The sequence below is a fragment of the Arachis hypogaea genome, chromosome 11 (assembly GCF_003086295.3).
Source record: "Arachis hypogaea cultivar Tifrunner chromosome 11, arahy.Tifrunner.gnm2.J5K5, whole genome shotgun sequence".
NCBI classification, from domain to species: Eukaryota; Viridiplantae; Streptophyta; class Magnoliopsida; order Fabales; family Fabaceae; genus Arachis; species Arachis hypogaea.
This window is the reverse complement of record NC_092046.1, coordinates 116128239-116200327: the sequence shown is the minus strand read 5'-3', so window position 1 is coordinate 116200327 and position 72089 is coordinate 116128239. Positions and strand designations below refer to the sequence as shown.

General features: G+C 35.1%; 2 protein-coding genes, 1 long non-coding RNA gene and 1 other non-coding gene across 8 annotated transcripts; 2 read left to right on the top strand and 2 right to left on the bottom strand.

The window, feature by feature from the left end:
* The first annotated feature begins 21522 nt into the window (after window positions 1-21522).
* LOC112722411 (casein kinase II subunit alpha) lies at window positions 21523-27258 on the top strand. 5 transcript variants are annotated; one of them, XM_025773421.3, is made up of 10 exons: window positions 21523-21989; window positions 22093-22209; window positions 22463-22592; window positions 22885-23079; window positions 24948-25112; window positions 25554-25621; window positions 25724-25780; window positions 26246-26359; window positions 26470-26732; window positions 27045-27258. In XM_025773421.3, the coding sequence occupies exons 2-8, from the start codon at window positions 22103-22105 to the stop codon at window positions 26247-26249; spliced, it is 726 nt and encodes a 241-aa protein (XP_025629206.1). In that variant the 5' UTR covers window positions 21523-21989; window positions 22093-22102; the 3' UTR covers window positions 26250-26359; window positions 26470-26732; window positions 27045-27258. The 5 variants fall into 5 exon arrangements, with proteins under 5 accessions (XP_025629206.1, XP_025629208.1, XP_029146073.1 ...); XM_025773423.3 differs by having other exon boundaries at window positions 25710-25780; XM_029290240.2 differs by having other exon boundaries at window positions 25493-25621.
* A 2885-nt stretch (window positions 27259-30143) lies between these two features.
* On the bottom strand, window positions 30144-32614 carry LOC140176381 (uncharacterized). Its single transcript, XR_011867668.1, has 2 exons — window positions 32079-32614; window positions 30144-31151 (listed from the first exon to the last, which is right to left on the bottom strand). It is a non-coding gene; the product is annotated as an uncharacterized lncRNA (long non-coding RNA).
* Window positions 32615-34713: 2099 nt separating this feature from the next.
* On the bottom strand, window positions 34714-38128 carry LOC112722410 (TORTIFOLIA1-like protein 3). Its single transcript, XM_025773420.3, has 5 exons — window positions 36969-38128; window positions 36763-36871; window positions 35946-36475; window positions 35329-35728; window positions 34714-35196 (listed from the first exon to the last, which is right to left on the bottom strand). Exons 1-4 carry the CDS (start codon window positions 37752-37754, stop codon window positions 35336-35338), a joined length of 1818 nt encoding a protein of 605 aa, XP_025629205.1. The 5' UTR covers window positions 37755-38128; the 3' UTR covers window positions 34714-35196; window positions 35329-35335.
* Window positions 38129-49735: 11607 nt separating this feature from the next.
* LOC112725767 (small nucleolar RNA snoR138) lies at window positions 49736-49883 on the top strand. The gene has a single exon (XR_003164852.1). It is a non-coding gene; the product is annotated as a small nucleolar RNA snoR138 (small nucleolar RNA).
* Window positions 49884-72089: the final 22206 nt, after the last annotated feature.

Sequence of the window (72089 nt, the reverse complement as noted above, 5' to 3'; positions counted from 1 at the left end):
GCATAATTGACCTTAATCCATAAGTCCTAACCAACTTACCAAACTAGTTGATAAAAGGCTAGCGTCAATGGAAACAAGAGTCAACTAACTACCCAAGAATTACCACTAAATGTCGGACATTAAGACTCTAGTATCCTAGGAACTCAAACCATAAGCCAAGGTGGGAAAATCTACTCAAAATCTAGAGTTGGCATTTTCACAAACACCTTGTGTGCATAAAACCAAAACATGAAAAATGCAAGGAAAAATAGAAAGCTATAACCAACTATGCACCAAATCAACAATAAACATCCAAACAAACATAAAGAAAGCATAAAACATTAAATTCATCAATCAAAACATCAAGAAACTCAAAATTGCAATTATAAACAAAGTAACTTGAACCAAAGGAAATAAAAATAAAGACAATGTAATTAAAGAGGGATTAAAGAGTACTTACAATTAAAGATGATCAAAATCCAAAATTAAGCTTGCTATAAAATTCTACATAAAAATTGCATAAACCCTAAGAGAGAGCAATGCTACACTACTCCTACTCCTACTCCTAATGCATTTTCTACCTAATCTAACCTAATGAAAGCCTCTCCTTTCATATGTGTTGAATTCCCCTTATATAGCACTCTAAAATCAGCATCCAAGCCTTTCAAAATGGGCCAAAAGCCCTCAGAAAACGCACAGCACACGTTTCATTAATGAAATCACGTGCAGGGACCTGTGCGGACGCACAGATGTGAGCGTCCGCACACTGGGCTGAATGTTGATCTGTGCGTCCGCACAAGTGCTTGTGCGCACGCACACTTGCCTGTGTGTGCTTTTTCTTGTTTTCTTCATGTTTTCTCCCTTGTACATGTTTCCTTCCACTTTTGGCTATCCATTCTTGCCTCCAAGGCCTGAAATCACTCAACAAACATGTCATGGCATCAAGTAGAATAAAAGTGGAATTAAATTGCTCATTTCAAGCACGAAATTGCATATTTCTCATTTAGGGTCAAATCGGGGACAAAACACAAAAGTATGCTATTTTGGTGCTTAAGTGTAAGTTCATGTGCTAGAATCCATCCAAATTGAGTCAAAATATATCGGAAAATATGGGCTCATCAGAGACTGGCTTTATTGTTTCCGAACGAACAAAAGTAACCTGATTTGTCCAAATGAGAAACAGAAACCAAATTCTGTCTAAATGACGGTACATAAAATGTCTCTAGTAAATCCAAGTAAAATCCACTCGTGGAACATAATCTAAAGGTTCCTATAGCTTTGACTGCAACTATATTGCTGTTTGCCACATAGATTTATCTTTCAGCATCATTTGGCGGTCGGCTTCACAAGCAACCCTACATAGTAACACTTACATGAGTAGTAGCAACATAATCTACCCACCAAGTATCAACAGGTGCATAATTTAAACTAGCCTCAGAACAAACAAAAATAAGAATTATATATTTTTTTTACACGCCACGTGACATATTTGGTACAATCCTTCTTCATGTGTCCCACCTTCTTACAGAAGAAACAAGTTGAAACTTGATCTTGTTTCTTAACCTTTTTCTGCTGAGAAGGCACATCCACAGTAGTATCACGCTTTCTTTTATACTGAGAAAATGAAGCCATGTGAGCACTTTCAGTCTTATCTTGCTATAGCCTCTCTTCTTCTTGCACACAGTGAGATATAAGCTCATTTAAGGACCAAATGTCCTTCAGAGTATTATAACTCACTTTGAATTGCCCAAAGTATGCAGGAAGGGAGATAAAAAAGAAATGCATGAGTAAATCTTCAGACAACTCTAACTTTAGTACTTTCAATTTTGAAGCAAGATGAGACATTTTCATAATATACTCCCTTATGTTTCCTTTACCTTTATACCTCATGGAGACAAGTTTGCTCAAAAGGCTACTTGCCTCTGTCTTTTCATTCTTAGTAAAGAATTTTTTAACATCTTTTAAGAATTGTTTAGCATCTTTATCCTCAGTAATTGAGCCCTGAAACGCCTCAAGAATTGAGCTCTTTATGATCATAATGCCCATTCGGTTGGATCTCTCCCACTTCTCTATTTTAACCTCATTGAGATTTTCCGGAGTGGAAGTGGGTTTCTTCTCTCGAAGAGCTATATCCAGATCTATACAACCTAGGACAATCTCTACGGCATCCTTCCAAACCTTAAAGTTTGAACCATTCAGCAAAGGAATACTGCTAATTTGTGCAGAAACATTGCTAGCTGAAGCCATAGTTTCTAGATTAAAACAAAAAACATGCAGTAAATATTAGTTAATTAATGAGAAAATTTCATACTGAGATATCTAGAACAACATTAATTTTCAATCTTTGGATAGAAATATTAACTGTAAGTGATACTCTCATTGCAGTAATCAAATATTGTCAAAATTCCTATCACACATTAAGCCTTTCTTTGGACCGACTGAATGCGCACATGGAAACTTAAACTTCGCAACCTATTTATTACCTCATATATTTTCTATCAATTGGCCAAACAATAACCTTCCTTTGGGCCGATTATTGACCGCATAATTAATAGAAAATAAATGAAATGTGCAATATTTATTATTTGGCCAAGGTTTAATTACTCTGTTAGTCCCTATAGTTTCACCAAATTTTTAATTAGGTCCTTATACTTTTTTTTCTTTCAATTGGGTCCTTATACTACTTTTAATTTTGTAATCACGTCCTTTTCATGTTAAAAATGATAAAATTAACATAATATTTTTACCAAAATACATGCGATCAAAGATTTAATTAAGTTTTTAATTATAAATACCTTCAATTTGCGAAGAAATATTCAGTTAACTCTAATAATTTTTATACTAGAAAGGACTTAATTACAAAATTAAAGCAGTGTAAGGACCCAATTGAAAGAAAAAAAAGTATAGGGACCAAATTAAAAATTTGGTGAAACTACAGGGACCAACAGAGTAATTAAACCTTTGGCCAAACAACAAACTTCTTTTGGGCTGATTATTGTTCACATAAATAATAAGCATTACTTTATTCTTAATTAGTTACCCAAACATGTTTTCACCATCAATATGTATATGTAATTCGGCCAAATATAGACCTTCCTTTAGGTTGACCAATATTCTCATGAATTACATCTCACCATATTTCTAATGTTTTAAATAAATCAATTTTCACAAAAGGGGCTACTTTGGCAGCATAATGTTCAATCAATTTATTCCAAAACAAAATCTTTATAAAATAAGTGGGTATAATAATTCAAATTGTTACTAGTTTCCTTATGTAACAATAAAAAAATACTTAAATCCCAAAAGGAATTAAATTTTAATGGTATCTTTTCAGACCTTAAAGAAAAACATGATTATAACTCATGTGCCAAAATTCTTGATCCGTTAAGATTAAAATCAATCATTATATAAAAAAAAGTTGGACACAGCAACATATATATTTCAGAACAAAGTGCCAAGTCCATATACAGTCACAACGAACATAAATATTATGAATATCATATCATATAAAAAAAAGTAACCATAACACGCTTGTTATAAACGCACAATAATATATATAAATGTTCATACATGACGATACACGTATGTATATAAAGAATTGCAATCCAGGGCTTTGGCATAAAAAAAATTAATTCTTGTTCTCGTACATCAATACCAATTATATATGATGTGCACATACACATATATGTCAATCCAAAAGAATAATAAAAAACTGATATTTTTTATGACTAAATTATGGATGCTACTGATACCACTTGTTAGAATAAATAATTTTATTAAACCGGATCATCCATATTGAATCACCAAAAATATATCATAATACGAAAGCGTACCTTTACTCATGAAAGTCAGAAATTGATGGAAGGATTTGGATCTTGTGGTTTTTTCGATCTTCCTCAACCAAAGCCTTCTGTATTTCTAGGCGGTTGAATTGCAACTTCTTTGGTGGGAAAAGTGTTGCTGAGGCGGCTTTTTTTATGTTGGGGACCGAAATCTTGAAGGCACTATTTATATTTGAGCATGGCACCCATTAAACCCTAAATCCCAAATAAAAATAGTATCTAAAGTCCAAAAGATAATATATCTAAAATTCAAAAGATAATTATCTAAAAAACAAAAGATAATATCTGGTTTTATTCTCATTTAATTCCAAATCAAAAGTAATTATGACTTATTCAATTTAGAATTTATAATAATAAAAGAGATCATCATTATATAAGTCGTTTAATTTGAAATAGCATAATTTGTGATTATAATTAATATATGTATTGCTCATAAACAAATAAAGAAATTAAAATAATTTCCTAACACTTTAATCCATGTATATCCTTCCTTTTTTTTTAAATCCAAGCTTCTCTATAGCATGGTCAGTTGATTTGCACTATAATTATTACCCCTGAGTCCCTATTAATTATGTTGTGCCATTCTTTTACTAACTATAAGAGAAAAGTAACATTCCCACCACAACAACTTCCACATGTGAACTGTACACAACCACTCACATGCATTGTAATGTTCCACAGTATTACTCCTTAGGTAGGGTTAATGACAAGTTTATTTGAATCAATTAGATCGCATCAGAAGCAATAACATGGAACATGCATGCATTTTGCTTACAAACCCTGTTGTATATCGTTTGCCTATCCGTCAGAGCAAAAAGTTTTGTAATGTTGTATAATTGATTTTATTTAGATGAAATTCCAATGTCCAGTAGCACTTGTACCACAAACTTAAAACTAGGAGTTAGGTTTGTCCAAGAGCCCAAAGAAAGTAACCATGGGTTAGCTAAATCTGGGACCTGCATATATTAATACATGTAACACCAATGCCACGTGCCAGAAATGTTCGGGAAAACCATTAACTTTTGATAATTTTAAACAATTGGTACACAATCCTGCAATCTAATCGATGCAATCAAATAAGGCTTCACGTTGACATGACAGTGTTTTTAATGTCAGTTTAGAACCTCTAGTTACATGTCTAACCCTTTTCCTAAGCTTAACCACTCCATCTAGAGAAGAATGAATTAAAAAATTGATTTATTAACTTGTTAATGTTGCATAGGATCTTTTTGGACATGAAAATAAAAATAATTTGTTGAAAATAAGTGTCTAATTTGTTAAAATAGTTAGCCAAATTTGCTAGCTCGGCCAAAATGTTCAAAAATGTTTATATATGCTATTTTATAATTTATATAAATTGTCACAGGACATAAAATGTTATTATCATAATGAATCCCGCTAGGGAGCTATTGGAATAAGTATACAATGTGTACAATGGACTGATTCTTTGGCTCAATTTGAATAAAAAATATAAATTACCCACATTCGCCCTAGTCCAAAAGTGATGTTCATTTTTGAGATAACCACCACTACATAATCAGGAATCCTAATTTTCCTTCAATCACCCTTTCTTCCGTTACCGTGATGTTTGAAACCAAACCCTTCACATACAATGTTGAACATCCTACCGTCTCCCCCAATGGAACTCTGATCAGTGCTGAGCATCCTTCATAGCAAGCTTCCGTCGCGTGTCTCCCGCCCACCAGACCCCACCGGCTCGCCCTTGGTCACAGGTGTACAGGACGCCGGCGGTTCAACCGAAGCTGCCCCGTGCCGAAACAACTGGGGTTACCCACCGTCGGTGCCATACCGGAGTACTGTGGCTCAGCCTTCCTCAATGCCATTCCAAACGACCGACTCTCAGCCATTGGCGGCACGACCAGACCCGCCGATCCACCTTCCATTGCACTCCTATTTCGGCGCATGCAGTACCCAGTGAGGGATGCCCAAAAGTTTTCCGTCGAAGGAGGTTAGTGAAAAGTATTTCATTTTTTTTGTGTGATTATAATTGTTTCTTGTTGTTTTTGGAATAACATGCATTGACCTTTGCGTTGATGTTTGGTTTTACATAGTGAACAAATAAATTGTTGCAAATTCGAATCGTCGGAACGTGCATAACAAGCTGTAGGTAGAGAGGTTTGATATTGAAATAATCTTAGCACGGGAAGGTTTGCAAAAGTTTCGTTCCACTAGCATAGAATATTTCGCTCGCTTTGTGGTCCTTTGCATGTTATGTCACCTAGATTAGTTGAGAGTTGTTGTCCTATAGTTGAAAGTGTTTGGATGGTTATTATAGCATGCTTACGGATGGTTATTTTGGCATGTGTTTGGATGCTTTTCAATTTTTACTGTTTGTTGCCTTGTTAAGGGCTTCATCACCCGTGTTTATAGTCTTCGTTCCTTTAGACTTATTTAATACTTCTTGAGACTAGATATTCATCCTTGATTAATTTTTTCCTGATTCCTATTGCTGCCGCATCTAGTGTTGGATACTATTTATATCGCTTGGTTGTTGAATTTCTGAAAGTGAAAAAAATCACCTTGCTGCATGATTATTGTGCCGGAACTTGTAGTTTAAAATTGTAATGTGAATTGTTGGCTTTGATGTTACTTGGCAGGTTATTTACCATAACGTAACATCCTTCCACACATAACTTTACGCTTAAGCCGTAAAACAGAGGTGATGTGGTATTACGATCTCTAAAATAAAAAATGTACATATAATAGCAGAAAGAATATAATAAACTAGGAGCCTTGAAGAACAGAAGAAATAAAAATCGCGAAATAAAAATGCAACATTAGAAAACGAGTTAACTTGCATACTAAGAAAACTATAGCTATCAGTTATAAGATAACAAAAGTAAGAATAGAGGACCAAAGATACAAAATAACAAGCTCCTAAGTCAGCCCGCGAAGTCAAGGCTGGACAGTTTTTTTTCACTCTGGAGGCTGTGATTTGTTTAAAAAAAATGTTGTTTTAATCTTTTTACTGATTTAATCATTTTTTCCTGGTTTTTTTTATTAAATAATATTTTAAAAAATATTTTAGCATGCTACTTGGCTGTGATTTGTGTTAATCATTTCACTGTTTTGTAGCATTGTTTTCTTTTTCTTTAAACAACCAAGCTCTCTATGTTACTCCTCTTTAAGAAACAGTTTAGTATTGTAAAGGTGTATTTTTTACTCAAGTCAATCTAAGATTTCAATCAGTCAATCAATTAAAAATTGGATTGCTATTGTCTTTTGTGAAACTCCAACATTCTCAGATTGCTATAATATTAGTTGTATGGTTGTTTATATATCAAGGTGGCTCCTTTGTTAATTTTATCTAATGGATTGCATGATTATTGTGCCAGAACTTGTTTAAAATTGTGATGTGAATTGTTGGCTTTGGTGTTACTTGGCAGGTTATTTTAGAATGTGATTATTTTTCACTCTGGGGGCTGTGATTTGTTTAAATAAATGTTGTTTTAATCTTTTTACTGATTTAATCATTTTTTTCGGTTTTTTTATTAATTAATATTTTAAAAAAATATTTTAGCATGCTACTTGGTTGTGATTTGTTTTAATCATTTCAATATTTTGAACCTTTGTTTCTTTTTTTTTTTTTTGTAAACAACCAAGCTCTCTATGTTACTCCTCTTTAAGAAACAGTTTACTAATGTAAAGGTGTATTTTTTACTCAAGTCAAGCTAAGATCTTAGTCAGTCAGTCAATTAAAAATTGGATTGCTATTGTCTTTTGTGAAACTCCAGCATTCTCATGTTGCTATAATATTAGATGTGTGGTTGTTTATCTATCAAGGTGGCTCCTTTGTAGATTTTATCTAATGGATTTATGGCTAGATTTTTTCAATGCAAGTCCTTACTCAATAATCTTCTTAGGAAGCTTGATTTTTATATAAAAAATTACTAATCTTGCAGAAATAGTACCGACCCTGCATCGCAGCTGACCCGTCCTGCTTCACCGAACTTCAGAAGCGCACGCCATCCTGCATTAGCCGGCATCGTGGGTTCCAACTCTTGCGTGACCGATCACTCCCACCATTATTTACAGTATACGGTAAGTGGCTTCATTATTTTTTTCTCGATTCCTATTGCTGCCGTATATAGTGATGAATACTGTTTATATCGCTTGTTTGTTGAATTTCTGAGAGTGAAAACCTCACCTTACTGCATGATTATTGTGCCAGAACTTGTTGATTAAAATTGTAATGTGAATTGTTGGCTTTGATGTTACTTGGCGGGTTGTTTAGCATGTTACGTGACAGTTTTTTTTCACTTTGGGGGCTGTGATTTGATTTAAAAAATATTGTTTCAATCATTTTACTTATTTATTCATTTTTTAATCGTTTTTTTTTAAAACAAATTTAAAAAATAATTTTGCATGTTACTTGGCTATGATTTGTTTTAATCATTTAACTTTTTGTAGCGTTGTTTTTTTTTTTTAGCAACTAAGCTTTCTATGTTACTCCTCTTTAAGAAATGGTTTAGTACTATAAAGGTGTATTGTTTACTCAAGTCAAGCTAAGATCTCAGTCAGTCAAGCAGTTAAAAATTGGGTTGCTATTGTCTTTTGTGAAAGTCCAGCATTCTCAGGTTGCTATAATATTAGATGTATGGTTGTTTATCTATCAAGGTGGCTCCTTTGTAGATTTTATCTAATGGATTTACGGCTAGATTCCTTCAATGCAAGTCCTTACTCAATAATCTTGCTACAAAGCTTGATTTTTATATAAAAAATTTCTAATATTTCAGAAATAGTACCGACCCCGCATTGCAGCCAACCCGTCCTGCATCACCCAACGTCAGAAGCGCACACCATCCTGCGTTAGCCGTCGTCATGGGTCCCAACTCTTGCGTGATCGATCACACCCACCACTATTCACAGTATACAGTAAGTGGCTTCATTATTTTTTTCCTGCTTCCTATTGTTGCCGTATCTAGTGCTGGATACTGTTTATGTAGCTTGGTTGTTGAATTTCTGAAAGTGAAAACCTTACCCTGCTGCATGATTATTGTGCCGGAACTTCTTGTTTAAAATTGTGATGTGAATTGTTGGCTTTGATGTTATTTTTCCTCGGGAAGATATGCAATTGCTTTGTTTAAAATAGGTCAATTTTTTATGTTGCCGATATCTGTTTGAAATAAGTAGATGGTAAATGGTGCATGCTATTGGATGGTTGGCTTCGATCGACGATCACTTGTTAGCGTAACTGTTCTTTTCCCTTGGGGTTTTCTTTTTTTTTATTAATTTGACGAATCACCATCCACATAAATACAAAAGTGAACATGTAATGTCGTAAGGAAACAAACATCTAAGTTAATTGTGTGAAAAATACATTTTAATTTCTTTATAAAATGAGTATCTACATACCAAAAGGGCATGTTTGAAGAGAATTTGATACTTCTAACTTAAACATAATAACTTTGTTGTGATTCCCTTTGAGGGGGCCCGCCAGATAACTTTATTCCCATAATGCTGTGTGTGTGGAGTATCATGTTACATGATCGGTTCGGATTCTAATTCTATTGATTTATAATGTGTGGTAATTGGTGAGACTAATGATTTATTGATTCCTTACAGGCACGGACTTGTTTTGAATTTGATTTGTTGAGAACCATTCTAATAGGGAAAAAGGTAATCCGTGTAACGTCATTCAACAGTCTTCATTTTGATGGCTTAAAACTTGTTTTATTTATGTAAATAGAAATTAGCAGAGACGCGCTATTCTCCATCCTATATCAACGGAATGGTCACCCACCTGGAAAGCATTAATGCTGTGGAAAAGCTATCAGAGATTGACGCGATTGGGTTCGGTTTTATGAAGAGGATTCCAAAATGGGCAGTGAAGCAAAGTATAATGAAACAACTAGCAAGGCATACGATGTGGAGACAAATACACTCATAGTGGACATTAGAAACATCCACGTCAATTTTGAGTTGATAGGGAAGGCGTTAGGGATACGCGACGGGGGTAAGATAGCGATGTTCCCTTCATAGTATTATCATAGATAGCCTGGTTTGATTCCGTTCCCGTTGCGTAATAATTGTTGTAAACACTTTACTGAGTCTGAAATTGTAGGTGATGCCATACCCAAACTTAAAAAGAAGAATCCTGCCTATCTCACCATAAAAGCACAGTTTCAGAAAAAGACAACCACCCAGTTGTGTGACTTTGTGTATGCCTGTCCCATGGATACCGAAGCGCAACGGGCATATTTCAGAAGGCATTTCATCCTGGTGGTCTTGAAGATGTTCTTATGCCCAACGAGTCAACAAAACATTTCTCCATGCACATACCTTCTGTTCTTGATGTCACCGACCCCAGCAGATTTAATTAGGCTCATAAGACATTCAAGTGGTTGGGGCTAGCAATTGAAAAATTCAAATCTAAGAACCATGAAACTTGTGGTGGCTGCATGTTCACCCTTATGGTATCTTGTAATGTTTGGTTGCTTATTTTACCTAATTGGTTTTAGATGGCACAACATAACCTTTTTACATTGCCTTCCAGCTGTTATACTTTTAGCGATTGCAGCATGGTCTACTCAATCGCTGTCGAGAATAAGAACCATGGGTAACTGCATGGACTGCTGCAGAACTTAAAAAGAAAGCCGCTAATGTGATGGCTGAGGTACTATGCCGGATAATTTATTCGTTGCTATATGCTAACCCAATTTACCGATGAGAAATTTTTTCAAAAATGATTAATGCACTAACGTGGGATTTAAAATTATTGCTTTCTAAATACCATTGACGTGTCTCTAACAGGGTTGCATCGGAGATAGGGAAAAAGGGAGCAAGGAATCAGCATTCAGTAAATAAAGCCGATGGAGGGAACGCAAGACTAGAGAGGCGCACAGGGTAACGTCTTTCTTGGAATTTAAGTTAATTATAGCATTGAAGTTATAGGGGGTTATTGACATAGTGATGTAATTGTTCATCTTCAAACCTATCTTGCATATAATTTTATTTGAATATCATCATGTTGTCGCTATTCTCTGTGTGGAATTTCTAACTAGCTCGTTTACAAACCAGGATCCCAAAACAGGCACGCGAAAAAAGCTACCGATCATCAGAGGCCAATCTTGCAAAGACAGCACAGGAGCTCATGAAGCCCCAGGTTACAACGAGAGACCTGTTGTACCTTCAGACTCCGACGAAGACGATGATGTGCCCATTGCTCAAAGAAGGCGCCGACTGTTCCAAGATGACTTGAACCCGAATGGTGAGCATGTAAATGAGAAGGACAGTGCATTAGCTCCACTGCAGAAGGATCCAATTACACCCTCTTTAGCACTTGTGGAAGTTAATGATTACGATTTTGACAGGCAAGTTCTAGAAATAACCATTTGTTTAGGATGCCATTTTTTCATATCTCATTTGTATTGTAATTTAAATCCGCCTACAACTAGAGTTATCTTACTATAGATTTCGTAAGACTTTAGACCACAGATAAATTTTTCTCATTGTTTAAGTGTTTTTTGCTACTGCAATTTTGTTAGAACAGATAGGATAAATTTCTATGTAGAAGAACACGTTTGGTTCTCTTACTAATCTCATTATATTTCAACATATTAACTAAGCGCGTAAAACCTATTAGTTAAAACTAAACATTTGGGTAACAATCGAAATAAACATCCAGTTTAAAATAGTTGTAACAGATCACACAAAATGCACAATGATTATTTTAGTTAAACATCTATTGTCTATCTCAATTTTGCATGTCTTAATTGTACAGTGATTTCAATCCAATTACAACTCGTGTTATGTAACTATAGTTGCATTCGATGCAGAGACTTTGACTTGAACTTCGTGCAGTGTCCAGAAGTTGAGAAAATATTGGTAAAGTTTGAACAGGGTGGGAACACAAGCCCAATTAACATGGAATCCCTTCAGAAGGTCGTGGCTAACAAGTCACGCTATCACACCCCGAGTCCTGGAAGGCTAAGCTTTTCCCTTGGCTTGACACAGCTAGAGAAGTCACCAGCCACACCCCCTTTCATAACGGTACATCCGAGGCTTAAGAGTGTCAAGTTAGGTGAGGAGAAGGAGGAAATGGTCCGGCATTGGATTCTAAACTCTCGCCTCGACAAAGAGGTGCCATTAGCAACCTATGAAGGTAGGCCGTATCTTCAACTATCAAGGTTGGATCTGTGGACTCTGAAAGCACGTGGTTGGGTCAATAGCAACGTAAGTTATTGAAACCCATGCTGTAGTTACAATTAATTTGTTCTTCGTACTCTGGATGTCATGCCTATTTATTATTCTATGCAGATTATTCAATGAATGTGCAACACATTTAACGATGCTCCGGCCGAGCGATTCAAACGTGACTTCTATTGCGTGTCTCCAAGAGTATTGGTATGAAGATTATAGTTTTTCTGAAATCTCATGATAGCTATAGCATCACTGGATACTGCTTTGACAACAGGAAACGGTGATACGATAGCAGAACTTGGATGCATTCCTTAACAGGCCAGTTCCGGTGTATGATAGATTCGGTCCAAATTTCAGAGAGGACAACAAATTCTTTGACAAAGTGGAGGCATCCAAAAGAAAATGAGTTAGACACATTCTATTTTATGTAGTGCATGGTCAGCCTTATTTAGATAAGGACTAATTTGTCCGGGTTACTTATTCTACCTAAACTGTTGGTTGTGGTGAAAAATTTTAGTCGTTGCCTCATTTGTTTTTTGCATGCACTTATTTAATTGTACTTCTCATATGTGAAAGTGAATGTGTTAGGTTAATTAACCATGAATGGTAAATATTGAAACAATTTGTGAAGTTTATGATATGTTTGTCGTGCATCTTACTCCATGCGGTTAATAGTTAAACGTGTTGTGATTTGTGATTTCTTTTTGCAATGGTTTATTCCAATGTGTTGAGAAGGACACTGGTGGCTGTATGCTTTTGATGTGGCAGGAAAAAGGGGTGTTGGTAATTGATAGTCTGAAATATGAGGAACCCACTGATGAAAGGAGGAAACTAGATGCATATGCGGTAAGCTAAGACACCACATGTGCGTTGTTTATGTATGCATCGATAAATAACATTAACAACTGACGAAATATAGTTGAGTATTTTACAGGGACGACTGATTGAAGATATGGCCAAAATGGCTATCCCAACTTACGGACATACTACGAATGGCCCAAGTATTGCATATGCCTCAGTCCCCATGCAACCAAACGGGTAAGTATAAGTAATCGACACACTTAACAAATTTATGGTTTAGCAATTGCTGTAACATTGATATCATACTGACTGGACTATACTTAATTATGTAGTTGGGATTGTGGCATCTTTCTCATTAAATTTATGGAGTTATGGACTAAAAATTGTAGACTACATGAATGGCACGATGTAAGTTACTCAGTCGCTCAGTTTTAGATTTGTAATTTTCGGTTCATGTTTGTTACACAATTCGATCATCACACTCATCATGAAAATACCACACAGGATATGCTTCTTGCTTTGAGAGTTCATCTCATGCTGGATATTGTCATGGGAGCACACAACAAATCAATCGAACAGGTGCGAACTTTGTTGGAACAAAATGAAAAACGTGCGTGCCATAACCCTACAAGAAACAAGAAAAAGGAGGTTAAATCACCATTCACGATATCAAATACGAGGACATTGATGAAACGGGTCGGAGAACAACCTGTGAGAAAGAACCAGAAACAGAGAAAGCAATAATTGTACTTAGTCTTAAGACCACAGAAACCTTTCTTAACTTATGTGTTTATGGGTTTAGGTGTATATGTTTTTTCACTATTGGAGTCTTGGTAGAAGATATAGGATGAACATGTTTAGTTCTCTAACTACTCTGATTCTATTTTAAGAAAATAGCTAAGCACATAAAATCTATTGGTTAACAATAACCATTCAGTTAACAATAGGATTAAACATCCGGTTTCCTATTGAATCGAACATCCAGAGTAAAATTCTTGTATAACATCACACACAATAAGCCAAGACAATTTTATGTAACCATCTACGTATAAGAAGAAGTAACCATCCGCTATCACACAAGTTCGAACATTCAAGGTAAAAATACTACTAATATATCAACCACAATACACCCAAACTATCCAGAATAACCATCTGAGATACCAGGGATAATAAACATCTGATATCCTACTGAATCGAGCATCCAATTTAAAATACTCGAAACTGATCACCCATATACACGTTTACTATTCTAAAATAAGTATATATGAACAGCTTTAAATAAACATCCGATGCTCTATTGAATCGAACATCCATGTTAACATACTAGTAAGATGTCATACACAATACAGCATGTTAAAATGGTTCATTCGCAGCAAATTAGAATTGTTCATTGAAATAAATCAGGTATAGATTCATGCAACAACTGCATACAACCCTGTAAACTATATCTTTATAACATAATCTCACCCACTTCATCTACCCCCCGTAATACATGAATGCCAATCGAAATCATATGTACATCGAGATGAAAAATAAACGCAAGCACACCCATGTCTAACATATTCTAACTTTTGTCGAAGGAGGTTAGCAAAGACATGAAGCTTCCAACTTGTTCAGGTGCATTTCGGCCAACAAGATCACCAAAGTTTGTATCTGGATATGCATTTGAACGAACCACCTGCTAAACGACACAAAAAATGACAACAATCAACTTATAGCATAGTCCTATATCGAATAACTAGTTGAAGTCAGATTGACACAAACATGTACCGGGGAAGCATTCTTGTTTTTCCTCCGACCAGATTTCTTGAAGGACTTTTTCAGGGCAGCTCCAAGCCTTTTACTCTTTGACCGGCCCTTTGTAGTGACCAACGATGAGCCTTGTATGTCGACAACACCGACAACATTTGAATTTTGTGAGCCAATGCTGGTGTGGGTCTCCGCCACGCCCTCGAACCTCTTCTTGGCACGGTGCTCAGTCAACTTGGCCCTTGTTTCTTCTAGAGCAGCATGCAACAATGCTGTTTCGTCGTCGTCATTGACGAACTCTTGAGCAATGTTGTAGAAGTGTGCACATAATCCCCTGAATGCATTATGACTCACATCCGACCGACTGATGTCGTGACTGCTCTTGATATAAGTATGCTTGCGCTTTATTTTCTTGCTCCATCGAGGGAGAACATAGCAGGTAGGTACTTTATACACTTTATACGAATGAAAAACTGCAAGACAGTAACAGCACAACACACCTGAACTCTCAAAAAGATTGCACTCACAACGAACCTCCTGTGTGGAACGATCAAAGTGGATATCGTACGGAACACAGAACATAGTATCAAAGGATTAATTTTTCCTCCTCCACCTTCATGCATACCACTGGCCCATCTTCAGTAACTACAGATACTCTGCAATCAGCCTTTTTCACAAACTAAATTTGAACATCCCTAAACATGCTAGTAGTGTACTTCTACTGAAATTGTCTCTCCATAGGCGAGCTCGTTGCATAAGGGATAACCCCCCTCGAGTCTACTGCATCATCCTCCAATTTCCTCTACTCCTTGACTCCAAACACATTATCGTATTCGTGAACAAATTGGACCAAGCTAGTCCTGCTGTGTAAGAATCCACCATAGAATACGTGCATGCTCTTACTCCTTTGCGTACTCCTCATGGCAACCCAAAATTCACCCTTGAAGAATATAGGAACTCACATGTGTCGATCGTCATAAAGATCTACAGAAAAAACACAGTTCTTACATAAGAAACCTTTTACTGAACTTATTATTACACAACAGATAAAGCCAGCTACCGAATAATTATTCATTATAAAGCGTAACGTAAGTGTACAATAACGAACCCGACAGCCATGTGTTGTCATGTAGATTGTAGTCCTCTATAAATTCAGACCATTTTCCCTCGAATGACTCCACCGTCCGAGAGTTGAACACAATGTCCCTGAGGTCGGCATACAACTCTCCGTACCGGCGATAACCTCCAAGCTTATGCAGTAACTTCTTCATGATGTTCTAGATGCACCAACAGTGACGTGTATTGGGTAACGCCTTTCTAATCGCACCGAACATGGATCTGCATTGATCGGTGATGATGCTCTGTAGAGCAGCTCCCATGCACGTCACCCATTGGCTGAAAACCCACTCATAACTTGGAATTTCCTCGTTTCCCAACAACGCACAACCAAGGAGGGTCAACTTACCATGGTGGTTGACACCAACGGACGACACGAACGGTAATTCATGCCTACACACATAAACAACCACATTTAAGAATTTCCAGTCACGACTGCACGAAAAAAAATACCAAAAAAACCAACAACACCACCTGGTACCTGTTTGTACTGTAAGTGCTATCAAATGACACGACGTCTTCGTAGTATTCATAGGAAGCCCTGCACCTTGCATCCACCCAAACTGCACTCCTAAATCTACACTCGTCCTCCAATTTCACAGCATAGAAGAAGTTCGGAGTGATGTCCTTCATTCTCATGAAATAGTTCATCATCTCCCTAACATCCGCATTCACATTGCTGGTTCGGAGTCTTGCTGTAATATAGTTTCTTAAATCCTTTTCTGAGAATCCCAGATTTGACGGGCCCCCAGCCTCATTTACCAAAGCTAGGAATGTCTTGTTTGGTCGAATCCCAGCCTCATCATTATTCTCAATCACGCACTTCGCATGCATGATCAGCTGCCTATACTCATGGTAGTGCACTGTCTTTTTCACCCAACATGAGTGCGAGTGCCTCAACTCAACCTTGAAGAAAAGCTAGGGGTGGCAAAGCGGGCCGGTCCGCCCCAACTCGACCCGTTTTGCCACCCCTAAGAAAAGCCACTCTTGCTTCTCCTTATCAAATTTCACATATATTCTTGCCTTGCACCCAGCGGCTGAAATCGGATTCTTCCGCGTTGGTGCTTTGACACGAGACCCGCGGATGCGGTCCCGATTACAGTGGATAGCCTGGTTAACGGGTTCCTTTGTGCTCTTGTCAAATGTTGTCATCTTGATCTTAGTTGCAAATCCAACTTTCTTTGCGTAGATAACATAGAAATCATGAGCTAGTTGCAACTGCGCAAACCGCATTCCAACTCTTGGCATTTCATCTTTCTCAAGGCAACCATGATCCCATAACTACGTATCAGAAAAAAACAATGCCATTAATGATGAAATCAAACATGCGGATCCTGACTGCACAAATTTAAACTAGAGTCCAAACCTCGTCACTTCCTACCTCAGTAATATCCGACAATTGCGTGTCCTGCACTTCCAAAATAAACACAAAAATCTAAAAAAAAAAGATAAATTTTTATTCAATATCATGTATATGAAACCTCACTAACCAGCACAAAAAATACGACAAAAAAGTATAAGTCAAGTCATTCATCTTGCCAATTTTAGCTTTAAAATAAAGGCATTGAAATGACAATCATGGTAATTGAATCAATTATTTCATTTTACCTATTATATAATTATTGTAACTACTACATACTCTTTTTCACGTTGACACTGAACGTCATATAGCTGAACATGCATTAGGTACAACTACCATACACATAGTTCTGTCCTCGGTTTCAAAGCCAATGGTGCCTATTCTTACTTTTAAGAGTTGCTTTCTTTATTCATACATTGAGCATCATGCATAACTATATACATATATTCTAATCCTAATATGCAGGAAGCAAATTAGGTAAAGCATCAATTGATAACTCTTGCATTTTTTCTTTTCATTTTCAAAATATATCCTTCCTAAATATAATACCATTGGCTACAACTCAAATTCAAGATACCTCACTTCTAAGGTTCTAGGGGACCTATGGGCATCCTGCACAGCAACATGGGTGATTACATATTTCAGAAGCACGGTCTCCAACTATAGCGAACTAACATTGTATACATGCAATTGAATTTTGGTTATGAGGGAGTATATTCAAATTCATATATTCATAGAAAATAGTCCAACTCAGAAGTATTTTCATCCAGAGACACATCAATATGCCATGGTTATTATAGTTAATCAAATTCCCCATACATATAAGAATACCATGAATATAAAACCATCACAAGTTTGGTTGAATCATGAATGTTTGTGATGCATTTGATTACGTATTAAAAATATAAAATTAAACACGCCACTTGCATTGAGTCTAAACTTCCAATTCAACTAAAAATGACCATCCATTGAAAAGTGTTTCGTACATAAAGTTGCTCACCTTAGTCGATTGCTCAACCTCGACGACGAGAGGGTCATCTACGTTTTCATTTGGATTTGATGAAATCTCATTACTGCCGGAAGATGGAACAGAAACCACCGGTTCAGCCACATTGCACTTCATTAATGAACTCCGGGGTGACGGGGGTGGAAGAGCAAGCACACTTGAGACCCCTTTTAATTGCGACGTCGACATCGAGAAGAAGAAACACACGGCTACGCGCTGTCCTCGCTGGATGTCTGGGTTGTTGCGGTGCCACGCATATCGAACAAACAACGGGTAGGTGGTGCTAGACGAGGGCCTGTGCGGACGATGACGCCGGTGGGAGGAGAGTCCGACGACGGTCGGTGACGGATAGAAAAGTAGTTTCCGATGAGAAACGGAGATGATATCGTATTGAGCAACTGACGTCTTTGTTGTGATCCTATAACTGCTCCTAATCCTATTTTCTTTCAAAATTCAAATTAGAATAATTTCAAAATTAATTCATTACCCATAATTTAATTTTAATTTGAAATTAACCTCCAATGTATGCATTGTACGGCACATGTATTGACTCCCTATACTTCCTCTATCACAATTTATCATGAAATACTATACTTCCTTTTAAACACATAAATCATGATAAAGTAGTGTGATTTAAAAAAAGACATACAAAGTATGATTCTGTACCATTATTTACTTATAAATCCAACATTATTCTTTAACACACGAACAACAAAAAGGGCAATGGGTTAACGAAAGTGTAGATAAACTCGATAGTCTAGTATAATTTACATACAAAAATGAAAACACTGAATAACCTAACACAATCTATATGGAAATAATAAACACCCACATTGACACTAAAAAAAATTAGATCGGATAAATTGATTTTCAGTAAATTCTTATTCTCTACATATATTCCAAAAGAGTGATGCTAAGTAGCTAAAGATTCATTACAATATAAAAATATCATAAAAATTCTCATTCTCTTTATAAGCAAGTGATATACACCTTCTTATCACTTACTCTCCTTATCACTTACCATTTTTCTGCGTGCTTGGAGACATTAATGTTCTTTGCAAAATCAATTTCAGTTTCTTCCAAATTAAATCTCTAAAATTCCTCAATCACATTATTATCCATTAAAATATAATTTTTCTGCAGAAATTATGGAGCTTAAATTTAAAAATTTTAACAACTTCTACTGTACAACTCATATTTTACATATAAATTATTAGAAAATAAAAAATAAAAATATAAACAAAAATTAAAAATAAATTTTTAAAAATAATTATTAACTCATCATATTAAAATCAATAAATAAGCATACATATGAATATTAAATAAAAAATATTAAAATAATTAAAATTATAACCTATTAGTGCACATATGAGATAATTTGAAAAATACAATAAGACGCATAGTTTAAAATTTAGTAATATTAATTATAAAAATTTATTAATTATAGACATCATATGTATGAAATTATGAATATTATGAGTACAAAATTATGGATGTTATTAATATGAAATTATCGATGTTATGCATATGAATTTATAGATGTTATGAGTAAATTTATCGATTGAATAAATTAATTTAAGAATTTGACATTTTTTTAAATTCAATTATGAAAAAATTTAAAAACATCTGTGTTAATTTGATAGTTATGTATGCAATAACTAAAAAATAATATGTGTATGGATGTAATATCTAATAAACATGAATTTAATTTTTAGATGTTAGTTGTATGTAATTATGGATGTTATGTATATGAACTTATGAATGCTATGTGTATGAACTTAGTTAATACAGTATAATTATAGATGCACATAAAAAAATAAATCAGTTTATTGCCATATCTCATCAAAGCTAGTGTGGTTTTTCATATTCTCGAAAATTGATTGACGGACAATAATCTCATCGGGTGAGTTTGTCTATTGTTCAAATTATTCTTCAACTCCTTCTTGTAAATTTCTTTGGCCTATTCTAATTGTGCTTGTAATTGAAATAGAGTTGTGATTTTTAGCTAGAGGAAATAAACAAACTTCATGATCCAGATTAACAATGAAAAATCTATTAAACCAAGCTTTCACATTTGTTAATGATTGCAATAATAATAAATGAATTAAAAGAAATAAAAATCAATTACAATTAAAATTATTTAATGAATATTATTACCGTTTTTAATTGTTATTAGTCATTATTGTATTCTTAAATCTAAGATTTGAACCTCTCTCCAAAGATGTCATTCTTTCGGGGTCTATTTATTAAGCATGGGAGAGAGAATCATATGACATTATAACATTCAAATTATAAAAAGAAATATTAAATAGTAGTTATAAGAATGTCTAATAGTTAGGGATATGATATTATAATTAATATCATTAATAAGTGGAATTGATAAGAATATGATAAGTAGATTGATAAGAGCATAGTTATCAGAACCGGACCGGATCGGTCGGTTCGACCAGAAAACCAGTGAACTGGTGGTCTGGCCGGTTTGGTTTGAAGATTGGACCGCATCAGCTTTCGAACCGGTCAACGGGGGTCAAACCCGTTGAAAACCGGCCGGTTCGCGTCTCAAATTACACTAAACCTGTCGCGGGTCTATGGTGCACCTGCGGGTCGAACCCGTGATCGCGTGAATGTGCAGCTTCTCCTTGCCACTGTGCCAAGCTTATTCTTCAATAATACTATGACAAACAATATATATAACAAAAGGTGAATGATTTTTTATTTTTCTTATTCTTTTAAACATGGATTCACATGAATACCAAACAAATTGTCACATGGTATATAAATATATTGATATATTGATATTGATTGTGTTATCTTTTTTTTTGTTCATTTAAATTGACAAAATATTTTATACTAGTGATTAATTTATTATTTTTTTATAGTATAAATTATATCTAAGAATTAATATTTAATTGTTATTAATACACAACTGGTAAATATGTACTTTATTTTTTTTTTCAAGCGCTAATTAATCTGAAGTTGAAAATTTTAAGGTCCTAATTGTCACTTTATTCAATTTTTTACTATTTTATATTTTTTATTTGCGTACGACCGGTTCTATCGGTTCAACCAGTGACCCACCGGTTGAACCAATGACCCAGTGACCCAGTAACTTGACCGGTTCGATCACCGGTTCGGTTCTGACAACTATGGATAAGAGAGTAAAATAAAAAATTAAAATATTATTAAGTTATATAAATGAAGTAAATTATGAAAAATTTTGGCTAATTATGGCTAAAAATTGTTTGTTATCAAATTTTTTCCATTCCAAAATTACTTTTACTACCCAAATTGGTCTATATGTTGCTCACAATTAAATTTTTAATATGCTTGGAAAAATAAATCCTTAATTAATTTTATTATAACACAATAAAGTCTCCAACAAAGACACTACTCTAAGACACGTTTGATTCCTTTTAATTAAATAAACGATGGACGGACCAATCTGTATGCACTACAAAAAAAGAGACATAAAATGGCATAAATATTACGGCGGTTTTGTAAAACTGCCCTAATACCCGGGTATTATGACGTTTTTCATTGTTGCCATAATTGAATTGTATTTGGTGGCGGTTTCTGTTGATTTTGGCGGTTTTAAAACGCCATTATCACTTCTATATAAAATAGCCTAACCCTAATCCAATTCTCATTTTTCGTTGAAACGCAAAGTTTGAATCGCTGCCAGAGGGATCTTCTCTGTGACGACCTTCTCTTACCGATCTCCTCCGGCGACGACCATCTCTTACCGATCTCTTCCGGCGACGATCTCCTCCAACGACGACCTCATTTGGCGACTTTTTCCTCAGCGGTGATCTTCTCTGGTGACCTCTCCTCTAACGACAACCTCCTCCTGCGACGGTCTCCTCCAGCGGCATCTCTTACTGCAATGATCTCCTCCGGTGGCATTCTCCTACGCCGTCAATCTCATCCATCGAGCTAATGTGCTATGAGAGATTCTCCTCCCACAAGCTCGCGAGTTTGGTTCTTCTCCCTCTTTTCCTCTGTTCTCTTGAAAATATTTTACTCTAATTCTTTCGATTTCTTGAATTATTGATCCAAAATTTCAAAATACATGATAGATTTTGCGAAATGGCAACTACAACTACTGAGCTAGGGTTTCTGAGGAAGGGATCGTTGAAACAATTCATAATGATGATGATGATGAAGCGCCCGATGCTGCGGAGAATGGAGTTGCGGTAATTTTGTTGTTTTATTGGATTATTTGTGCCTGAAACTTAATGCTTTTAGTTAACAGTTTGTTTTAGTTCCTTGAGTTGATTCTTTCATGCTTTATCAGTTCTGAATTTGTTCCACTATGTGCTTATAGTCTCACCGTCCAGTGGGGATAACAATAATCATATTTATTATTATTAATACTTTTATTTCATTTCCTATTTCCTATTTTGTTTATTTAATATCTGTTTAAAAAACTGTGTTCATGAGTTGCAGGGAGCAAGATGACTACGAGGTTGTGAGGAAGGTGGGAAGAGGGAAATATATTGAGGTCTTTGAGGGCGTTCACTCCACCGATAATGAAAAATGCATCATCAAGATCCTCAAACTCGTCAAGAAGAAAAAGGTGAATCCAATTCCAATCCCTACACCTATTGCAGTTTGTATTAACTAATATGACTGCTATTTTTAATTTAAAGCAACACTGCTGTTTTCAGTTTCAGTATACTTTTTCACTTCATTCCATCCTCATATGGCAATGAATGCTGTGCCGGGGCTTCAATGGCCAACTTTGGTCCAGTAGTTCATTTAGTTTGTTATTAAATTTCTAATTTCAAACCTGTAAGATTTTACCCTTTCCAATATTCTGGTTGTATATATAAGTTTGTACATCTTATAAGTTGTTATTCTGGTTGCAGTTAAAGAGGGAGATCAAAATATTGCATAATCTTTGTGGAGGTCCCAATGTTATAAAGCTGCTTGACATTGTTAGGGACCAGCAATCAAAGACCCCAAGCCTTATATTTGAATATGTCAATAACACTGATTTTAAAGTGCTCTACCCCACCCTGTCAGATTATGATATTCGATATTATATCTATGAACTTCTAAAGGTAAGTTTTATACTCTATTGGTTGTCTAAGATCAGCTGTTATATCTTATTTTTGCAGTCATTATTTGTTTGACATATTTCTAGACATTATCTATGCCAATGCTTCGTGGAAAATTCAGTTATTATTTTTGTATTTTTCTTTATGGTGAAATATTAGAAAGTGGTTGAGTAATTGCTGCATAGCTCTTTGACAGCTTCTTCTACATTAATCCTCTAATAGATGCAATTAAAGAATGAATTGGTTGAGGTTTGAAATAGGTTGTAGAGTGGCTTGTAAGGAAGTTGATTTTGATTTTTGAAAATCACTTCAATTGCTTATAAATAATGCATAGCAGGAAAATAGACTTTTTCACTAAATGCACTTGTAATATCAATATCTACTAAGTTGATATTTAGTCTTTGAAGATAATACAATCAAGGCAAGGAGATATTGGGAACTACTACGGTGTTCAGCTTCTTGATGCTTCAGTGACAAAATACCAAGATTATGGTCACTAACAACTTACTCACCCTCTTGTGTATGTGCACAAAGACTAGTGCTTTTCTTTTTTCCTTTTTGCCACTGAAAACTCAGTTTCCTGTCTACCACCTTGTGTTTATTTGAATATGATTTTGTAAATTTTTGTTAAATATTTAACTTATTACTTACTCTTGAAATATTTAAAAAAAATTGTTAGCATTTTGCTAATAAGTGTTGTAAAGAATTGAAGACATTTAAAAAAAAAGAAATGTTTTTAAAAGTTTTCATTTATGTAGTCAAAAGTTCAAAAGTCTTTGCTTTTTACTTTTTTCAATAAAAGTATTTGTTTTCTATTTATATATATTATCGTTTCTATTGAGGTTTTTGATAAAATATTTCACATACTTTATAAATAGAAGAAAATGTACTTTCCCTAGTAAATTTCTAACATTCTATTACTTGTCAACTCTTTGTAGCTTTTATTTCATAAGTTCATTCATGTTTATGCTTTGCACTTTGTGACATAAGAAAAAGGATACAAGCAAAAGTGGTCTCTTTTTTTTGTAATTTATTAATTTATATTTGGTCTTGAGGAAAAGCAATGAGAGTTATATCCATATCCAAATCTAATTCCAAGTCCACGTACTCATAAGTAATGCATAGCCTTTATTATAATAATGGTGTTATATGCTTTGGTATTTGGATATAACTTCTGGGAAAATTGGAGATAAATTTAATTTGGCAGTTGATGATCTTTGAAATTCAGGATATACATTGGAGAGACACGTGGAGTGGAGGGATTGGGTGAGAGGTTAGAGGTGAGGGAATTATCCTTCATATACAGCTGGCTCTCCCTCTCTGATTTTGTTTGTTTGTTATATGTGATGTGTGCTGCTCTGCTCTCCATACTCATGCATGCTCGTTTCTGCTTCTTTTCTTTGATATATGCATGCTCGTTTCAGCTTAACTGTGTCAGCAAGTTTAGCCATTGACTTCATGTGGTAGCTGTCTTGAAGGTTACTTTTCTTTGTCTTATGCTTTGTTTGTTTAGAATTGGTCATTTTTTGTCTTATTAATTCCGATTGACGCAACAAATTTAAATTGCAACTTTAGGAAGATTTCAAACTTCTGCACAACCAATAATGTATCACGTATACAATTTTGTTAATAAATTAGTATTTGGATCATTTTTGTTAATAAATTTTTCAACCATCAAAATGGTTATATTATCCATTTTAAATTATACGATGAGACAATTTAGTTTTCCAAACAAGTAACAGCCAAGCTAAACCATTGCTTGTGTTATACAATGCTTCATTTTGCAGGTAACTAATTCGGCTATCTATATCATGTTAAAAAATCATAAGGCTAATGTCCAAGACTCTTCTAATCTACAAAATTGTTAATAGGAAAGGGTCAAAGTTCCCTTCAAATCTGAAGGGAAGGGAAACTTCAGAACAGTGAGCTTCAAGTTCAAAGCAGTTGCACCAAGAACAAGACTCACATTCTACAGCTCCTTTTACCATACCAGAATTGATGATTATGGATCTCTCTGTGGCCCTGTTCTTGACCAGGTTATAGTGTTCTCTGTCGCATAAGTTATTAAACCATTAATGTAGTACTTAGTAACTATGATTTTTGCAAGTTACTTGAGCCTGTCTTCTATATAATTGCACGAGACCACCTTATATTAAAACTTCATCTTGCTTTTGTATACTAATTCCCTATATTTTGTTCATGTATGCATTAAATAACCTTATACTTTCTAAACTTATAGCTAATTAGTTAGCAACATCATGATAGTGGAAGCAACATGTTCACTTGAGTGTGTAATTCAAAATATTAAGCAAATTAACATCCTGAACAGAAAGGACTTGAAGAATTCTAAAAAGAACAATACTAAGATTGGTAGTTACCCCTCATATACGCTGCCAATGTCTGATTAAAATTGCAGAGTTAGCTTTTTAAGAAGCAATGAACATTGAATCATGACGGTGTATCACGGTGTAGCGCAGGGAGGCAGTCTGAGATCAAATGGCTCTCCTTTTCGTCACACTCGTATCGTACCTTTGTCGATATTAAGGTAAGCAGTTTTGAGGTCTGGTCGTGTTAAGGCTAGTCAGCAAAGTACATGGCTCGATTTTGTTGTCACTAAATTGCATTGAAAACAGATTTTGGTTTGCAGGACAAGTGGAGGAATTTCCTCAAGGCTAGCTTTGCTCAGGCACCTGCAGATGAAGGGGTAAGAGTCATGATTTTGCAAAATTAATCTTGCTTATTAGTGAGTTTATATAAACATGATTTGTGGTTAAAAACTATTTGGAAATTAGTTCCTACAAACATTCCAGGAACTGTTTCAACATGCATGCATGTGACTTAAGTTGCTTAATATTTTACTACCTGTCCAAAATTAGTTAGGCATTTAAGCATAGAAATTAAGGAAATTGGAAACATCTTGATTTTTTAATAAACTAGATTGATTTTACAAAACTACCCTCAACTCTCCTTATCCTATACTTATTGCCACTCTCCTCTTTCCTCTCCTCTTTAATAGGATGATTACAGTTGGAAAAATTCGACCTAATTCTTCTGCTTACTGAATTCCTGAGTTGTTGTTCTCTGCAGAAATCCAACCTATTATAACTCTTGAATTAGGAATTTGGGTTCCAACTTTATTTTCCTTGTTAAATTTGTTTTCTTGACATAGATGAACGTGCGGAAGCATGGTATAGCGCCAATCCTAGAACCGATTTTTCTACGAGTACGAGAGATTAAAAAGGGGGCTGCTTCCGTGGAAGGAGTAGAAGCAAAATTCTAGCAGGTTTGTATTGAAAAATCTATCTTGTTATAAATCTTTTCTTTAGAACTCATTGTTCTGAGAATTTTTTGGGAATTTGCATGCTGCAGTTATAATATTTTTAACACATGCAGGTACCTGAAACACTGCCTGAAGAGGTACTTGGGAAGATGGGAGCACCTCCAAAGAGTGATGTGCCGATTATTACACCCAATGAGCTACCTGAGGTTGCTGGTTTATTGCTTGGATTTCCAACGAGATTTGGACTCATGGCTGCTCAGTTTAAGGCATTCTTGGTTGCAACTGGAGGCCTATGGTGTACACAGGCACTAGCAAGAAAGCCTGCTGGAATTTTTTACAGCACCGGTTCTCAAGGAGGCGGACAGGAAACCACCTCGTGAGTTTTCGAATCTGTCCAATTTTGCTTCCCTTACTTGCCATTTTCTCCCATGAGTGTCTTTTAATGCTGGTTATAGACATTTGTGAACTACATTGCCTTATTTGAGAAAGCTAAGAGAAGGATAGGTACACACAAATAAGATGGAGCCAAAGAGGTTAAAAAGATAGCTACTCCTAATTAATAATGAGTTCTTATCAAATAGCATATTTCTTGTGAGACTGCTGGTTTAGTTTTCTCTTTTCAAAATGCTAGTAGTTTGCTATTTATTTGAGCAACTATTTATTTCTAACGTTTAATTTTCTTTTGCAGATAATATTTATTCACACGGACATGAACAATGAAAATGTTGGAAGGGTCTGTTGCAAACTTTTTGAGCATCTCTAAGAAAACTCCCAATGTAATAGAACTAATAATATTTCTTAGTTTGATATTTTGTATAGGAATTATTACTTTTGATTTGTAATACTAAAAAATTATATATTATGTTTAATACTGAGTTAAATAATATTTTGTCTATGGATTATGATTTTGTTATTGTGGAATTTTAATAAAAAAATTATTTGTTTAGCATGATAGAAACAACAGTAAAAATTGTATTTTTAAAAGATAAAAAATGTCACTTTTATCCGGTAAAAAGGGCGGTTTGTAACTGCCATTTTAAACAACATGAAACGCCATTTTAACCTGATAAAAACGGCGGTTTTAAATGTCGTTTTAACCAATAAAAATATCACTATTAAGGTAAAAATGGCGGTTCAAAAATGCCGTTTTAACCAACAAAACGTCACTTTGTTAGGGTCAAAATGGCGGTTTAAAAACGCCATTTTAATCAATCAAAAACGCCGCTTTTATCCTGGAAATTACGGCGGTTTGAACCGCCGTTTTAACTTTGAAAATTATGGCGGTTTTCTGAAAACCGCCGTAATAACCAGAATGGCGCCCAGAATTACGTCGTTTTTTAAAACCGCCGTTCTTGGTAATAATGGCGGTTCAAACCGCCATAAATACCCAAAAAAACCGCCGTTTTAACCAGAATTTTTTGTAGTGACGATGGCAGCAATTCACGAGAACTTCTGAAAAAAAAAATTGTTGACGACCAAAACACCCGATCTTGAATTCTTTAAGAATCAATTTGCCCGTTTATTTATATAAAATAAATAACCAGAAATCTAACAATCGAATTTATTGAGTAAAAAAAAAAGATATAAAAGAGATATGTTAGGAACAACATTCCTACAAAAAGGCAACGTTCATAAATCTAGAATAACAAAATATGAAATAATAATACAAAGTTTGAATTAATAATGTAAAAATTGTCCCACGAACAAACTATAATTCATTTGATATATATATATATATATATATATTTTGATACTAATGTTAATGTTTTTTTTGACAGAATTAATAATTAAATATTATAATTACTCACAAACTAATACTTTATTTAACATGTTGTAATTTGTCTAATTATTTTTTCATAAAGACTAATTATTTTGTGGTTGTATTTGAGTGTATTGTTTTAATTTTTTTTATTCAACAAAGAACAATACGATACAACGATACTTCTATGATACCAAATTTTTATTATTAGAAGAATTCTTTTATTTTTAAATTAAGATCTTACAAACATTATGAAATTTTTTCTATTTTGTAAATATTGTCAAACATATTAGAGAAATTAATTAGTCAAAGAGAAATATCTATCAAATATTAGTTTCCAAGAAATTATAGTATTTTTTCTATTAATTTTATTTAAAAATAAAGCATTAGGATAATGATTTTCATATACATATATATATATAAATGCATTATGATTTTTTTTTCAGTGGAACAATTTTTACGTTTTTCATTTAAACTTTTTATTATCATTTAATATGTTCTTATTATAAATTTATTAATGTTATTTTTTTAGGAATGTTTTTCATAATATATATTTTTATGTCTTGATTGATTTTAACTTGATAAAATTTAATGTATTAGGATTTTAGTTATTTATTTGTAAATCGTGTTAGGATAGTGGCTTTTATGTACAATTTTGAAAGTCTACTATTCTATCACTATTTACATATTAGATTTATGAGTATATAGCTGTAGAGGATCATAATCTATGTGTTAAAAGACAATACAATAATTTTAGTGAATTATGGCAGTATAGTATAATTTATGAACAAATAGTACATTTACTATCCTATGACAATTTATATAATTTATAAGAGAATATATACGTCATAAATTTCGCACTACAAAATTCTTATTTGTTTGTAGAAATTTTTTAGTGGGAATTATTAAAAATTTTCATATTATATATTTTCTTTTTGACTATTTGTAAAACCTCCTTGAATAACAAACAAAAACTCCTACTATTATAATACTCTCAACTCAATCAATTATAAAAAATCCAACCCAAACAAATATTCACTGAGCCTATATCAAAAAAAAAAATTCAAGAGGCTTTGAGAGAGAGGACGAGGGAGAGTGAGATGGATCTCTCTGAACCCCTAAAATCTCGATGTCATCGCCACCGCCATTGCCATCATTGTCTCCTCATCAATGTGACGCTGGTGGAGTTATGAATGGAGGACAAGGTGATCATGGAGCTCTCAGGATAGTATTTTAGTGATGATTCTAATCAGATCATTGAGGTAATGCTTTAGATCTTCCGCTTCTGTGTTGTCTTTCATGACAAGTTCTTCCGCTGGTTCTGCTTTTGCTCCAGTGGCTTGAAGCACTTAGAGAGCGATTTTGGCACGGAGTCGGTGGCGCTGGTTGAGGAGATCTGAAAGGCGAACAAGCGGGAGTCTCTGGACGCTTCAATTGAAGTTGCGTTTGAAGCTATCAAATCTCGTGGAACTGATTTTCATATCATTCCAAGTTATTGTGGTGAGAATTTGTTCCTAATTTGTTCTTGTTTAGTTCAACACTTAAATTTCATGGTTTCAATGATGTGTATTGTATATGACATTTTGTATTTTAATTTATATGATAATTGTTCACCAGGTTCTTGAAATGAGTGATTTCACTTAACCGCATTTGAAGATATGATAGACTCTATTAATTGCCATTTTAGTTTTAGCCATTTTGCATTTTAATTTTTCCTATTCTGTTGGTATCAGCAATTTTCGTAACAAAACTTAGGCTAGAGAAAGCTTAACCAAAATAATGATGACAAAGAAACAATATGTCCTCTTCACCATAGTCCTCTTAATTTTACTTTTGTTATTTGAGTTGAATTTGTTAATCCAATGTTCACTTTTTCTTTAATGAAATATGAGTTCCTGTAGATGGTTGAAAGTAATGAAATTAACAAATTTTGGTTGGCACTTCTCGATGAAAACATAGTCGGTGTACATTGGAATAACCAGGTAAATACTAATTTAAAATAGTGTTTTTTGCATAAATTCATTCATAGAGCCTTAACAACTTATATGTTTTATTATATATTATAGGAATTGACTGGATTGAGTACAAGAAAAAACCAAAGAAAGCAGACCAATAAATATGGAAGGGCCTAAGATTCGATCTAATCCAAATTGGATATAATCTTATTATGTGTTGTGTTAGATTGAGTTGCGGGGTTTGTATGTTCTTTTGTTTGTGCTGGTGTTACATTGGAATTGGGTGAGTTTGAATGAAGTTTTGGGAAGTGGAATTGAAAAAAGAGGAATAGAGGTATTGATTGTTGGCTACCATTTCAATTAACTCCAGTACTTCATTAGTGGTCTTCTTTATATGCAGAGATCCTCCAGCCAAATTGTACAATGAAAACCGAGAGGTGGGGTCATCCCATCATAAAATATTTGAAGTTGGATCTAGTTTGCAAATATGTTCGGAGGGCATTTTATGAGCATCTCTTTGTACCTCTCCCAAGCCTCATAGAGGAACTCTCCTTCGTGCTGTCTGAAGGTCTGAATGTCTGTTCTGAGCTTAGTCAACCTCTGAGACGGGAAGGACTTGTTTAGGAACTTAATGACCAAGTCCTCCCATGTGGCTATGCTCTCTTTGCGCTGATTATCCAGCCACTACTTAGCCTGATCTCTTACAGCAAAAGAAAAGAGCAACAAACAATAAACCTCAGTCGGGACACTATTTATCTTGACAGTGTCACAAATTTGTAAGAAATTAGAGATAAACAAATTCGAATCTTCCTACGAGCTCCCACTAAACTGACAATTTTCTTGATCCAATGGTCCTCCTAAGTTAAGGAGCATTAGCATTGTGATTTGCATTCTCTGCTTCTCTGCTATGTTGAATTCAAATTCTTCTTCCACTGCCTCTTCAATTTCTTCTTCAATTCTTTGATTTTTAGCTTGTTTTCTTTGTCTCCAAAGAGTTCTTTCAATCTCAGTAGGGGTGTTCACGGTGCGGTTTGGTTTAGTTTTTGAGAGAAAAGTCATCCGATCCAATCATCTAATTAAACTGCAGTTCGGTTTAGTTCGATTTTTTTATCGAAGCCATCCGAACCAAACCAAACCAATTAAAATCGGTTTGGTTTGGTTTGGTTTGTTCGATTTTTTCAATCAATTCAAAAAAATACTACCATACTATTTCACAAAGTCATAACATTGAAATCGACAAACACAAATACACAATAGCTAACAAAGTTTTGATATAATGAAATTTAACAACAAAAAAAATTCAAATACTACAATTAAAGAAGTTTAAAAGTTCAATAGTCAACACAACCGAAAATAAAAATAAATTTTCATTAAAAGATAGCCAAGTTATGGTGTCTTCTCCTACAAAACAGCTAAACTTCTCAACGCAAACCAACTTGAAATAAAAAACCAGTTACATAACAACAACAACAACAACAACAACAACAACAACAACAACAACAACAACAATAATAATAATAATATATTGACATCAAACTAGCGGCAATCCAGTGTCGCTCATATTCTCACTTAAACTGACATCAAACTGCACAAATAAATACATTGAACGACAAAATAAATTTCCAAGCAATTTACAAAATCAAAATCAAAAACACAACAAATAAATTAAAAACAGAACAATACCAACAACCAGCAACAATACCAACAAACATGCTTAAAATTATCTCATTATTCAAATTTATCTTTTACCATACTGATTTTAATAAACTGAACAATGAATCAATAACCAGCAACAATACCAATAATAAAATAATTCAACAATACCAACATTACCTGACAAACAGCAACATTGAATCAATAAACAACAATTGGTAAACAATGAATCAACAAACAACAAGTTAGCAACAATGAATCAACAAACAACAATACCAACAATAAAGTAAACAATACCAACAAACCGCAACAATGAAGCAATGATTATTGAACAAAAATTAGTCAAATTACATACCTGACTCGGTGGCTCGGACTCCATATTGACTTTAAATGACTTGAATCGGTGGGTGGATGGGGGACTGGAAAATGCTGCTGGGTGGTGGCCAGAAACACTGCTCGGTGGTGGCGTCACTGGCGTGGTGCTGTGCTGGCCTGCTGGGTCAGTGGGTGGTGGCGTCGTGCTGTGCTACTGCTGCATGGGTGGCCAGAAACGGTGCTCTGTCCGCTGGGTGGTGCTGTGCTACTGCTGGGTGCAAGCCTGCAACGGTGGTGTTGGCTATGGTTGGGGCTTCGTGGTACTCTATCCGCGAAGAGGTCCTGGGAGCAGTGGGTGAAAAGGCTTTGGCGTTGGGAGGAAGGCTTCGAGGTGGTGGGAGGAACGGTCTCTCCCCGGCGTTAGGAGGTGCTGCAAGAACATGGGTTCGCTGCCGGCCTCGAGGCTCAAGAACGTGGGTGCACCAGTGCAGAGAGCGAGATTGTAGAGGAGAGCGCTAGGTTTCGATTGGGGGTGGGGGTTAGGTCGCACAGAACTCATTTGGGGAATTGAGGGGTTGGTTTTTTTAGGGTTTTTACCTTATCAATTCGGTTTGATTGGGATTTTCATGGTCAAAACCGAAAATCGAAACGAATTACAAAAAAAATAGCAAAACATGTTTTTTTTTTTTTTGGTTTTCGGTTTGTTCGATTTTAGATTTTTTCTGTTCGGTTGATCGGTTTAGTTCGATCTAAATCGATTTTAAATACCCCTAATCTCAACTATCTAAACCTCACTAAACATCATGTTCTGTTTCCGGACAACGAAACACCAGAACATCTTTATTTATGGTTTAATTAACATATATTTTTAGCATATATATTAAGATTATTATTAATAGAAGTTTTAAATTTTTTATTTTAATAAATACACAATAAATATATTAAAACTTAAATAATTTTTTTAAAAAATAATAATTAGTAATCTAATAAGTTTCCTAAAAGTATATGTTACCAAAACATTTTTATTTATTTTGACGTTAACGGTTTAATAAAATTTCAACTATTGCAAAAAGTAGAAAAAAAAAATCAAGACAGCAATCTATAATATTTTTCTTTTATTTATCTTTACATTATGTAATTTTTAGTTCTACTTTCATTTTTACAATAGGTCATTCGCTTTAGATTTTCTTAAGGAACCTCCCGTGGGATAGCAAAGTACTCTCCTTAGTGCAAATACATTATAAGGAAATTAACTTAATTTTTTTATTCATCTTGTAACGTATAATTTTTTACCATATAAGGCTTAAAGGCTGTATTTGGAAGAAAAACTAAAATTAAAAGCCCAAATTAAAAAATAAAGATTGAAAGATAAAGATTAAATTAAGTATTTATATTGTGTTCGGTATAAAATATACTTAATTGAATTATATTTTAGTATTATATTTAATTTAAGATAAATATAAAAATTAAAGGATAAATTTAAAATTTGAAAAGTTAAATTAGGATATTTTTGACAAAAAATATTATTAAAATTTCAGTTTCCGTCTTTAAAAACTCTAATCTCTCATGTTCTCACTTTTTAGAAATATTAAATAAACTAAGATTTTGTATTCTAAAACTGAAATTTTATATTCTCTAATAACCAAATACGATATTAAATCTCAATCTTAATTTCTGAAAATAAATGGCTACCTAAGAATGAGAAGAAAATATGGGAGAAAAATCTTGTATGGTATAAAATCGCACTATAAAATTAATTGCATAAAAAACGGAAAAGATTTTTTTTTTTAATATATACCCTCATTTCTGTAAACGTAGATATCTTAAAAAATATCCAAAGGAGATAGGAATAGAGACAAAATCAAAAGTACGTGAATATCCATAGAAATATCGAAAGATAGAGATGGAGATAGGAAAAAAAATCACCTTGTGAAGAACTGAGGGCGGTAATGAGAATAAAAATCTCAAGAAATTTAAAGGAATGGGTTTCTTACAATACTTTTTATTTTTAAAATTGTATTGCACACTTATCATTTGAAAATTTGAAATTTGTTTTTATTATACAATATAATTGAAAAATATTAAATGTATCTCATCTTAATTATACTAAAACTTATAGTTTTTATTGAATTAAATAATCACTATGACCGTGTACACTCCCTGGAATCATATTTTCCCGCGAAAAATGGAGACGGAAAGGAATGTTTCCTTGGATTATGGGGATACAAATGGGAATGAGAATTTCAAGTAGAAAACCCCTGTATTGCCATCCCTAATTCCTAAACATAGTATCGTTTAATCTCAAAGGGAAATCATCATACGTAACTTCCTAAAAACCACGCTACAATACGAGAAGATAACACCGCAATCTGGGCAATTCTTCCAAGTGGGAAAATGCCAAGAAATATTAACGAATGACACGGAACTTGTCTAGCGCTTAAAGCCCATAATAGCCCTTTCTCGTTCCTTATATCCCAAGGCAAGATCTACATCAATACATCATTGTGATTTGTGAGCTTTTTTCATTAACTTTACACAACTGTCCAAGGCCACAGACACAAAAGCGCAGGGGATGGGTCTTGCACATGAGAGTGTTAATGAACCCACATTCCTTTCTACCTATTTACAAGCCCCAAACCTTGACTCAAAGGCAATCTAGGAGGGGACCGAGAAAATGAATGAACAATACAATAGATGAGTTTGGTATCCCAATACAGGACCACATATGTGATATGTCCGTGACCACCTTTAACATAGACTGGAACGCAAAGTGGTATCAATCATACAACAACAACAACAACAACAACAACAACAACAACAAGAAAAGTTTTAAAAAAATAAAAGCCTGTCATTCTCCTCTCTATACATGCACAGATTTAACCTCAATGGTGTGGTATGATATCTAGCCGTTACTCACTCCTGTTACTCTCTTCCTAACATGCAAAATGAAATTCTGCACTAAAATGTAAAATGTATGGTCTAGCCAGCTTCCTCACCTGCCATAATAATGAGACTAGACCGAATATTTTGAATGGCACATGTAGTTTCACCTATTTCAATTTAAATCATAATCCGGTTATCCAATCAAGGGATCTTTGATCAAAGCTGACTGAAATTGAAAAGAAGATCATGCCTGCAGTAATGATTGTTCAGCACATCTGCAAGAAGGTGATAAAGAAAAATGGAGGGTTAACATTGTACATTAATTGGATATAAATCTCAAAATCCCACGTCAAAGGGTGATGTCACCTAGAGACTTCGACTTGCCTAGAGGCAATCAGAAAACAAACCTGTCATTTAAACTTGCTCTGACCGTGCAAAATCCCTTGAATTTGTATGAACCTCTGCCAGTGGATTGGTGATGAAGCTTCCATCAGCCCTGAATCTGTGGCTTGTCAAATTGGTTTCTGCATTCCTCTCAGTGGTATAGTGCCTTGAAGCTAGTGATGGGGTGGTGACAGATCTAGAGATTTGGGAGGATGTATACCGGCCCTGTGTCTTCCTCCGGAACTTGGAGCTCCAAAATTCTGCTCCAGGTAGCAAACAACATGTATTACTAGGAGCTCCGGTATCAGTCATCCTCCCACTTGATATAGCCAGATCATAGGAGATCTCATCCAATGCCAACTCAAGGCCATGAACACGAGTCTCTAAAGATCGCATTCCATTTTGTGAGCTTCCAATGAATTTCTGTAAGAATATGGGGCAGTATGTCGGAGATGTTCATCATTAAAGGATTGGCACATGCTAAATGTAGAGATAAATATTAAAAAGAAAAAGATGAAATTTAAAAATACAATGGAAGTTTTGAAATGATAACCAGCCTTGCATCCAAGAAGGAATTTAACTAAAGAAGCACAGATAAAGGGTTGTTTGAGGAAACTTGGTGTTATGTATTAGGAACAACCTGCAGAAGATCAAGTAGACTAGACTGCTGCTGCTCGATTTGATGTAATTGATCACGGATCAAAGACAACTCTTCACTCTCTTTGTCATTCCTAAGTTGATCTTTAGTGACATTACTTACAGGAACTACACGAGATCCAGCTTTGGACACACCAAACTTATGCATCTTTTCATCAGGAATTTTACTAAATAGAGCCCGCTTTGTTTCTGGCTTTAAAAATCTGTTTTTATCCTTTTTGGCAGTTTCATCCCTCTCCCAAGGATTACCCTGATCAGCCATGACTGCAGAGGGAGCATTTGACACTGCAATTTGAACATCCCAATTCTTATAGTTTAATCTTCGCGAAACAACAGAACTCACTCTCTTGTTAACACTTGAAGGACTAATATTCTTCGCATTGCTAGAAGAAGAACTATGCGGTGCACTGAATCTTCTACCAGGAATGGATTTTTTCCGCAAATTTACCATCACTGAACCGGGACTACATGAATTTTGAGTGGCTGGGGGATAGCGCCCGTCACTTGCATTCTCTGAACCAAAAGCACAAATCCAGAAAGAGGTATAAGAAGCAATCCAAGAGAATACAGAAATAACACAAGCACAGATGATCGCAAATTAATGACCTAGACAATCCTAATCAACAAAATTATGAAATATATTCATGATCCAAGATTGACCTCCACCACAAACTCTTTCTATAGTCTTAAATCATAATTTATCACATTTACAACTAGATATCTACGTCTAATATTAATTCAGCTCAGATTCTCAACCACAAAATCATGCAAACAATTGATAGACAAAATTCAGAAAATACCTTTGGAAGAAGCTATCGAATGAGGAGGTGGCGAAAATTCATCAGAAAGATCGGGAACATGCTTCCATGCCTCCAACATCTGATTCATGACTTCCCGAACCAACTTTACCTAAAGCATGCATCACACGCTTTCAATCAATTTTCAAATTACCATAAAACAAAATAAAAACAATTAAAGGAAAAATTCAAATGATTCAGAAACAAACCTTATCAAATCGTCGATTCTCAAAAACTTTCATGCACCCAGCCTTGAATTCCGACAAGGAGTCCCTCTCCACGACAGCTACCACTGCCAGCGCCTCTGCCGCAGTCTTCCTCGCCGCCCAGTCCTCGCTACTAAGCGACTCTACTAAGCAAGGAACTAAGTTGCTAAGTGCCGCGTGGCTCGACGCACCGCCGGCGCGTACAACGCTCCCAATCAGCGCCAGAAGCGCCGGCTTCGCCTTGAATCCGTCGCGCTTCAAGAGCTTCTCGAACCTCGGCAGCAGCTTCGCCAGCCTGGCAGGGTCCGGATCCGGAGCTCCGCCGATCGCAGCGGCCAAACACAGCGCTGCGCCGGCCTGCGCGTTCGCGTCCTGCTCCGTGAACAGCGCTTCCGATAGCGGCTTTGCGAACGACGAGAAGAACGGTTGCTTGCCGCTGACGTGACACGACAATGCCGCAACGGAATCAGCGCATGCGGATCGGACCGCCGAGTCCGGGTCACGGAGCCGGCGGAGGACGGCGATTAGGATCTTGGAGAGGTAGGGAGAGAGAGCGCTGCCGTGCGTCTCGGCTAGAAACCCGAGGAGCTGCACGCATTGCCTGCGGACGAGGGTTTTGTCGGAGGAGTCGGTGGCGAGGACGGAGGAGAGGAACGACGGCACGGTGGTTTGGTCGAGGCTGAGGGCGATGGACTCGAGCTCGGCAGCGGCGATGGAGTGAGTATCACGGTCGGAGAGCTTGGTGAGGCACTCAAGCACCCTCTGCTTTACGCTCTTCGGTGAAGGCATTGTGGTTTTGACGACGCCGGAGTAGACGGTTGCGTCGGTGGCGAATTTAGGAATGCGGCGGCGGAGCTGGTGGTATTACCGGCGACATAGCCGGAGCGCCGGTGAGGTTTGGGATTTGGTACGTTGAGAAATGAGAGGGCGAGGGAAAAGGTTTCTATTATACCGGAAAGTGGTGCAGTTGATGGGAGAGTGAAGGTGAAGAGCAAACGACGCGTCGTTTTCTTGTTATTTGATCGAGAACTACTGTGTCGTTTACTTGATGGGGGCCTGTGTTTTTTTTCTTTTTTCTAATTAAATGGGGATTGGGGGTGTGGTTTTGAGTGCAACAATTGGGCGTGGAAACCCGCAAGTTGTTTTCTACTGCACATTAGAATAGTCAGGGGAATGTTAATTCATTCATAAGAAAATAGTAGTGTTTTTTAGAATTTTTTAAAATTTAAATTATTGGAAGAGTTTTAAGTATATTGAGAATCAGTGTTTCAGTTGTTTTACCGTTGATTTGAATTATAAAAGATATATATAATATATATTAATTAAAATTAACGGTTAAAATAACTAGAACATTGATATTTTTGGTACACTTAAAAATTTTTTTAAATTATTTATATAGTCTAATAATACATATTAATGTGCTCAGTAATATACCATTTTTAAAATGTTATTTGTACATCAAAATTAACTACTAAAATCAACTACTAATATATTTAGGTATAAATATATTTGTGATTTAATTTATTTTCAATATATATTTATATTTTAACATGTATTTTATATTGATGACTGATTTTAATGGTTGATTTTAGTATACATGTAGCATTACTCATATTTTTTATTGTCTCAAAAGTTGTAAAAAGTAAAACGCAATGACAATTTTTTTTTTTAACATCAATCAATATGTAACAGTTGAACTATTTTCTAAAAAAGAAAAATAAATAAATTAATTTATCCAACATTATATCTCCATTAAACATTATAAATTAGTCGTATAAATATAGGCAAATTTTTTTTAAAGGGTTTAGAGCTAAGATTTAGAAATTAAAAGTCTAAAATTTTAAGGTTTAGAATTTAAAATAAAAAATTTAAAAAATTGACTAATACTAATTGAAAAAATTAATTGCCTAATTGAACTCAAATTAATATATTAAATTGTTAATAAGACTCATTTGTTTTTCTCATTTTGTCATCCTTATAACTCCCCAGTCCCCATGTGTTGTGTTGCCTCAGGTTGATGGCATCCTACTATCCTAGTAACTCAACCACATGCAAAAGATTCTAATGTATTTGATTTAATGAAAACTTCATCCACTTATTATATGATTATTTATTTTACTTTCTTACACACCACACCAATATAGGGAGGTAATAACACCACAGACAATCAATAAAATTTTGTTATTTAAAAAAATAAAAATAAGGAAATCGGTGCCATATATAACGGCAGTAATCTCATGGGCGATGAGAGAATTTGTTTTCATGACAATAATAATTTGTAATATTTAAAATTAATACAAAAATTTAAAAATTGTAGGAAGAAGTTCTCCAAGAAAGAATCGAATAATAATGGATTGCACTACGTCAATAAAGAGGAAATTATGATGAAACTTGAAACACACGCATGAACTGCAAAGAAAAATCTATTATTTACTGCTGGGAAATGAGAATAATTAATAATCAAGCCTAATGAATATAGTCATGGGTGTTGAGTGATGAGTGATGACATTCAGGTCCAACATTGTTATTATGGTGTGTCAATTTGTCTGGTGAAGTTGGCAGGCCCTTATCATTCAAAACTTAATGCTCAAAATTGTATATATATATATATATATATATATATATATATATATATATATATATATATATATATATATATATATATATATATACACACATACACTTTGTACAATGATAATAGCTCCTTGTTAAAAGTAAATTAGGGTTAATTATAAGATCCTAGTTTAATAATTTATTATGAATCATTTGGTATGTTATTGTTGTCTAAGGTAAGTGAGAAATGAGAATTGTTAGGACCCATCACCTTATGCCATTCAGTTTGCAAAATAAGTTGGTCCAATTTATGAAATACTAATCTTGTACTTATACTAATTAGTGTAATACATATTTATTATCGATATAGCTTAAGGTGAATGTATGTATATAAGATGATTCAATGTTGAACCTACTAATAAGAGAGTGGGTCAACCTCCACACCAAACTTTCTTCTTCTTTATAGTACAATTTTTTAAGTTCGAATTATTACGTATTAGAATTATTTATCGTTTCGTTTGGCAAAATTTATAGTGCCCTCTTGGTAACACTCTTATTATTAAAATATCACGTTTTTGGCTATACTACTCTAATAATAAGAATATTATGATGACTTTTAAAGATATAATAATAAATAGGAGTCTTTATCTAAAAATGATATCGACTTTTCATTAAAAAACTGAAAATATTTTTTTTTTTTACGTACATACATACAAATTATCAAAATACTATTACATCTACAATCAGAATAATTATACGAACATATATATATATATATATTCCTCTCTAAAATAACATGTAAGTTATTTTTCATGATGTGTCACATTTTAATTGGTCATTATCTTAACCATAGTTGGATTATTTTGTAATTTATTATTTGAGATTGGTAATGGCATAATTTCTTAAAATATCAAAACCCCACTCCCTTTAATTGAAACACATTTTCACTGCTCCATTCTTTCTTCATCACGTAGCTTCGATTCTTCCAAGCATCGCTGTCACGGTGGTGACAAGAAGTGCCGACGTCGTTACTATCTACTGCCCTCTCACACAATCTCTCTTTTTTCAGTGCATCATCCCTTAACGACGTCGTTGAATTCCCGTCGCCCGTAACTTTGTTAAGGAATGATGCACTGAAGAAAGAAAGATTGCTTGAGAGAGCAGTAGATAGCGAAGACGTCGGCGCTTCTTATCACCACCGCGACAACGATGCTTGGAAGAACCGAAGCTACGTGATGAAGAAAGAATGGAGGAGTGGGAATGTACTTCATTTGACGGGAGTGGAGTTTTGATATTTTAAGAAATTATACCATTATCCATCTCAAATAATAAATCACAAAATAACCCAACTATGGTTAAGATAATGACCAATTAAAATGTGACACATCATGAAAGGTAACTTACATATTATTTTAGAAGGGGTTGGATAGAATTCACCTATATATATATATATATATATATATATATATATATATATATATATATATATATATATCATAAAGACCACAACTTCTATCCCTCTTTACAAAATACGAATATCAATAACAAATGCGAGGAAAAAAATATCTATGATAATAAAACCAATAAAGCACAATAGATGTGCAGAAGAATCTTGTTAGACTTTTCGTCCATTTTCTGAAAAAGATAAGGCTGAAGGAAGTGAGAACCTAACTACACGATCTCATCAGAAGAGCTTTAAAATTATCATGAGAGGATATATAAAAAGAGAATTGGTTTCAATGCAGTGATCATTGTTCACCTTATGAATCTTTTCGAACAACAACAATTAATCATCCAAAAATCTAAATTTAGATCTCACTCCGTGGCAGATTTAAGGGGGTGTGGACATGGTCCCCAATTTAAAAAAAAAAATAGCACTATTAGTTTATTATTATTATTATTATTATTTTATATATATATATATATATATCAAATATATTTTAGCATATTAACACACTAAAAAAATTTACATGTTAGTAACTTAATATGTATAAATTATAATGTGTATTATAATATATTAGTAGCAATTAACAAATAGGTTTAAAAAATAATAAAAACTTATAAATATATAAATAATTGAAAAGTTATTAAAAAATATAGATTTGGATTAATGTAAAAAAGTAACAACTATAAAAAAAATTTCTTGTTTTGACTCTTTCTATGACAATAGTAATAATTGAATAGACTTTTTAAACAATAAAAATTATTAAAATAAGTCTTTAAAACAAGATGAAAGATGAATTTTAGCAGATTATATGATTGCATATGTTGAAAAAGAGAATGCTTTAAAATTTATTTCAAATGATAAATTGGTCATTTTAGTTATATAAAATATCGCAGAACAAATTTAAAAATACCAAAATCCTAAAGTACGTAGTTGAATGTTGATTTTTATATAATATAATTATTATTTTTTACCTATATACTATAAATTATATTTTGTTGACTTTTTGTTATGTTATATTTTAATTTATTTTGTATTTAATTTGGCCTCCTCTTATAAATTTTTGGATCTGCCACTACCACTGATTTCACTTATAAGAATTTTAATCGCAACAATATCCCATAATATTTCACTACATACCAAAAAACAATCTAACCAAAGTTACCAATAATTTATCCAATCACGGCCTCTGGCTCAAAATATAATCAATCACAGCCTCCGACCCAAAATATAATCAGTCACAACCTCTAGCCCAAAATATAATCAATCACGGTATCCGACCCAACATATAATCAATCACGGCCCAAACAATCACGTCCTTCGACCCAAAAATATACCACAACACATCAAGAGATATATCATAAATCAAACACAGCCTCCGACCTAAACAATCACCAGAACACTCAATCATAATCCAAACTAACAAGTCACAATCACTAGTAATCAGACAAACAATCAAACAACTCACACATAGAGAGCAATTATGACAAGTAGTACAATTAGCAGTTAACAGAATATCAATTAGGCAAATCTAGTAATTATGCAGACCCAAACAATTTCAAACAAATACAGTATGATGCATGCATGTCCTACTAGTCATGAGCTCACGTGTCGGTTGAACTGTCAGACCCGATATATCCGATAGCTAACTCAGACATAATCTCTATATCCTGCATCTCCAGGAGGAACAAGAAAAAGAGAATCCTCAACCTTCTGGAAGGAAATCCTCAATCTCCACCATCTCACTGGAGGCAGCGCTATCTGAGATATAGTGTCCGCCACACTTAACAATCAGAGAGAGATTATGATGCAACGATAGGGAATTCTCAACCTAACTCGTCTACACCATAGCCAAAAATTGAATCGAAGAAAATCCTCAACCTTCTATCCAATTTTTCGATATAACAATAGAGGGAATCTTCAACCCCATTTGTCCACCACAATAAGAGGAAAAATTCTCAACTTCAACTTGTCTACCCATGAGTAGGACAAAGCCATCGTCTTCATCGTAAGTAGGACAAAACTACCATCCCCACAAAATCAATCATAATCAGCATCATTATCAAATTCATCATTAACATAATGATAATCAAGTATAATCAAGATCATAATCAAATCCACAATTTTATATAATCACATAAATTACAAGATTAATTATTCTCATTGCAGCAAGAGAGGGAATCCTTCATCCTCAACTTGTCTATTCGCAACAAGAGAGAAAATCATCAATCTCAACTTACCTATTCACTTTAGGATATAGTGTCTGCCATACTCTTGGAATATAGTGCTCGATACACTTTTCAATCATAATCATTATTAATCATAAACACGCAAGCGGGATGAGACCTCCATCCTTGTCAATTCAACAACCATATCACGAATTAAATTGCATATTGGCACCCTTTTCATTTTAAAATCATACTTTAGCCATCCAAAGCCCAATCAACCAAATCTAATATAATTAATCATTTCATTCCTCACTAATAACATCAATCATCAATTTCATATTCATTACCCAACATCAACATACCAAAGCACATAATTTAGTCATTTAAACCATATCACTTTAGATTTCACCAACATCCCGCAAGACATAAATTCTTTAATTAAAATTAATCAAGTAAAACTCATTTTGTTTAATAATTTTCCATCTAGATATTACCCCATTCAATCCATTATACTTATAAACCTCAAGTAATTAGTAAATAATTAACTAATAAATAAATTATTTTTTAAAGAAATTAGGAAATTAAATTTTTATAGTTTAATAAATTAGAAATAATTAAAATATAAATTTTAACACTAATTTTAAAATTGTTGGCCCGAAATTGGATCGACAAGCCGAACCGGTTGGACCGAACCCAAATCGAACTCAAGACCTATGTATATAAACCCATGTTCAGCCCCATTTTCCCCATCAAACACAAAAAGCACACTGAATACAAGAAAGGGGAAAGGGTAATAACATCAAAACCTAGACCATTGATTCACAAATTTCAAATCCTTGTATTTTTCAATCCGAATTTTCGATTGACGAGCCGTCAGCGGCCACGCATTCCTCTCGAAATTTTCTACAAAATCGATCGAACAATTTGGTAAGAAATTCTGATTTTGTGTCCAATTATCCCCTCTTCAATTTGTGAATTTGGCTTTTGAAGGTTGAGGGATTTGGTGTTTTTGATGACTTAGGTGAACTCTAGCGGTAGGTAATTACCGAATTATGTTCATTTGACTCATGGGTAATGGTAAAGAAAACCTAAACCTTGTCAAATTACTGAATTTATGAACCCTAAGGTAATTCTAGTATTGTATGAAAATTTAGATTGAATTATGTATTTGAAAACAATTTGGTAATATTGGAGGAAAATTGGCAAAGTTGGGAGCTTGAGCTTGAACTTTCAGACTGTGGATATTTGTTAACAGTGGATAATTGAAGCGTTCCGAGCTTAGGGAGAAATCGGCCAAAGTATCATTTTGGTTTCTCGTAGATAATATATAATGTCTTGTGAAAACTTAAGCTAGTTGATCGTAGATTAGGTTGAACCAGGATGACTTGTTAAATTTGAGTGAATTGGTAAAAATGTGGAATTGAATATGTGAATGTGTTGCTAAATTATTGAGTAATGATGAGGTTTGAGTTTGATTGTAAATGATGATGATGTTATATTGATTATTTATGAGTAATGTTGCTTTGGTTATGATTGTGTGGGTTGGAGTTGATGAAATTGAATATTGAAGTGTTGTGGAAAGAAGAAAATGGTTCTGGAATTGTTTTGAGTGTATTTAATGTTGTTTTGGGTTGTGAAACTTGGTTTGAAAATGAGAATTTGGAAAATAAAGGTTTTGAACTCTTTTGAACTCTTGTGGAAAACAGAATTTCGTAGAAGTTATGTGTAAAAACTAAATTTTCAAACTTGCAGGAAAAACTAGAAACTTTGATGTCTGTGCATACGCACACCAGTGTGTCCATGCACAAAACAGAGAATAGGATTTGGCTCGTGCGTACGTACGAGGGGGCGTGCGCACGCACACCCTGAGGGTTTTGTAAGTGTATGTACGCACACAGTGATGTGTACGTATAGGAAGGGAAGGTCACTCTGTTGCATGCGTACGCACAACAATGATGCGTACGCATACCACTTTGTTTTACACTAAACTTTTATTTTTTACTATTTAACCTTCCTGGCAAGCTTGTAAACCTTTGAAACCATTGTTTTGATAAAAATTCACTACCTTTGAACTATTCACCACTCCTCTGAATTTTCAAACTTCTGAAAACTCTGTTTAAGGTCTATTAATTAGGTTCTGGGTTATGGAGTAAGGGTTACTGAGTGGAAGAAGATAGAATTGATATCGGAGGAGTTGAAAAAGGGAATACTTTATTTGATGAGATGACAAAAGTAATAAATGAGGTAATTTTGAGAACAAGGGAATATTGATGAATGAGATATGTGACCCCGGGTAAGAGGCAGTGGCATTGTTCACTTGCTCTGGGTAAGGGATGAAGAAGAAGAAAGATGAAAACTGAGTTAATTATGAATAAGAATAATTAAGCTTGATTGAGAATTATTTTGTGGGGATCGTGGTTATTTACCACCACTAGATTTTAAAGAAAATTATTTTTTGGGGATAGTGGTTATTTGATGCCCACGTGTGTGCTGTTTTTCAATTGAAAACGTCTGTGGGGATCGAGGTGGTTTACCTGCTATATTTGCTACCTACTGTATTTGTATCCTGCTTGTGTTTGCTTTATCTATATTCCTTGTCTGTGCATCGGAGTTTCGAAGAATTGGAGGAAGGCGAATAATTAAGGGACTTGGTTAGAGTTTAGTTAAGATTGAGGAATTTAGATAACTACCCTACTAAAGGTTTCCCGTTTTAATCTTTTAAGTTTTAAATATGAGTGTTGAAGTTCTAGGATTGCCTCTAGCTTTTTCGAGACCTTATATATTATGTATGTTGGCACCACTACCATGCTGAGAACCTCCGGTTCTCATTCCATACATATATTTGTGGTTTTCAAATGCAGGTCGAGAGGCACCTCACTAGGCGTCTGGATTTACTCAGTAAGTGAAGTTGGGGTGCTGGACGTGATATTTTGGTTTGTCAGTTATGTATTTTTATATTTATAGACTCTCTTATGTATAAATAATATATTTAATCCTCTTAGAGGTTTTTTGGAGAACTAGGAGTTTACTTTATGTATGTTGGGTTTACTGAGTTATATATGTATATATATTTACGTAAATATTCTTCAGCCGGCCTTGGCTTCATAGGTCGAGCCAAGAGTTTGATATTATGTATCTTTTGACCTTCTGCTCTCATTATATTTTTGCGTCATTACTTTTCTTCGTACGCAAGTTTCCGTACGTGAGCGTTGCATTTGTATCTTTTTGCGTTTTTGTTTAAGTTTTCTTTTAAGGCTCCTCGATTATTAAATTCCTTCAACTATTATATATATATATTAGAGGTCGTAATATCTCACCACCTCTATTTTACGACTTAAGTGTAAGACTCTGTGCAGTAGGGTGTTACATTATGGTATCAGAGCAGTTCATTTCCGTAGAGCCTGGGCAATGGATTGACTATGCTTTTGAGCATACTCTAGGTTTGTGTACATGCTATTTAGGATGTATGCTTAACATATGTAGCATAAACATTCATGAGCATTACTTTTGGAGATTCGAAGCACTAGATTTTAGATATTAAGACTGATCACATTAATGTCAATTTTTTGGTGTGGACAAGACCCAAATAGTGTCTTGTGAATGCGAGTGAGGTGATACAATTGTTCTATAGATACTACTGTGCAAGTTTCTGCTGAAGGGATGGAGGGAACAAACTAGGAATGGTTATGGAGGCGGTAATGAACCTAGTGCTACAATTAACGGAATTAGAACTCGTGTAGTTGAAGTAAAGGTTGATGACGTCTAGTTAGTATGATAAAGAGATTCAAGCAGTTTTGGATGAATGGATTAATGATTAAGATCATAATGATAAACGATCAAGGTGACGCAGCGAAAGCGGGTTGGAGCATCGATGTAGTAAGAAGTGTGTAGCCTTCGGAATCTAAAATTCAAATATAGATATCGGATGAAGCTAGAAAAACTCTTGTAGTTGATCCTAAAGGTTGAGCGTGAGACCTCTAGTATAACCATTGGACTCTATCGAATGGGAACTCAAGAAGTTGCTCACTAGAAAAGAGGAAGCACATATGGAGTTTAGAGAAACAAATTTTCGAGGGTGAAAATTTTTGTTAGGAGGGTAGGATATAAACCCTAGGTAATTAGTAAATAATTAACTGATAAATTAATTATTATTTAAAGAAATTAGGAAATTAAAGTTTTATAGTTTAATGATGTATAAATAATTAAAATATAAATTTTAACACTAATTTTAAACTTTTTGGCCCGAAATTGGATCGACGGACCGAACCAAATCGGTTGGACCGGACCCAAGGCCCATGTATATAAACCCATATTCAGCCCCATTTTCCCCATCAAACGCAAAACGCACGCTGAAAACAAGAAAGGGGAAAGGATAAGAACATCAAAACCTAAACCATTGATTTACAAATTTCAAATCCTTGTATCTTTCAATCTGGAGCTCCGATTGACGAGCTGTCAGTGGCCACGCGTTCTTCTCAGAATTCTCTACAAAACTCATTAAACAATTTGGTAAGAAATTCTGATTTTGTGCCCATTTCCCCCCTTTCAATTCGTGAATTTAGGTTTTGAAGGTTGAAGGATTTGGTATTTTTGATGACTTAGGTGAACTCTAGCGGCAGATAATCACCGGATTTTGTCCATTTGCCTCGTGGGTAATGGTAAAGAAACCTTAAACCTTGTAAAATTACTAAATTTGTGAAACCTAAGGTAATTCTAGTACTGTTGTATGAAAATTTAGATTGAATTATGTATTTTGAAATAATTTGGTGATATTGGAGGCAAATTGGCAAAGTTAGGAGCTTGAGCTTGAACTTTGGGATTGTGGATATTTGTTAATGGTGGATACTTGAGGCGTTCCGAGCTTAGGGATGAATCGGACAAGGTATGATTTTGGTTTCTCGTAGAATGTCTTGTGAAAACTTAGGCTAGTTGACTGTAGGTTAAGTTGAACCAGGATGACTTTTTAAAGTTTAGTGAATTGGTAAAAATGTGGAATTAAATAGGTGAATGTATTCCTAATTATTGAGTAATGATGAGGTTTGAGTTTGATTGTAAATGATGATGATGTTATATTGATTATTTATGAGTAATGTTTCTTCAGTTATAATTGTGTGGGTTAGAGTTGATGAAATTACGTGTTGAAGTGTTGTGGAAAGAAGGAAATGGTTATGGAATTGTTTTTGGATTGTGAAACTTGGTTTGAAAATGAGAATTTAGAAAATAAAGGTTTTGAACTCTTTTGGTAAAAGCAGATTTTTAATGAACTTCGGCGGTCCATAACCTGAGCCTCGAATATTGAATTTGAGTGAATTTTAATTCAAATTAAAGATAGTTTTAAAAGCTTTAAGACGGTATAAACTTTGTGGAAAACGAAATTTTATAGAAGAAGTTGTAGACGTCGGAAGTTATGTGTAAAAACTGAATTTTCGAAGATGTAGGAAAAACTAGAAACTCTGATGTCTATGCGTTCACACACTAGTGTTTTGTGGGGATCGTGATTATTTTCCGCCCACTAGATTTTAAAGAAAATTATTTTGTAGGGAACGTTGTTCTTTACCGCCCACCAGATTTGATATGAAATTGTTTTGTGGGGATCGTGGTTATTTACCGCCCACGTATGTGCTGTTTTCCAATTGAAAACGTCTGTAGGGATCGAGGTGGTTTACCGCCCGTAGATGGTGGGGATCGAGATAGTTTACCACTCACCAGGTGAGGATCATGGTACTGTACCGCTCACCAGTTTTCAAGAAGACGATGTCCGGGTTAGCTACCGGACATGTCGGGTTGGCTATATAACCGACAGATGAGACTCATCAGTCATAGGGTAGGCATATGTTAGTTTCACCCACGTCCTTGACCTAATCAGCGCTTCCTTCACCCAAAAGACCAAAACCCTAAGCCAACTTAAACCAAAGCTAACAAACCCTACTAAACCTACCACAAGGGCTCCAACATTCTTCATATTCCAGAGTGCCACTACTATCGCCGCCGAGCCTCCAGAATTTGCCGCCGCTGCCCGTCGAAGGTGTCGTCGGCCGTTGTTTTGTCTCCTCCCTCTCTTCGTCACCAGGTCTTCCTGGAGTTATTGGCATCACAGCCTCCGTCATCATCAACAACATAGTCTCTGTGGTCATCGATTTGCGAGTCGTCGTCATTGTTGGCCCTGAATTCAATGCCTCTGTACTTATCGTGAAGCATTTTATTCGATCTCTCTTCTCTCTATCTAACCGAATCCACTTCTATTCTCCCTTGCTGAGGTATGTAATGCCTTTTCACCTTATGTTGTTGGTGATTTTGTGAAACATTTGTTGGTTGGACTAGGTCTATTGCTTCAATTTTTGGGGAATTAATTTTTCTGTGATAGTTTTGCTTTATTTCTATGTTCTCACTAAAATTTTACATTATTAGCTTGTGATGATGAGAGAGCCAAAGGTTTCTCCACTATTATCTCTACCTACTTTCTAGACTTGCAATTATTTGTAAAGAAAGTATCTACAAGTGTGGTTGTTGTTTTCCTAATTAAAGTAATCACAAAGTGAGGTTGGCATGACTTCTCAAGTCCAGTTGTCTTATTGCTCTTTCTAAAAATTCTTGTTTTTTCATCCTATGCCTCTGGAATAACTGAATGGTGAAATAAATAACTTTTTAGTTCAGAAGAAGGCAAATATCAAGTGTCAAACCTTAAAGATGTTTGAGGGCAAGTAATGCTCTTCTTTTAGCTCCTTACTTTGATATTTTCGAATATCCATTTCTTTTATTTCTTTGTTGCAATTTCCTTCTTTAATTTTCATGTTGAATTGAATTAAGTTTAATTGTAGCTATACTTGGATAATTCATATTACACTTTTCTCATAAATTTCATACAATGGTCCTTAATATTCCTTTGTCTTCAATTTTTTTTCTTTTTTTTCTTTTCATTTATTCAAAAAAACTTAAGGTATCTTCTGTATTTTTTTATAACTCACTTAACATTAATATTTTTTAAATTTTATTATATTTTTATAGTATATACAGATAAATTAAGTTGAGTTTATTTTAAATTTCAAAAAATTGAATGGGGTTTATATATTTAAAACCTCCATCAGAAAGCTAAAAGTGATCAATTGAAGATCTTTCAGTTCGCACAGAGGCAGAAAGGGATAGGGTTTATCCCATCAAAACCTTTGAAGGATTAGGACAAATCTGTTCATTCTTGTTCTTTTTCCATCTTGTTTCGCATAATTTTTTTTATTTAATCCATTATCAATGTTACAAAACAAATAAAAAGATGCTTCAAACACACCGCATCATTAGTTTATGATGCTGACTTAAAGAACCAAAGGTTTTTCTGTGTTTGTCTGCCTTCTACCTTTTAGATGTTCAATTATTTGTATTTGATTGTAAAAAAATATCTTAGAATAAATAAATATCTTTTAAAAAATATCTTCAATCAAATAATGGTACCCAAGCATACGTTGCGAATTTTCTAATTAATGTAATCTCATAATGTGGTTACTGTGAGTTGTTAGGTTCAGTGGTCTCATAAGTAAAACACTTTGAAAATTGTTTGTTTTTTTTTATCTTATTGGTTTGAAAATAAGTGTTTGGTTTAGAAGAGAGTGAATATGAAGTCTAAAACCCTCAAATGGAATGCTCTTTGCTTCCTTACCTGCATATATCTTGATACCCATTCCTTTTGTTTCTTTGCTATAATTTTCTTGTTTAAATTTTATCCTAAATTGAACTAGTTGAGTGTAATTTGTTCTTGAAAATCCATAATATGCCATTCTCGTAAGTTTCATGGAATGACACTTAATATTATTTTGATTTACAAATATTTTCTTAATGATTAAAAAATTACCTTATCCTCTATATTTTTTGAATAATTATTTTTGTTTCTGAATTCTGTTGCTGAAGGTTTAGGCTTTTGTTCACTATTGAGTTTTACATTGTCATTCTCCTGATAACTACCTAATGACCTTATGTTGTGTAAAGGATTAATCAAATGCCTAGGAGATCTCGGTACACCATTAATAGTGCAGCCGAAACTGATGCTGCCCTTGATTATCAAACTCAAGCTAGTTTGGTGAGTTACCTATTGCTTATTTCAGCTTGAAATGTTGATTTGTCTTTTAGGATAGATTTCTAGTCTTCGTCATTCGTGGAAATACTGAATATAGTTGGTTGAGTTGCTAACTAATTTGATTTTAACTCAAGGATGGATACAAGAGCTAATACTTCAAATGCATAGCGACGTGCTAGAGCACCTCCATTTTCGCATTCTTCCAACGGTGCACGACAATCTCGTGTTAATACTGGATCGTTTCGACCACCGTGCAATGAAAGACGGCTGGCTCCATCAAGTGACATGGGTGACACTCGAGCTCCTGCAACACGCAGAGCATTGGGATTGCAATGAAGCTGCCGATGTCTATTCAGAAGATGAAGATTATGACCCGGAGGCAGATGAGGTTGAGTCGTTCGATGACCATGTCGATAACTTATTTGCCACACAAGAACCTGAACATCAGGGCAATGCCAACAACTGTGAAGACACCGATTATTGGGAAGTTGATGTCATCAGTATAATTTTTTGCCTGTATCTTAAAACTATAATTAATCTTTTCCTTGAATTCTATTTCTCTGGGTAACTCTAATGTTGTACACTTTTTTTCTTCCTTAGAATATGGCATGACAAAACAGATGAATCTGACTGTTAAGGAGGCAATAAAACTTCCTCCTAGTAGGAAGATCGTACTCCAACATAAAACAAAGTTGCAAGCAGTTGGTCAGGCAGCTAGCTTATTCAGCGGGTTCTTGGGGAGTTTGGGGGTTGATTTTCAACAATTACCGATTTGTGAAAATAGTTGGAAAACAATGAACAAGACAAGACTATCAAGAAACATGCGTTTAACCAAGTTAAGATAATTTTTTAGTTTTTTGATATATTAAACCATGCTTGAAATTATTTTTAGGTCGTCCAACTGTATTTCCTATTTCAAATGTTTCTTTTTGTATTTTTGATTATTATATGTTAGTGGCTAATTGCTTTCTAACAATGATATTTGTTGTATTACATTCTAGCTTTTTATTTTTGTTATGTTAATATTCTTCATGTACCCAAATAAGATTATCCACATTCATTGATTTTGCTTACTTATGATGTCAAATATTTGTAGTGAGTCTTTCACTATGAGAATGATGAAGGAGGAAAAATAAAGCGGGAAACCATACAAAGGATAGGAAAAAACTGGAAGGACACAAGAAGTAAATTGTTTCATAAGTTTTATGATTTGCCCAAAGACTTTTGAGAAAAATTCCAACCATAAACCAACAGGAATATATGCGAATCACTAGAAACAATTTCTTGAATATCGGTTGAAGGATGATACAAAGGTAACAAATAATGAATTGGTATTTCATTTTATTCAACTGAAAATACCTTTACCTTATGCTTTTTTTTTCCGAAACCATACATGGCTATTTCAAAGACCTCTAACATTATATTAACTTATCCCATGCTCATTAAAGTTTATTTTTTTTGTTTATTAGGAGAAGTGTAGAAAAAATGTTATAAATCATTCAAAGCAACGTTACACATACTGGAGGTTCTAAAACATTTGCCAAACGAAAACACGAAGAAGTAATCAATTTAAATTTAGTTTCAGATTTTTGCTTTATTTTTTGTAATATAGTGTTGTTAGTTATATGATTGTATACACATGAATGTTATAGGAGCAATGACAGGGAAAGCACATTGGTAGAGGAGAGATGTGAACCATGGCTCATAAAAAAATGAATGGATCGTATATAAATGACGATGCGCATGTTGTTGGTGTAAGACATGTTTTATAATGTTTTACTTTTCTCTTTGAATTTATAAAGGTGGATTTAAAATCATTGTAACTTCGAATCTCATATATCTGTAGGAAGCAATTGCACATATTGAGAGTCAAGCCGAATCTAGCAAGGAGCTTTCACAGAATGATTCCCTTGCACAAGTTCTTGGAAACGAGCACTTAGGAGAAGTTTGGAGGACTAGGTTTCAGACCATGTCCTACTCAACTTTTTCATAATATTTTATAGCAGTCAAACTCTGGTGTGTAAATTGAGGAGTATCAGAAGGAGATTGCAAAACTTAAGGCAGAGACAGCAGAGGATAAGGCAAAGAGACAGACAATGGAGAGTTTGTTAAGATACTTAATCCAGCAACAAGGAGATAATTTGTCACCTGACATAGCTGTAGATCTAGATTCTTTGGAAAGTGCACCAACCTTATCCTACGCAAGATCATCTTCTGGCAATCATGATCTGCATGATAAATCATGAGTTTGAGTCATCAGAAATAGATACATTTGAATCTGATTACTTTTTAGTTGTTCACTGTTGAATTACTTTTGCATTATTTTTTTTCTAATTTATAGTCGTTGATGCACTTAGGACAAATTACTATTATATGTATTGTCTTTTGCGTATTTCTTTTGGTTTTTGTTTTATAGTTTGATTGGTTATTCTTTATTTTATTAAGTTAAAGCAACACAGTTAATGGCACAGCATAAAAGGAACAAAAGAATTGATCATATATTAAAAAATTTGGTTAAAAAAAAGCTGTAATATGTCATTTGGCGACAGTTTCGAATCCGCCACTATAATAGAAACAAATTAGCTTGGCTGTTGAGATTTTGGCGGCGGTTAATAAACGCCGCAAACAACAAATAGGTCTGGTTTTGTTTTTGCTAGCGATTAGAACCGATGCAAAACCAATCTGTCGCAAAATATTAATTAGCAGCGGTTATTCCACCGGTTACTAAAAACCGCCGCTAAGGGTTTTGCGCTCCCTATCTTGGAGCGGATTATAAACCGCTGCTATCCATTATACGGCGGTAAAAATTTGCCGCTATCTGGCTCCAGAACCGTTGCTATCGGCCGCAAGTGGTGTAGTGATATATATATATATATATATATATATATATATATATATATATATATATATATATATATATAGTCATAGGCTGTGTTATGATGATACTCTGACTAGTTTACTTTGTTTAAGATTACATTGTGTATATTGTACAGAAGATATGTATGTATTATGTCTTAGGGAAAAAGACAGATAGATCCCTGACTTTTTAAATTTTTGACAAATACATCCCTGACAAAATTTAAATACAAAAAAGTCCCTGACTTTAACAAACGGAGGACAATTTAGTCCTTCCGTCTATTTGCCTCTCATACACCAAACGGAACTGACTGATGTGGCTGAAACGGTGTCCAGGTGTCCGTTGCGGTGCCACGTTGGAAGGAGAATAAAGTTCGAAGGACAAATAAGTTATTGACATCATTTTGCAAATAAAGTTCGAAGGACAAATAGGTCCTTAAGAATTTAGTTCATTATGCTTCTATATGTATCACATATTACTATTTAATTGAAATATACCTATATTAGGTATCATATATTACTATCTAATTTAATAATCAAATGTGTCACATGACACTCTTATTAAAATTGAGAGAAAATATTTTTTTTTTCAAAATTAATAAACTCCTTTCCTGAATTCTCTCATCTATCTCTCTCCATTTTTCTATTTCTCTCTACTATTTTTACTCTATATATAATTATATTTTATATTAGTAATTTGACAAATCAAAATATGTTATCCGATATTTTTTTACAATTAAAATATTTTAAATGTAAAAGTATACACATTAAATTATTTTAAATTTTAGATAACGAATGTTAAAATTAATTATTAATAAAAAATTAGACTTTTTCATATAAAAATAATAACTAAAAATCTTATTATTTAATTTTTTATCTGCAGATATCTTGGTCTTCTTAACTAGAGACTTTTGTCAACTTACGACTTTTTTGTAAAAGTAGTTTGATTTTATAAATCTTTTGTGCCATTCATAGTTTATACTGTTAGAACAAAGTGAACTATAATTTAAAAAAAAATATTCCCGTAATGTTATTATGGATAAAAATACTATTTCTAATATAATACACAAATGCACTAATGTTAACTTAATACATGAATGATGCACAAATGAACTAATGTTAACTTGATGCATAAATGAACTCATGCTAACTAATGCCACTTGTATGATGAAAACTGAACTAATGCAATTAAACAAATTCTAATATAATACACAAATGCACTAAAACTGAACTAATGCAATTTAAGAAAAAAAAGTAGAAACAGAACAAGCCCAATTTCTGCAATTTTAATACAAATAATTTAAATTGCAGAATACAACAAGTTAACTAGATTTCAAAATACAAGCATAATTTTATAAACTAAATTCTCATAATAGAAGCATAATAGAAGTATAATGAACTAAATTCTCAAGGACCTATTTGTCCTTCGAACTTTATTTGCAAAATGACGTCAATGACTTATTTGTCCTTCGAACTTTATTCCCCTTCCAGCGTGGCACCGTAACGGACACCTGAACACCGTTTCAGCCACGTCAACCAGTTCCGTTTGGTGTATGAGAGGAAAATAGACGGAAGGACTAAATTGTCCTCTGTTTGTTAAAGTCAGGGACTTTTTTGTATTTAAATTTTGTCAGGGATGTATTTGTCAAAAATTTAAAAAGTCAGGGACCTATTTGTCTTTTTCCTATGTCTTATTATAGTTACTCTATGTGTTGCTTTATTTCTTTCCATGCTCTATTTGTGTTAGCTTGATTTTCTACAATCATATCGATCGTGTGCTAATTCGATTACAGACTTAATAATAATTATTAGTTAAGTTTTAGAAAAGAAAGTTAGTAGCGTTTGATTTTCAGTATGATCATGATGTACTAGAAACGGAATCGTTATAAATTTTATATGTACATTTAATTATATAACGTTACATTAGAAAAATAATTATTAGATAATTAAATAAAATATTTTACATTTTCAGTACACTAAATTATATTCTTTATTTGATATAAGATTATTAAAAAATAATTCAAAATTAAACACAAATTCAAGAAAAATCACTATATATAATAGAACATGTCCAATCATGCATTGTATGTTACTATGCAAAGGGCAATTATATTATGGGAAAGAACAAAGAACGTCTAGATTTGCACAAATGCAATTTGATTTACTATGGCTGTCACAATTTACACATAAATTGATAGAAATGGATTCGATTTATTTGTTTTTACTATTTCAACATAAATCGATTTAATGCAATTTTATTTACACATGAATGATAGAATTGAATTTGTTACTTAATAGGATTTACCTGAATGAGAAAAAATACACATGTATTAAAATTAAAAATAAAACATTCATTTAAAATTTTTCTACCATCATTTTATTAATATAATTTACCCATTATTGTATGGTTATCCTTGGATAGGTGTATGGATTTTCTTGTTGGCTTTGAACTCCGTTCACTTGACCATCTTGCTTCTTGGCGTAATGATCTTTGGAGGGTAATTATTAAGCAAGAAGCGAGGCTGCAATTATTATTATTATTATTTTTAATCTTTTACAAAATTTTTCAACTTAGATGATTAAGGACTAATCTGCAGTTAGTCAATAAATTATTATATACACAAAATAAAATCTAAACTTTTGACATTTGATAAAGTGGACAAATGAAATAATTAATCAACTAATCCAAATGGATTATTATTTCAATTTATTATGAACTTAGTTGAAGTTTTAACTATATACATAAGTTCACAAGTTAAAAGAAAAGAAATTATATAATTAAATTAAGTTTAATAATCATTACTTACTACATTTTTCACCGATCATCAAATTCAAATTTTAAATTACTAAAATGATAGAAGACAAGATTGGGTATAAGTGTAACTCTATATATGAGATACTGAAAACCTGTTATTATATATTATATTTACATTACCAAATAATAACCGCATTACCAAAAAAATATATATTATATTTATAAGTGTTTCACATATATTTTAAACAACGTAATTAACTGCTAAATAATCAAGCTAGTTTTTTTACTTTTTCACAACATAATAATAATAATTTTGTAACACAATCTTTTATAATAAAATAATTAAAATTTTTATGATTACAAAAAATAATCATTGTATATATTTATGTGTTATAAAGTTTTGTAATTATCTATAAAATTTATATAGCATATATAGTGTCATTCAATATTTATATATGAATGATTTATTATTGATGAATGCTTTATGGCACCATGCATATACCAATTTATGATGAGGCTTTCATGTTGAAATAGTAATGAAAAAAAATTTACATTATATTGCCTACCAACTAAAATTAAATTCTTTTGCAACATGTTATATTTTAATGTACTTACAATGCAAAAATTAATATAAATGACATAAAACATCTTCCTATATAATACAATATCAAATGATTATTCAGGCCTTTTGCCCCCCAAAAATTTTTCTCGTTATTATAATGACATGTTCTCCACTAACTGAATCTAAATCTTGTGAACCCGTTAATGCAATACGCCAATAATAAGGTAGTATTTGAAAAAGAGATTGGGATAAAAAATAAAAATTAAATTAAAATTTTATATTGTGTTTGAATTGGTATAAAATATATACGATTTAGTTAAGTCGTTTTAGTATTCTGTTTAGTAAGAGTAGATATAATAATGACGTAAGGGATCAAGAGTAGAATGTAGGTGAAGCTAGAGAAATAAAAATGGTGAAAAAAGTTAGATGATGGTAATTTTGAAAATAAATTTTATTAAAATTTCAGTCTTTGTTTTCAGGAATTTCGTCGGTCTCCTATGTCCCTATTTTTTGGAAGTATTGAAGGGACTGGAATTTTATGTCCTGGGATTAAAATTTTAGTTCTAATATCTGACCATCAAATACAATACCGAGTCTCAGTTTCTCGGTCTTAGTTCCAATCTTTAGAAACAAACACTTCATAAGGCTGCATTTGTTTTGAGGTATTAGGACTAAGACTCAGTATCATGTTTGGTGGTTAAAGACTAAAACTAAAATTTCAGTTTTGAAACACAAAATTTTGAGTCCTTTCAGATACAACTACAAGGTTGTGTTTGTTTACAGAGACAGGACACTGAGACAAGGACACGGAGACACAATTGTGTTTGACAGAGGAAACATAGACAGAGACAATGTGTCAAGAGACACTGAATTAGTGTATTTTATGTCCATCCTGACAGGAAGGACACGGAGACACTAACAAGGGACAACTTATTTTTTATTTTTCTTTCATTATTCTTGTTAATTTTTTATAATTATATTTTTCATCTCAAATTTTTTGAATGAAAAGAATGAGAATAAATTAGATTTTCATAATTTGTTCTAGTTTATCACCAAATAGGATACAAGAACACAAAATTTTGTCCTGCTCTCAGAAATAAACGCAACCTAAGGGACTGAAATTTTTAGAAACGAAGATTGGAACGTTAATAACATTTTTTTCCGAAAGTAACCCCATTTAACTTTTCAAATACACGTATCATCTCTTCCACCATCTTCACCTTTCCAACAAAACTATACTACCCCAATGAAAGAAAGGAAGATGTACAACAAATAAGAGTTTTTGCAGCGGTCAAAAACCATTGCCATAGATCAAAAAGGCATTCTTAAAACTTTAGGCAACGCTTTGGTAACGGATTTTGACCTGTGGTATATGCGGCCGTTACCAATGCTCATAGGCAATGGTTTTTTACCTAAGGCAACGGCAACAAAAAAACGGTTACCATAATTACTGGCATAGGCAACGGTTTTGACAATAATTTTTAAAGAACGGTTTAAAACCGTTACTGGATAGGCAACAATTTTAAACTGTTGTAATTTCATTATTCACAAAGCCAACAGTTTTAAAGCGTTACCGTTGTTGTCATTTTTTGGCAACGATTTTAATAACATTGCCAATTTGTAGTCGTCTAAGCCAACAGCTTTAAAGCGTTATCGTTGGTGTCGTTTTTTGGCAACAATTTCAATACCATTGTCATTTTGTAGTCGTCTAAGCTAACGATTTTAAAGCGTTACCGTTGGTGTCATTTTTTGACAATAGTTTTAATATCATTGCCATTTTGTAGTCGTCTTTGATAATGGTTTTAACACTATTGTCTTTTGTAACTTTTGACAATGATTTTTTGTAATATATAATTCTTTATTTACAAAAGAAAACTAATTGAACATTTACTATCAAATTTGACTTATAAAAATTGAAATAAGATCCACAATCACATTATATCATCATTGCAAAATAACATAATATTAGTCTAGGTCATAACTATTTGTACTTATATCATCATTTTCCAAAATACCATAATACTATAGCCTAAGTCATGACAACCTCGAACTATATCATCTAATTCTGCAAAAAAATATAATAAAAAAAAGAGTTGAAATAGCTAAGTAGCAAATAGGTTTATTATTATGTCCACAAGTTCATGAATTTTACTTTAACATTTGCTCTTAAAAATTTGGCCTTAATTAAGTTCGATTTTCCCTTCAACATGGTTTTTCTATAAACAAAACAAAAAATAATACATCAAATATAAAATTACACATCTTTAATACTAATAATGTTTACTAAAAATGTTTGAGAGAGAGAAAAAACATATATATAATAACATTCTTCTATTTGGATACACAAAACAATTGAATCAACATCAACATAATCAACCATTGTTTAAGATATGATAACTTGTAGAAACTTTAACAACAAATAATACCTCCTTATTCGCATCATTGTTCGGATTGCCTAAAGTGCTTCCTAGTTGAACAGCTAACATCTCAAGGTCCACTCCTGAGTTTTTTGTTGTAGCATCATCTTAACAAGCGATTTTAGTTCATTTACTTCTTTTTGCATCACATCAACCTTACCTTCTAATGTTGCTTTCTTAGCTGCATGTTGATGCTTAAGGGTGGCAATTTCTTCATTTTTTTCAACAAAGTTGGTGTTATAACTCTTTCGTAACATCGCACTCACCCTACCTTCTCTTTCCCAAATATGGATTGAAAAGATCTAATTGCTGATTCTTTAGACTTTTTATTCTCAACTTCAAATGTGCCTATATTAATTTGAAGAAAAATAAGAATAATTAAAAAAAGTAACTACACAATTGGACTAAACATATATTTGATAACATGAAAGAAAATAATAGAAATTAAGAATAATATCAAGATTCTTTAACTCAACTGCGACCGTAAACATAACAACAACTGATGGATAAATTGCCAAGACACAAAAAATCCATAACCTATTATAACCAAATTAACTCTCAATACTTACAATAACATCCAAAGTATCTTCATCCAATGATTCACCCTTTGTGCTTTGGTGAGTCTCAACAAACACTTATGCTTGAGTAGGTGGTTCATTATTTTTCTTAGAAGCAGCCTGTAAGTCCAGTTCAAATAGCATTTATATAGAGTTAAAATAAGTTTATTTTCTAAAATTAACACATACTTGATACTCAAAGACACACACCACATATACACATACAAATGCACAACAAGGTTTAAAAGATTGTACCAATCTTGCACGTATTCTTGCAAAATTTATTGGTCCCTTTCGATGCCTAAATTTCTATTGTGCCCTATTTTTCTTATTCTGCGCAGATATTTTTTACATAACAAAAGACAAGTGTTATAAAAAAGTCATCATATTTCACTCATAAATGTATCTAACATAATTGCATAAACAATTATACTAGGTTTCACATAGCTTACCTTAACTTTCTCAGTTCTCCAATAAGCAATTAACCTTTGAAAATGACTATCAGGTATGCTTTTAGGACGATTTTTCAGCATCTCATTAACACATTTATATGGCAAAAAATGAGTTTGCTTGATTGTGGTCTTATACTATCTCCAATTGTCATTGATATGAGCAAGCACCATCCTTTTTCCTTGAATTGGAATAATGAATTTAGCCAACAAAATATAAATATTATTTTCTAGTAAGAATAAAATATATATGTACACGTCCTTAAGTTTCTAAAAGAAACAAGACTAATATTCTCACTTGAATATATTCCCAAATAGCTTCTTTATCTTTAATCCCCTTCCAATTTGTGTTAATTAATGGACAAAAATCTGAATTCCTTGCCACTGTACCCAAAAATTTGCTCAAGTTGTTTACAGCTTCATCAGTAAAACCAATTGCCTCTCCTTCAAATCTAGTGTAATTGCTTCTCTATCTTCTAACTGTCTTGCATGAATCTTCAAGCACTCTGGTTTCATGCAACACCATGGGGGAAGATTGTATGCGACCAAAACTACCGGCCATATACTATGGGAGATGATCATGGTTCTATATGGATTAAATCTATCACTAGCTAACCCTAGTCTTATGTTGCGAGATTCTTTAGCAAAATTAGGATGAAGCCTATCAAAGTCTTTCCATGATTGGCCATCAGCGGGGTGTCTTAACTTTCCATATTTTGAACGATGTTCATCGTGCCACCTTAATGGTTCAACTACTTTTGAACATATGAACAGCTTCTTAAGCCTTGGAATCAAGGGAAAGTACCTCAAAACCTTTGCAGACACTGGTTTTTCTTCAACTTATCAACTTCCGTATCTACCTCAATATATTCTATGTACCTGGAAGCTCCACAAACTGGACAAAATTCATCATCTTCATATGTATCCCAAAACAAAATACAATCGTTAGGACAAGCATGAATTTTATTATAACCAAGTCCTAAATCTTTTACTATGGCCTTGATTTTATTAAAAAAACCAGGAATACTCAAATGAGGAATCGCTTCTTTCAATAATTCAAGTAGAACAGTAAAGAATGTGTTGCTCTAACCATTAAGAGTCTTTAACATATACATTTGGATAATGAATGATAATGTCGAAAATTTTTTACAACCAAGATATAAATTTTGTTTTTCTTCTTCAAGCAATTTATAAAACTTTTTTGCATTTTCGTTTGGTCCATCATCATCTTTATCTCCTTCAAGCACATGCCTAAACGTCTCGTTTAGCAACTGTTCCGAGGGTTACCTGAAACTAGGGGTCGATCTCGGACGAGATCTTCTGTATTGATCGGTGCTGACGTGTCCGGCTGGTGAGTGGCGGCCGGAGCTGTCGTGTCCGACGTGTTGATCTAGCTGCACTGCTGATCCTTCGTCACCGGAGGGTGAGGGTACTTGCAAGAGACTCCGATGCTTAAGTTAGCATGGGTATTAAGCAGGTTTTTAGTAGAATCAGAGTATGAGTTATACTTGGGTGCTCCAGTGTATTTATAATAGTGTGGAGTGACCTTTTTAGATAAGATAAGTTAGTTATCTTATCTTATCTTATCTTATCTTTGGGTGAGGTTAGCTTATCTTCAAGGGAACCGCCTTTATCTCTATAGGCTTGGACTGCCTTTGGATTTGGGTCATGTTCCTCTATTTGGGCCCTTTACTGGACTTTCCTGTCAATTTGGCCGAGCTCTTTTGAGAAGAGGTCGGATAGTCTGACCTAAAGAGGTTAGTCGCCTTGTTACTGAACATCCCGGGTCGGATAGCTCGACCCAGGGTGTGAACAGTGCCCCTGCTTGAGCTCGGTCTTTCTTTTTTGAGGTCGAGTCCTAGTTCTTTAAGACTTCGATTCTTCTCTGGTGAAGCCGAACTCGAGCATTTGTCGACTTCTTTCTTTGTAGAATTTTTCCTTTTTTGAATGTGGAACGTTTTCTTCTGAAAGCGCGCGCTTTTATATTAGCGCTCTGTTCTTGGAAACGTGCGAGGGTTTAATACCTTCATTAATTGGTTTTAATTGCCCCGTTTCCCTTGGCTTTTTATTTTGAACTTTACACACAGAAACGATTTCTCTTCTCCGTTTTTACTTGTGACTTCCCTTTTCTTTCTCCCTTTCTGTTTCCTGAAGTTTGCGATTTTCACATTTCTTCCCTGCGACGTCATTTGGTGATTTCTTGGTGTCTCTCTTTAATCGAAAGGTGATTCTGTCCCTCCGTTTTCGATCTTCTACGAAACTTCTTCCTTTGTTCAGGTTGGTTCTTCTTTTCATTGTTCTCATCCCTTTTTTTGACAAGGCTTTGATTCTGACTTACTGTACGTTGGGAAAGCTTGAGCCTTTTTGTAGTCTTGTGTTTGCTTGTTACTGTGATGTATTTTTTCTGGTTTCTTTTTCGTCTTTATGCATACTCCTGGTATTTCTGTTGAGGCTTTCTAGGGCTTTGCATGTTCTGCTTGTTGCTTCTGGTTGTTTTTTGATACTTTGAAAACTGTATTTATTTACTTTTGCAAAGATTGCCCCTTAATTTTTGCCCTGTTGATAGCTTTCCTTGCTGCTGAACCTTTGTAAGAGATGATCGATGCTTTGTTTTGATTTACTTTGTTTGTTCGGAGGGAGATTTTATTTTTCTAAAGAAAAGGTTGCGTCTTTGATGATATTTTGTTGTTTAGTAGCTTCAATCATTGATCAAAACCGGGATAGTGAATCTGGGAGGTAGTTTATTTTGATGATCTGTGGCTCGTAGCTTTTCTTCTCAAAGTGTTTATTGTTTTCTTGTTGGGACGTATCGAGATGTAGGCTTGTAGGTTTTCTGAGTCCCTGTCCTGCTGACTGCCTCCAAAGGATGCCCCTGGATCTTTTTGGTGTGGGTCCTGGGGTTTCCTTTTATTATTTATACTGCGTTGAATCATGTTCTGCTATGAGTTGATTTTGACTTTGTCCGAGATGTTTGGGTTAGTAATCTATTTTCTTCTTTCTTGCTGTAGGACTAGTTGACCTCATGTCTTCTCGCAAGAACATTGTTGAGACATCTTCTCAAGTCCCTGAGGGCATGGCTGATTGGGTGGATTCGATGGTTCTTTTGTGTGTTTCTTTGGTTGATTCTGAGTTTTATCAGCAGCTTAGGCAATTTCATAGGGTTTGTAGTAGTGGTAGTGAGGAAAAGAACTATGAGCTTGTACCTCCTGATTCTGAGGAAAGGGTTTATTTTTCTACCCGAGTTGTCGGAGAGCGCCCCTTTTTCTATGCGTACAACTTCTTTTTTAGTCAAATGAATATTACTCTTCCTTTTACCCCCTTTGAGACCAACCTATTGTGGTCTTGTAATGTAGCTCCATCCCAGCTTCACCCCAATTCCTGGGGTTTTATCAAAATCTTTCAGTTGTTGTGCCATAAGTTCGGTATCTCTGCTTCACAATCTCTCTTCTTTTATCTCTTTGTTTTGACAAAGCCTGGGGTGGTTAAGAAGAAAGACGCTTGGGTTTCTTTCCCAGCTTCCCAGGGAAAAAAAGTTTTCTCCATGTTTGATGAATCTTTCCGTGACTTTAAAAATTACTTTTTTAAGGTCCGAGCTGTTGAAGGAGCTCGGCCCTTTTTTCTGGATGAAAATGACGAGCTTGCTTTTCACTTGGAATGGCAAAAGGATGTGAGGGTATCTAGATATACGTGGGAAATGTTAGATGAGGCTGAGCAAGCTTTCGTGACTGTTCTAGAAGAAAACTGGGGGTAGCCTCCCCATCTCGACACAAAGAAATTTTTAACCAACCCCTCTCTCCTCCGAATTGAGCTGGGTAGTGGTCAGTTTTTTATTCTCCTCTTTTGTCTGCTCCCATATTTTTTTTTGCAAGCTCTTTTCTGATTTGTGACTTGGTTCCTCACTGTTGTGTTTTGCTTGCAGAGATGATTAAAAATAATGAATCTATGAAGACCTTTAAAAGGGCAAGGAAGGCTTCTGCAGCCCAAAACGTCTCGGCCAAGGCGACCGGGGAGGGGTCGTCCCAGGTTCAGTCGAAGTCGGCCATACCGAGCTCACCGGGGGCGAGAAAGGTAATCCCTACTCCCTGGGTTCGTTTGGTCGATCCTCCGCAAGCTTCTGTGGCTACTTCTGGTGCTCCTCCAAACAAAAAACAGAAGACAACTGAGCCTTTTAACCTCGACGCCCTTGATTTTGATGCGGTTGAGTTTGTTGATCAGCAGATTGGTCCTTATGGTACCATCCCTACTGACGATGTCTCTCTTCTTCGCCATTTAGACTTCATTACTCGGAGCAACATAAAAATAGTACATATGGGAGCTGCTATGTACCGTACTGTCCAAGATCTTCCCCTTCATGCTACCAAGGCCTTTATGGAATGGCTAAGCGGGAGTTTAACAGAATGAAAGGTTTGAAGGAGGAGCTTCAAGTGAAGGTGGCCAAGCTGGAGAAGGAGTTGGAGGGTGAGAAGGCGAGTTCTGTTGCTTTGGCGGCTTCTGTGAGGTTGGCTGAAGACACGGCATTGAGGCACAAGGACAACTATGTCACATCCTACCGTGAGGTAATGCGTCTTAGGGAAGAGTTGGAATTTGCCCGGGTTGACTATGCCGAGCTCCAGAGTCACCTTGTGGGCAGCGTAAATGCTGCTTATGAGAACCTGAAGAAGCAAGTTCGAGTTCTTGCTCCCGAGGTCGACCTTACTCTCTTTAGCCTGGACAATGTCGTAAAGGATGCCAAGATTGTCCCTGATGACCTTGATGACGACGATGTTGAGCATCTACCTGTGCCGGTTGCCAAAGCCACTGTTGTGCCGACTTCTTCAGCTCCTCCTGCTGGGGTTAGTCATCCCGAACCAGAGCCTGATTGTCAGATATTAAATCGAGATGACGGGACAGTGATTGCTGTACCCCTCCAGACTCGTCCTCCTTCACCCCCATGTTGATGCAGCTTCTTGAAAACCTCTGGATCCTCTTTAGTTATTCTTGGTATATTTGTTTATGGCCCTGTCTGCGGGCTTTTGAACTTCTTATTTTTGTAAATGGAATTTTGATGACTGTTGACACTCTTTTAGCTTCTTGTTTAGCAACTTCTTTTTTGAAAAACAAAAAATAGCTTCCAAGTCCTTGGAGCTAACCTAGGTACCCTCTTTGAGCTTGTTCTTATTATAACTTCATGTCTTTTAATATCATGTCGGTCTTTATCTACCTTGGCACCCATTTTAGGTTTTTGGTAGTGCTGGAGCCTTGTTGCTCGACCTCTTTGGATTGCCCTTGTGTTTCCTGCTTGTGGCTTTGATTCCTTTGAGGCTTCTGAAGTTATTTCTAGTAATCCTGTTTTGTTTGGGCCTTTTGTGAGGTCGCTGCCAGGTATTACTTTTTATAAATTTAGCATACAAAAGGAGGCCGACTTCGTAATGTCGGGTCATTCTAAGTTATTTTGTAATCCTCTTTCTTGGACCTTGTTCAGGTCTCTTTCAGGGATTACTTTTATAAATTTTATGTTTTGGGCCGACTTCGTCATGTCGAGCCCTTCTAAGTTAAAGTAATCCTCTTTTATAGGGTTGGCCAGACCTCTTTCCAGGGTTTACTTATAACTTGGGTTGACTTGGTCCGACTTCTTAACGTCGGCCAGTCTTTAAGTTATTATTTAGCAATCCATTAAGACCTCGTCAGGTCCTTTCTCCGGATCACTTTTGAAAACTTCTTGCATTATTCCGTTTTCATCTTTGCCGATTTGTAGAAGGTGAGTTCAATCCTTTAGTCGACCTTTAGATGAATTTGGTTTTCATCTCTGCTGGTCTTTATCGTGATCGTGCAGTCAATTTTATTTTTCACTTTCTACCGATGAATGTTTCAGATTAATGCGTCTTGAAAACTTGTAGAATCATCTAATATATTTTATTTAAAAGATAATGCAAATATGTACATGCGGAGTTTTTAAGTAGGATAATTTGTGGATCTCTACTTGGTGCCTCATTAAAAAACCTTTTCAGGAAAAAGAGTGCATCCTATAATGAGATCCTTTACCATCCCTAGCTATAGTACCTTCTTAGGTTGCAGGCGTGCCACGACCTGGGAAGCTCTCGCCCCTCAAGTTTGGACAGTCTGTAGTGGATCACTCTAGGCGACCCTTCTTCAATCTTTACTGGGATTATTTCCTCCATTCCGTATGCTAATCGGAAGGGTGATTCCTTTGTGGTGGAATGTGGCGTTGTTCGATATGTCCATAGGACCTGTGGAAACTCTTCAGCCCAAGCTCCTTTTGCGTCCTGTAATCTCTGTTTTAACCCAGCCAATATGACTTTGTTGGCAGCCTCGGCTTGTCCATTGGCTTGGGGATGTTCTACGGAAGTGAATTGGTGTTTTATGTTCAGGTCGGTTACTAGCTTTCTGAAGCCTGTATCTGTGAATTGGGTGCCATTGTCTGTGATGATGGAGTATGGAATCCCGAATCTTGTGACAATGTTCCTGTATAGGAATTTTCGACTTCTTTGAGCAGTGGCGTTGGCTAGAGGTTCTGCCTCGATCCACTTTGTGAAATAGTCTACCCCTACTATGAGAAATTTAACTTGTCCCAATCTCTGAGGAAAGGGTCCGAGAAGGTCGAGTCCCCATTTTGCGAATGGCCAAGGTGAGGTCACGCTGATGAGTTCCTCTGGCGGGGCGATGTGAAAGTTGGCATGTTTCTAACATAGTGGACATGTCTTGACGAACTCCATGGCTTCTTTTTGTAGAGTTGGCCAATAAAATCCTGCCCGAAGTACTTTTTTGGTGAGTGCTTGTGCTCCAAGATGATTGCCACAGATGCCACTGTGTACTTCTTCCAGAACTTCCTTCGTGTTAGAAGTTGGTACACATTTTAATAATGGTATTGAAATTCCTCTTTTGTATAGAGTATTGTTTATGATAGTGTAGTATTGTGCCTTCCGTTTTAACCTTTTTGCCTCCTTCTCATCTGTAGGAAGTGTTTCTGTTTTGAGGTAGTTAATTATAGGAGTCATCCATCCTTGATCTAGACCTATTATGGCTAGGACTTTTTCCTCTTCCGAGATTGACGGGTTATATAGTATTTCCTGGATGAGGTTTCTATTGTTGCCCCCTGGTTTGGTGCTGGCTAGTTTTGAGAGTGCATCAGCCCGGACATTTTGTTCGCGGGGTATGTGACGGACCTCATACTCCCTGAGTTGTCTGAGCTGTTCCCTGGTTTTATCCAAGTAATTTTTCATGGTGGGGTCCTTGGCTTAGTAGCTTCCTGCTATTTGCGAAGTGACCACCTGTGAGTCGCTGAAGATGATGAGTTTTTGAGCTCCAACCTCTTTAGCCAGCTTCAAACCAGCTAGTAGTGCCTCATATTCAGCTTGGTTGTTTGAGGAAGGGAACCCGAATTTGAGAGAGAGTTTGATTTGGGTTCCTTGATTGCTTTCAATTATCACACCCGCGCCACTTCCAGTCTTATTTGAGGAGCCATCCACGTAGAGATTCCATTCTGTGGGGATTTCCGGGGTGTCTGTAAATTCTGCAATGAAGTCGGCCAGGTATTGTGATTTGATGGCTGTCCGAGCTTCGTACTGAAGGTCGAATTCAGACAACTCGACTGCCCATTGCAAGATTCTGCCTGCTAGGTCTGTTTTCTGTAATATCCCTTTTATGGGTTGGTTGGTCCGAACCTTAATAGTGTGAGCTTGGAAGTACGGACGAAGTCGTCGAGATGTTAGTATGAGAGCATAGGCAAATTTTTCTATTTTTTGGTAGTTCAGCTCGGATCCTTGTAATGCTTTACTGATGAAGTATACGGGTTGTTGCCCACTGTCGTCTTCTCGAACTAGCGCTGAAGCTACTGCCCGACTCCCTACCGCGAGGTATAATATGAGTGGTTCTCCTTCTCGTGGCCGAGATAGGATAGGTGGCTGTCCTAGGAATCTTTTGAAATCTTGGAAGGCCTGTTCGCACTCTGTTGTCCATTCGAACCTCTTTCCTTTCCTTAGAGTAGCATAGAAGGGAAGAGATCTTATCGCTGATCCTGCTAGAAATCTGGACAAGGCTGCCAATCTCCCGTTGAGTTGTTGTACCTCTTTGACACAAGTTGGGATCTTCATGTTGAGTATGGCCTTGCATTTATCTGGATTTTCCTCGATTCCTCTTTGTATGAGCATAAAACCTAAGAACTTGCCAGCTTCTACTACAAAGGTGCATTTTGCAGGATTGAGTCGCATGCCATGTTTCCTTATAGTGTCGAACACTTGGACCAGGTCGGACAATAATGTCTCTTCACTTCGTGTCTTTATCAACATGTCGTCCACATAGACTTCCATGACTTTTCCGATATGATCTGAAAGGATTTTATTCATTAACCTTTGATAAGTAGCTCCCGCGTTTTTGAGACCAAAAGGCATTACGATGTAGCAGTAGTTTGCTTTTGGTGTTAGAAACGAGGTTTTTTCTTGATCAGGTGGGTGCATTGGGATTTGATTGTATCCGGAATATGCATCCATAAACGAGAGGTATTTATATCCGGAGGAGGCATCTACCAGAGCGTCGATACTTGGGAGTGGATAAGGGTCTTTTGGGTAGGCTTTGTTGAGATCAGTGTAGTCGGTGCACATTCGCCACTTCCCATTTGATTTTTTCACCAAGACGATGTTAGCTAACCATAGTGGGTACTTGATTTCTCTTATGAATCCTGCCTCCAGTAGAGCTTGTACCTGCTCTTCCACAACTTGGGATCGTTCGGGTCCGAGCTTTCTACGTCTCTGTTGTACTGGCCGAGATCCAAGGTAGACTACTAGCTTATGACACATTAACTCAGGGTCTATGCCTGGCATGTCTACAGCCTTCCATGCAAAGAGGTCGACGTTATCTCGTAAAAAATGTATGAGTGATTCTTTCATGTCTCCTCTTAGAATCGTGCCAATATTGGTTGTTTTGTCCGATGTGTCTCTGATCTGGACTTTCTCTACTTCACCTTCAGGTTATGGACGGAGTTCTTCTCGCCTCTAAACTCCACCAAGTTCGATTGTGTGGAATTCTTCTCCTCTACCTCTGAGGTTTAGACTTTCGTTATAACAGCGGCGTGCCCTCTTCTGATATGCTTTTATCGTAGCAATCCCTTCTGCAGTTGGGAATTTCAATGCATAGATGTGGAGTTGAGACTATTGCACCGAGTTGATTTAAGGTTGTCCGACCTATTAAGGCATTGTAGGCTGAACTCACGTCGACCACGATGTAGTCTATCTTGAGTGTTCTGGATTGGTTTCCTTTTCCGAAGGTTGTGTGTAGTGGGACGTATCCTAGTGGTTGCACGGAAGTGTCTCCCAGTCCGAACAGGCTGTTTGGATATGCTCTAAGTTCTTTTTCTTCTAAGCCGAGCTTGTCGAAGGCAGTTTTGAATAAGATGTCGGCGGAGCTCCCTTGGTCTATTAGTGTGCGGTGAAGATTTGCATTTGCCAGTATAATGGTGATGACCATGGGATCGTCGTGTCCTGAGATGATACCGGATGCATCTTCTTTAGTAAATGTAATTGCAGGGATGTCGGGTGCTTCCTCCTTTCCTTCAACATGATATACTTCTTTGAGATATCTTTTGCGAGATGATTTGGAGATTCCTCCTCCTGCAAACCCTCCGTGTATCATATGAACATGTCTTTCTGGTGTACGAGGTGATCGCTCGGTTCGTCCAACCTCCTCGTCCCTTCTCCTTTTTCTTTGCTCATCGTCCCAGGTGGCCAGATACCGATCTAGTTTTCCTTCTCTCACTAATTTTTCTATGACATTTTTTAAGTCAAAGCATTCGTTGGTGGAATGTCCACGGACTCGATGGTATTCACAATATTCATTCCGGTTTCCTCCTCCTCTTTTGCCTTTGAATGGTCGAGCTGGGGGTATTTTTTCTGTGTGGCAGACTTCTTTGTAGACATCCACAAGGGACACCCGAAGAGGGGGTGTAATTATGATATTTTTTAATTTTTTCCCCTTGTCGATCTTCCTTCTTTTTGGACTCTTTATCTTTGTCTCGGTAGGTGAATCCGGATTTTGAGGTTTCTCCTAGTCGAGAATTTTTTTCCATGTTGATGTATTTCTCCGCTTGTTCTTGCACTTTGTCCAGAGATGTGGGGTACTTCTTTGATATAGATTGGCTAAAAGGTCCCTCTCGTAGGCCATTGATGAGGCCCATGATGGCGGCCTCTGTTGGTAGGCTTTGTATGTCCAGGCATGTTTTGTTGAATATTTCCATGTAGTTGCGAAGACTTTCCCAATCTCCTTGCTTGATTCCTAATAAACTGGGGGCGTGCTTAGCCTTATCTTTTTGGATGGAGAATCTGGCCAGGAAATTTTTGGCTAAGTTGTCAAAGCTTGAGATGGACTTCAGAGGTAGGTTGTCAAACCATCTAATTGCTGTTTTTGTGAGAGTTGTTAGGAAAGTTTTGCAGTGAACTGCATCTGAGGCATCAATGAGGTACATTCTACTTCTGAAATTGCTGAGGTGATGATTGGGATCTGTAGCGCCATCGTACAAAGCCATATCCGGAAGTTTGAAGTCTTTAGGGATTTTGGTCCTCATGATCTCCCTAGTGAATGGATCTTGATCCTTGCGAGAGTTGTCCTCAGGAGTGGATCGAGTAGCTATGGCTTTGAGATCGGTTTCGAGTTTTAGAAGTTTGTCTTCTAATTCTCGGCGTCGCCTTACCTCCTTTTGTAGATCTTTCCCAACTTCTCGTTGATGCTGGCTTTCTTTTTCAAGTTTCTTTAAACGATCTTGAAGCGCTTCTATCACTCCCGGATTTGATGAGTTTTTGTCCCTGTTAGATTCTGGGGTGTCTTTCAGTATTGTATCCGCGTTTTTGTACGGTGTTCTATCCTCTAGATCTGAATCGTGGTCGTTGTCATGGTCATCCACCATGGTGATGGGATGACTTCTAGGTCCCCGGCAACGGCGCCAATGTTCCGAGGTTACCTGAAACTAGGGGTCGATCTCGGACGAGATCTTCTGTATTGATCGGTGCTAACGTGTCCAGCTGGTGAGTGGCGGCTAGAGCTGTCGTGTCCGACATGTTGATCTAGCTGCACTGCTGATCCTTCGTCATCGGAGGGTGGGGGGTACCTGCAAGAGACTCCGATGCTTAAGTTAGCATGAGTATTAAGCAGGTTTTTAGTAGAATCAGAGTATGAGTTATACCTGGGTACTCGAGTGTATTTATAATAGTGTGGAGTGACCTTTTTAGATAAGATAAGTTAGTTATCTTATCTTATCTTATCTTATCTTATCTTTGGGTGAGGTCAGCTTATCTTTAAGGGAACCGCCTTTATCTC

What these genes read in the sequence shown, in the direction of transcription:
- LOC112722411 (XM_025773421.3), top strand. Translation starts at nt 22,103, where the DNA reads ATGGCAACTACAACTACTGAGCTAGGGTTTCTGAGGAAGGGATCGTTG. An exon ending in CTGCGGAGAATGGAGTTGCG is followed by an intron (nt 22,210 to 22,462) that starts GTAATTTTGTTG and finishes CATGAGTTGCAG; the next exon opens with GGAGCAAGATGACTACGAGG. An exon ending in AACTCGTCAAGAAGAAAAAG is followed by an intron (nt 22,593 to 22,884) that starts GTGAATCCAATT and finishes TTCTGGTTGCAG; the next exon opens with TTAAAGAGGGAGATCAAAAT.
- LOC112722410 (XM_025773420.3), bottom strand. Translation starts at nt 37,754, where the DNA reads ATGCCTTCACCGAAGAGCGTAAAGCAGAGGGTGCTTGAGTGCCTCACC. An exon ending in TTCGATAGCTTCTTCCAAAG is followed by an intron (nt 36,476 to 36,762) that starts GTATTTTCTGAA and finishes CTTTTGGTTCAG; the next exon opens with AGAATGCAAGTGACGGGCGC. An exon ending in GTCTACTTGATCTTCTGCAG is followed by an intron (nt 35,729 to 35,945) that starts GTTGTTCCTAAT and finishes ATATTCTTACAG; the next exon opens with AAATTCATTGGAAGCTCACA.